At 36.7% G+C, this 72,089-nt stretch overlaps 2 protein-coding genes, 1 long non-coding RNA gene and 1 other non-coding gene across 5 annotated transcripts; 2 read left to right on the top strand and 2 right to left on the bottom strand.

Moving 5' to 3' along the window:
• Nucleotides 1–8,022: 8,022 nt before the first annotated feature.
• Nucleotides 8,023–19,571, bottom strand: LOC105060465 (uncharacterized). The gene is made up of 3 exons (XR_012142839.1): nt 19,371–19,571; nt 9,567–9,985; nt 8,023–8,697 (listed from the first exon to the last, which is right to left on the bottom strand). It is a non-coding gene; the product is annotated as an uncharacterized lncRNA (long non-coding RNA).
• A 5,923-nt stretch (nt 19,572–25,494) lies between these two features.
• On the bottom strand, nt 25,495–45,365 carry LOC105060437 (UPF0603 protein At1g54780, chloroplastic). The gene is made up of 3 exons (XM_010944130.4): nt 44,879–45,365; nt 43,484–43,676; nt 25,495–25,836 (listed from the first exon to the last, which is right to left on the bottom strand). The coding sequence occupies exons 1-3, from the start codon at nt 45,299–45,301 to the stop codon at nt 25,589–25,591; spliced, it is 864 nt and encodes a 287-aa protein (XP_010942432.1). The 5' UTR covers nt 45,302–45,365; the 3' UTR covers nt 25,495–25,588.
• A 300-nt stretch (nt 45,366–45,665) lies between these two features.
• On the top strand, nt 45,666–59,980 carry LOC105060436 (uncharacterized). Of its 2 annotated transcripts, none has more exons than XM_073260784.1 (7): nt 45,666–46,036; nt 46,358–46,437; nt 48,022–48,082; nt 54,571–54,628; nt 55,208–55,265; nt 55,695–55,767; nt 59,068–59,379. In XM_073260784.1, exons 1-7 carry the CDS (start codon nt 45,716–45,718, stop codon nt 59,131–59,133), a joined length of 717 nt encoding a protein of 238 aa, XP_073116885.1. In that variant the 5' UTR covers nt 45,666–45,715; the 3' UTR covers nt 59,134–59,379. The 2 variants fall into 2 exon arrangements, with proteins under 2 accessions (XP_073116885.1, XP_010942430.1); XM_010944128.4 differs by lacking the exon at nt 59,068–59,379 and adding an exon at nt 59,428–59,980 and having other exon boundaries at nt 45,670–46,036.
• Nucleotides 57,521–57,594, top strand: TRNAW-CCA (transfer RNA tryptophan (anticodon CCA)). The gene has a single exon. It is a non-coding gene; the product is annotated as a tRNA-Trp (tRNA).
• Nucleotides 59,981–72,089: the final 12,109 nt, after the last annotated feature.

The raw sequence follows: 72,089 nt of genomic DNA on the forward strand, positions 1-72,089 counted from the left end.
CATGATGGTAATTGCACAATTGTCTCATTGAAACAATTATGACTATGCAACATCCCACTGAGATCAAAAATGATAAAGACTATGCAAGATCCCATTGGCCATGCTATAAAGCTTGTTATTGCTCATTCCATTGCACCGAGTGTGCCATAAAGTTTGTTGCCCTTTTCTTGTCCTACTAGGTATGCCACAAGGCTTGTAGGTGCTCTTTCTATCCTATCTGGATGTGCTGTAGGATCCACTAGTGGAGTCCTATCCAGATGGAGTAGAAAAGAGTGGTAACAAGCCAAATGGCGAAGATTAGTACACATGGGTGTGCCACTGGTGTCAAATCAGCCAAAAAAACAATAGAAGAGAGGATAGGTAGCATGGGTCCAGATGTCTTGCCTTCAAGAACTTCCATCACTGTCACACCATCATTTGAAGAAGATGGTTAAGGGTGTAACTGGGTTACAATGGAGAGGTTTAACTCTATGCATAGTAGGGGCATAATGCGGGGCTATGGTAGTGACAACTAAGTTACTCCTCCTAAGTTAGAAACTATGATAGACTAAGATAAGATAAAATGAATTGGATGGATTGTCGAAGACTCCTTGTAAAGTATAATTCCCACTTATTTATGCTAATAGATAATAACTACACATTGATGATTGCTACCATATCTAGCCTCTAGTGGTTTGATAACTAATGTAAGTTATCCTCCATTATTTACATTTGCCAACATGATTGCTCTACAATTGTCGGGCAAATAATCACATCTCTTTGGTCTTGGCTTAGCTTAGCTTCAGTCAGCTCGATCAATCTCCATGTATGGTAGCTGCTTGTGGCAAGTTTTAGGCTTTCGATCTGCTTTTGATTGAACCCTCATTCTTCAGTCTATATCTCAATACTTGGTGAATTTATCATGGTCAAACATACTCTCCCAAGTCCAACAATGATTCATATGATTCTCTGGTTTAATAAACTTGATCCACATGGTACTTGCTCTCAGCCACTAGCTAGATTATTGAGACGGGATGTAAACAATATTATACATTAGGATCCCAACAGTAAGAAATTATGGGCAAATTGGCACCAATATTATGGGTCATGAGTCAAAATTATGAAGGTGCAATACTAGTATATAATTGAGGCAACTATACAAATTAATTTATATAATCCTAGAGAAAACATGGAATTATAACATAATGACAAAGAGATAGGCAATAATTAGGTGACTGAAAAAAAAAATATATATATATAAAAAAGTGAAGTCAAGTCACAAGAAATACCCTTATCTTGGGTATAAAAAATTAAAATATCTGTGGCATTGGTGATTTTAGCAATGCCAAATTGCCAAATGAAGTAGTGGATACTATTGGCTGGCTTAGAATGTGCTAAATGAGAAAGTTGATGGGAATTGAAGAAAGTAACATGAACTAGTAGCAATATAAACTAACTTTGAGTAAAATTACATGTATAAAGCAAGTTTGTCTAATGATATCATGATCTGTGTGCATTTGATGATAGTAGAGAATTAGAGATGCAAGTGCTGGTGCGATGGTGTTGCTAGTTGTGCTAGTCACTGGCATGCATACAACATGTCTGTTGGCACATGTTTCATGCCATGCCAAATTAGAATCATAAATAATAGAAAATAACTTTAGAAACTAAACCATGCTAAAAATTATTTAAATAATTGGAGATGTAACAACCCTTATCAAGTGCTGAAAACATATGCATGTGATTCAGATTAATATTTTTTGGGTGTACATGTTCCTTTACACACAATGGAACAAAGGGATCACCAAATACTGAAACCTTCGTTAAAAGGCTTTCTTTCTTTTCATATTATCGTCCTTAAACTTATCATCCTTTTCCAGTAGATGGATATTTCCATTGTTTACTTAAAAAAGAAAAATATCATGTTCCTTTTTTATTGACAAACTTGTATCAAATACATGCGGAGAAATCATATTGAATCCCTACAGGAACCTTGAGAATCCTTTCTCGACCTTTCTTGAGAAATCAATCATTTTTATCTAAGTACGAACCTACTGGAAACATTACACTAAAGTAGCTTTCTGAATCCTGAAATGTCGGATCATACATTCAATACCTTCTCTTTGAGGATAATCGAGTAAGATGCATGTGCACATGTGCAATAGGAAAATGATAACACAATCCTACTATCAGTATGATAAACACATGTCATACCATTTATTTCATAAGAAAACTATAACTTAGTGCTAAACTCACTAAGTCAAAACTGCTTGTATATCATTCAGTGTGTATGTTACTAAAGGTTCAAATAATGTGAACATTAAATGCAAATAACATAACCAGACAAAGTTGATTTCATGTGCATATTGTAGAAGCAATATAACTTAAAAATTCCTCTTCCCCTAGACCTACATCCTTTCTTTTTACTGATCCTCTCCCACCAGAACTCCTTTGGTAGCCATTTGGCTGCTGATTTCATTGGGCTACTTTATTCCTTATACCACCCTGATGTCTGCAAAATTGTTGCTAATTATTTGATATTGGAAAATCTAGGACTAGGAGATGAAGCTCTGATACAAACCTAATGGAACATGGAATTGGGAAAGGAAATCTAAGGTTTAATGAAAGGTTAGTCCAATGCCATAGAAAGTGCAGGTTTCAAGATTTTGTAAATAATATGAGATTGGGGTGGAACTGAAATGGAAAGGTGAATCTGTTATGATAGTTTTGTTGTTGATGAATTGGGTTCAAGGCAGGAAATCACATTATAGCTGATCCTGTTAAATGGAAAGGCTACTCTTTTCCATGTCATTTAATTGAAGATCCAGATGTAGCTTATTGTTGATCTCTGAGAGTTCAAAGAAATTCAGTTCGTCCAAAACCTTTCTTGTGGAGGTTAGCACAATGCAGCAGAAAGTGCATGTGTCAGGATTTTGAAATATAATATGGGATTGGGATGGAACTGAAATGGAAAGGTTAATTTTGTTAAGATAGTGCTTTGGTTGATGTTCTAAGCAGGAAATTGTATTGTAGTTGACCATGTCAAAAAGACAGACTACTACTTTCTAGGCCATTTAACAGCAGATCTGCATATAGCTTATTGTTGATCTCTGAGGGTTTAAAATAGTTAGTGAGTTCAAAACCTTTCTAGAAGTTGGAATGAAGCTTTTAAAGATGCAATTGTAAGATATCTTATTCGAATATAACTTTGACAAAAACTCAAAATCACATACCATCACTATATTGCTTCCTACGGATCCATGGATGAATCTAAGCCATTGGTGGCTCCCACCTGTATCCTTCATTGGTTGACCTTGGTGGATTGACTAGCATTGTGACTGTGATGCTCATCTTTGGTCTGGCCTTTTGGGTGTAAAATATCCATGCTGGAACCATCTACGTGCAACTCAAGCTTCGCCATTTGGACATATATTTTGATGAAAGATAGTTGGACCTTTCTGCTTGAACCACTGAAGAATTCCTAGAATCTGAAAGGTCCAGAATCTCATCAGGTGCTTAATGGTAATAATCTAGGTTTGCTGCACCGGTCAGTACCGTACCATACGGATGTACCATATTTTATCAATATACAATCTCATACCATACTGATACTCAATGTGTCTCGCTGTCTCATACCATACCACGTACCAACATTGCAATCTGATGGTACTATTATGAAGTCTGGCACCAAGACAGCGAACTTTGGTAATAATACTCATCTGCACACTGATATAAGAATAAAAATGTCATTAAATGAACTTATATGTACAGATATACTTGATGCTGATACTTTGGTTCATGGCATACATTTATCATAATTGATCTTGTAATATAGCATGCAAATTTTTTTGCTTTCTTACAGACAACAAATTCAAGACATATATTCCTCAGGTCGATTTCTTCCGTCAAGGACTTTACATGTTTGATATAGGCCAAAATGACCTTGCTGGTGCATTTTTTTCACAAAAAGAGGACCAAGTTATTGCTTCTATTCTGAAAGGACAGTTGGAGTTCGAATTTGGACTTAAGGTTTCAAGGACTTCCACTTAGATTCAAGTTTGTCAAGTAAATTTGCAAAATGATTTATAAGAGAAATGCAAGTATTTTGATAGGGTACATGTATCCTCCATAAGGCAACCTTCTAGTGACACATTAGATCATAAATGCATAACTAAATAGTTAACTTCTTTGCATGATATATAGGCTGATTTCCCAAAATAATCAGTTCTGGTAACATAACTCTTCTAGTAGACAGCATAACCTATTTTCTATTTTAACATTAGTGTAGAAGTAAATAATCTATTTCTTCAATCATAAAAAAATGAGTGGTGGCCGTCAAACTGAAATTCTAACCATTTCAACTTCAGTAGAAAAATATATGATTCTATAACTTAAACTGAAATTACAGGCTGCTAATAAAAAAGACTAATTAACATTCTGAGGTACGGCAAAATAGTGCAATATGTGGCAACACTTTCTTGAAAGGTTCATAGACTTAGTATCAAAATCCGTGCTGGTTGCCGGCCAATATGATACAGTACCACACCATACCAGACTGTACCATACCTATCAATAATAAAAAAAATCAAAAAAAAAAACCTACCTGTTGGCACTTAAAAAAAAAATCGGGCCGAACCAGACCAAACCTGCCCTGAACCGGACCAAACCGCCCGGTATCAGGCGGTTCGGGCCGATGCCATACCGAACCTACTGCTTCAGTCCAGTTCGGTCCAGTTTCGCCCATTTTCCAAAAATCCAGCCTGAATCGGACCAGCTCCTTGTTGGTACGGTTTGGTAGGGGTGTATCGGCCAGTTCGGACCGGTATGGAATATCATTTTTCTATCACTTAAAAGAATTCTGTCCAAAATATCAAAATATCTTGCATCATTAAAGTGTTGGAATTTACTAATTATCGAAATGGCCATTAGTGGTTTAAAATTCTGCAAGTACTTATGACTCAACTAACCCCAACATCTAGGCTTCTCTCTGAAGAAATGTGGCCAAGTTCAAAAATATATGAGTTATCTACATGATCATGTTGGGCAGCTTATGTTTTCATTCCATTGAACTCAACAAGTCCACTGATGCTAAAGTCTTTGATAGATCTGGTTCAATTTCCTGTTCGATCTTGAGCAGCTTCCAAACTTTGATGTGTGCTTTCCTTATAACAAAGGTAAACAAACAAATTCATAAAGAAAAGCATTTTATGCTGACCTGTGTTTTTCAGGATTTGAACATCGCATAATAGCATGCTACGGATATGGGGGCTGCCATTGGACTATCATAGTCAAATCTCTTGTGGACAAACAAAGATTTCTAAAAGGAGCTTAGTAATAGCAAAAGGATGCAATGATACTACAGAGTAAGTTAATTGGAATGGAATACATTACACTGAGGCTGCAAATCTTCATTTTTCATTACAAAAGGGTCTCTGACCCACCAATCTCAGACAAAATGCCATCCCTTCACAAACTAAAGTTTTAAGACGTAACTCTTGACTCAGTCTGCTAATGATCTACTTTCTAACAGTTAAATATATTACCATAATGATTGATGCCGTTGAATGATGTTGCATTCCGTTGTTCCTATGAGTGGAATTAATGTTGTGCTTAATCTCCTGAGGCAATCCATGCTTCATTCAAACTTAGTTGTTGTAGATTGTTAATCCATTATAAGTTTATAACCAAGTTAATCTGCGGATGTATATTAATCCATTAGCCACACCTCTAATAAACAAATTGCTCTACATAACATTCTTTAAATATATGGGTTTATCCTTATAGAGGTAAACTCATAATAATGGACCACTTTCTGATTTGGTTTGTGTCCCAACCCAATTATTAAACAGGTCAAGTTTGGTCAAGCTAGATCAAGTGCGTCAAGCCTCTAAACCTAAAGCGGATCATTTAATAAACATGTCGGTCTTGTCAACCCATTCTATGACCAGAAACAGATTATGTCCAATCTAAACCTGCTAATTTTGTTCCTGGTTCCAGTTGGATTTGTGGGATGGAACAAATATTGCCACCACTTCGTTCATTGTACTTCTCCATCAAGTTGTTCCACCATCCATTTTTAGTTTTAAAGCATGGAACTACTGGATGATTGATTTTCTATCAAGATATATACAATGGAGCTATTAAATGCAAGAAAATTTGCTTGATGAACATGAGTAAGATCTATCATTGATAGGGCATGAACTTAATTCATAAGATAAATAGAGACCAAAATCACATTTCAAAAACTCTAGCTTACAACCAAGTTTTTACATAAATGGCCACATTGGCTGGCAACAATTTAGAAGTTCGATATCCACAATGTCTCAGAATATGAATATTGATTTAGCAACATGCCATACGAGTGGTTTCCATTCTTAAATCATGAATAGAAAAACAATTAAAAATAAGATAAGTTGTGTTCATATTCTTTGTGATACTTCTTCCGTCAACTTGTTTCCACTAATTATTTTCTGTTTAAACCATGCAACAGAAAATAGATTTTTCACCTATAGAAAGATAACAAGAGCCCTTAGGAACATAGACAATATGCTTGATGACCCTGATTAGTAGATGTTACTGATAGAGAATGAAGTCATGTTTAAGAAATTATGTTTTACATCCTTAGAGTTGGCTGTTTGTGTTACATTCTCTATTAATATGGAGTCATATAAATAGAGAACATAGCAATTGAGGATTTGATATGCGGAACTTCTTGAAATAAGAGTAATGATTTAGAACCACGCACATAAGAATACTGTCTGCCTTAAATATATGCACAAATAAATAAAATCTATCTCTGTATGTACCCGACCTTTCTCAACTGTGGAGCATCCTTGTCAGTTACACAACGTAGTGTCTCAAGCAAATAAATTCTGAATTTGCAGAAGTTCGTGAAAGCTGAATATGCTACGAAGATATCAAACAATATTCTCTTGCAGAGAGTGGACTCTTGCAGAGAGTGGAATCCAACAACCCATGATGAAAAGTAGTGCAATAAGAACTATGAACCGTTGTACCCAAAAAAAAAAAAAACTAAGAAAATCATTTGGGTTAGTAGAAAAAAGAACTAAAAACATTAATAGTATTTTGGAATGGTCAACACCAAAGTTGCTTTCTATCATTCTATTTAAGTGTGTCTAAGATATTTTTGCTTGAGAGAGTGAGATTGGATAGAGCCTAATCACTTCGATTAAGCATATGAAAGTACAAAGATAGGAAAAAAACAGCAAGAAAAAAAATGTAACAATAAAGAAAAGATATATGGAGAAAACAGAGGAATTCAGACAACAATACTATAGAAGTATTGGATGCTAATGTCATAGAAGAGATGTCAAATAGTAAGATTTATAGTAATATAGGAATTTTACTTAAGACCTTAAGATGAATATGCATTCAAGTTTGCATTGGGCTTCTGGACATGCTGTGCGGAGACAACATAGAAAAGAATATGGTGTTCCTAGTAATTTGCATTTCAAGCAAGGAGGGTATGATGATGGAGGGAGATACTATTCATATCATACATCCAAGTAAATGAAGCTTATCAAACATAGGATGCATTAATTTTAAATCAAGATTCACCATCTCGGTACTAGGCCCCATGCTAGTGCCAAGTGCCAACAAATTACTAAGTCAATATGGGCTGGTTTGGTGTATCTAGTGTTGGTATGCCCCCATATGGTATGGTATGTCCCGGACCGTCTGGTTCGGTACGGTACAGCAAACCTTGTTTTAAATGACTGGTAGTATAGTCACTTTACTAAATATTAAATTCTTTAACAAAGAAAAAGGGCATTGAAGCAGCAGAAGAGTCAATTGAGTATATGCATCTGCAAAATTATTGACTACAGAGAAGTTGGTCATAAATATACCAAAGCAAATAATTTCACACTGGAGCACCACAAGAAGTCCTGTAGGAGAAAATTATCTCATAATCCTCAAGAGCACAGGCTGAACATTGTTCCTTTAACAATTATTCATAAAATTGACTACTTTAAAAGCAGTTTGGGTCACAAGTGTGATATCAATATGTAGAAAGAACAAAAATAACCAACACCTATATAGGCCAACAAACACTATATCTCATTGCTGTAGCAAATGTTTCCACTGTAATGCATGATCTTATATGCCAGAAATAACATTTCAAAGAAGTGTCTACAGCATGATATGCTACCTCACAATGAAATGGAACAATTTAAAAGGAAAAGAAGCATACAAAGAGCTCAAACTCGAAAGGATTCCTCCAATGACTTAGGCATAACTCTCTCTATCACTTTGAGTGGATGCTAAATGCTTTAGCTCTTCTCGATGTTCATCAGTTGAAATATGGAGATGAAGACGGAGGTCTGTCATGAATGCTTCTTGCTCCCAAGTGAAGTGTTCAGGTGAATACAATGCCATCATGGTACAGTGGTAAGTATGTAATTCTAAGTGATGATCAAGAGACCTGCCTTGAGTTGGATAAGTTGTAAGATGGCAGGGCGACAAACAAACATTGCTGCGAGGACTACAGCTATCAACAGAGGATGAGATACTATGGGCATCATTTGCTTCTAGTGAATCAGAAGATCCAAAATCTCTGTGATTCATGGAAGCATGCATGCATAACTCAGCAGGTTGCAAGCAGATGCTGTGCCTTTTCCTCAGGCCACTGTTCAGACCAGGGAGTCCTTTATGATGGTTGCACCTTATGACCTTTCCATCCTTAAATGTGCCAGAGTCCTGCTATCAAGTGATGAGAACATGAGCTGCAATAAAAGAACAACCAACAAGAAAAGCTATGTAGGCAATATTGCAGCTAGAGATCATTTTTTAGCATACAAGAAACAAAGGGGGTGTTTGGTTCATAACCAAAATCAAAATGGGAATGAGAATCGAAATGGTTTGAAATCAAAATCGGAATGGCCAAATCCTCTGAAGCATTTTGTTCGTAACCAGAATCGGAATCGGAATTGCTCCAGGGGTGTTTGGTTAGAGAGTGGAGATCTGAAATCGGAATTGAAATGGATAACTCCCATTCCAACCGTTTGGTTAGGAGTCCCATTCCGATTCCGATTCCGATTCCGAGGTGGAATGGAATAAAAATGGCTCAATCTATATAGAACTCAATCCCTATTCTCTTCTATGGATTCAAATTTTCATTCCAATTCTAATTTCGATTCCGATTCCATTCACGAACCAAATGCTTCGGGGGATTTGGCCATTCCAATTCCGATTCCAAGCCATTCCGATTTCCATTTCCATTTTGATTTCGATTGCAAACCAAACACCCCCAGAAATTTGAATCCATAGAGGAGAGTAGGGATTGAGTTCTATATAGATTGAGCCATTCCCATTCCACCCTGGAATCGAAATCGGAATGGGACTCCTCCCAACCAAACGGCTAGAATGGGAGTCACTCATTCCGATTCCGATTTCAGACCCCCACTCCCCTCAACCAAACACCCCCAAGTTGTCTAAAACACATGAATCAGTAGAAATTAAAGCCCACCCCATCTTACAGTAATATTAACAAAAAAAATAATGAATATAAAGATATTAAATAAGAGAGGATATAGTAGTTATAGATAGAAAAAGATTTTATCACTTACATTCCGAGTTGTAACCCAGTGGTTGTCTTCCTAAAAATGTTGCACCCTAAGTTCAGATTTATGAGCTCTGATTTGCTTACAAGATCCAATGATTCCAACAAAATAGTAGTCCCCATAAGCCACACTTGACACTCTTGCGAGCTTCCACGAGTGGTTGTCAAATGCTTCTACAATGTCATCGGGAGTCCAATTCGACAAATAAACCACTGATGGAGGCAATGGCCTAATGAACTTTCTCGGTACTCTTTCAGTTGCTGCAGCCATGCCAGGTTGGTAGCTTTCATATTTGACTTGATAGGTGTGCCCGTTACCGGATATGATCTCAGCACGCCGCCAAGAGCCCAGAGTCACTTCCCTCTTGCTCGACACCTCTACCTTCATCCCTTTCTTCAATCTCATGATTGCCATGTTTTCAGACACTGATACCAAAAAGATGAAGAGCTTAGTCACACAGCAGCACAAAAGGGAAAAGAAAACAAAAGAACACACATGAATAGAGAGAGAGATTGCAGATTGTGAATCAAGGGTCATGGCAACCGCCGCATACTCATAGAAAATTTTTTCCATAAGTATGCAAGGCATCTCATCATGATATCTTACACATAAAGTTAAATAATTTTTTAATTTTTAACAATCAAACCTTAGTTCAAATAACAAATCAAAACTCAGTATCCAAAAGAAAAATAATTGTCTGACAAAGTCAATACTTAAAATAAAAGTCTTGAATCAATTCTGAGAAAATCCTAAATCAAATGAGCTAACTCCATCTCTAATCGCTCTCCCAACCGAAATCCCGCATCATGCTAATTTTCTGGATCTGTAAAGAAAAATATAAAACTCATCATGAGCTAAATAGCCCAGTAAGCAGTGTATACCTTTAACTGAATAAATCAGACAATAATACTGTACATGTCGGTTTACTGATAATAACAAAATCAATATGTAAATTCATGAAATCATAATCATACTATCAATCATATATAAAATTTCAATTCATCATAATTTCAAATTATGCTTATCATCTTAAATTCATCAATTTCTTAAGTTCTTCTTACCAACCATGACTATGACCACATTTTTCCTGTGGCAGGGTCATAATACCGCGTATCTGCTTGCGGTGGACTGCGAATCATCTGGCAGCCAAGTCCTTTGGAACCGCTAGTCTCGCTGGTGGTTTGTCGCTGGTCTCTCTGGTGACATGTCGCTGGTCTCGCTGGCGACATAAACCCTCAGGACAATCAATTGCCAACGTATATGCCCCCATTGGGGGGTCCTTTACATAGTCAGGTTGTCAAATTCATATCATCTTCCAATTCATATATTATTTTCAAAAATAATATAAATAAATGATATTCGAATCAAATCAATCATATCATTCTCTATGATCATATATCATCATAATAATTTTTCAACAAATAACTTCAATCATAAATAATTTCAACAAATAACTTCAATCATAACTAATGTCAACAATTATTTTCAATAAATATTTTCAATCACAAGCATGCCATGAATTTATTTAATTCATAATTTATAATTTACCAGATAAATTCAATAAAAGTAAACACTACTTACCTCAAAAGAAAATCCAAACTAGAAATTCTAGAAATCTTGAAAATCTTTCTCCAGACCTGGTACGTCAAATATCATATTTTTGATCAAAATTTCATCGAATTAAAAAATTAAAATTTATTAAAATCCAATGTCCTCACATGGATTAACTAGACGACAACGTCCAGGATTTTTGGATTGATCCATGAAAACTCTTCTTATATTTCTTTTAATTATTATTATATATATATATTTTTTAATTCCATAAATCCTAAAAATCTAAGAGAGAGAGCAGAGAGAGAAAGTTTCTCTCTCCCTTTCTTTTTCTCTCTCTTTTTTTTTTATTTTCTTTTCTCTTTTTCTTTTTTTTCTTTTTCTTTTCTTTTCTTTTCTTCTTTTTTTTTTTTCTCGGGCTCCTTCCTGGTCGAAACAGGGGACCGGCAGGTTCCCTCCCTTGACCGGCTGTTCAGGCCATGGCCGACACGGCGAACCCGACGGCAGAGGGGGGGCAATCTCTCTCGAGTTCGGAAAGGCAGGGCCGGCGGTCCGTAGTGATCGCCGGCGTCGGAAAACCAAAGGGAAGAAGAGACCAAATAGGGGTCCCTTCTCCAACAAAAATCGACGACACCCGTAGCCGGCAATCGTGCACAGAGGCACGGGAAGAAGGAGAAAAAAGAGAGGAAGAGGAAAGCTTACTTCGGCCTCCGGTGACCCCGCCGGCGAGCAATCGCGGCGAGCACGAAACAAGTATCCGCGGCTCCAATCAGAGAAATCAGGGAGGAAGAGAGGGGAAAAGGATCGGTGGAGGGCTTCTAAGGAAGGGGAGAGCCTTTTTATAGAGAGCCCTAGGACTCCTGGTCGTCCTAGGACTCCCGATCACCATGGTTTAATCGGAGAAGAAGACTCCTATCGGGAGTCTTCTTTCCGATTCCCCTGTTCTTTTTTTTTTTTTTTATATGGGCTTGGGTCTTTTAAATTGGACTTGGGCTTGGGCTATAACATTCTTCACCCCTAAAAAAATTTCGTCCTCGAAATTTTTCATACCTGTGGTCTCGAAGAGCTGGGGATATTTTTGCTTCATTTCTTCCTCTAGTTCCCAAGTAGCTTCTCTTTCCGAATGTCGACTCCACTGTACCTTGACATAAGAAATGTTGCGACGTCTTAGCACTTGTTCTTTACAGTCCACGATCCGTACAGGATATTCTTCATATGATAACTCCTTTCTAGCTTGCAATGGTTCAAGTTCCACGATGTGACTTGGGTCTGGTAAATATTTCTTTAACATAGAAACATGAAAAATATTATGTACTCCTGCAAGTGAAGGTGGTAAGGCAAGTCTATACGCCACCTCACCAATTCTTTCCAAAATCTCAAACGGACCCATATATCTAGGATTCAATTTGCCACGAATATCAAATCTTGAGATTCTTTTTGAAGGAGACACTTTGAGAAATACATGGTCACCAATTTGAAATTCTAATTTCCGTCTCTTGTTATTTGCATAACTTTTCTGTCTGCTTTGTGCTGTCCGAAGTCGTTCTTTAATTAATTGAATCTTCTCGACTGCTTGTTGAACAAGTTCGAGACCCAATATTCTCTACTCACCAACATCATCCCAGTGAATCAGTGATCGACATCTTCTACCATATAATGCTTCATAAGGTGCCATACCAATGCTAGCCTGATAACTGTTATTGTAAGCGAACTCAATCAAAGGTAGATGCTCATCCCATGAACTTTTCATATCCAAAATACAAGTTCTCAACATATCTTCTAAGATCTGAATAGTTCTCTCTGACTGACCATCAGTCTGTGGATGAAAAACTGTACTGAAGTTCAATTTTGTTCCTAATGCCTTGTGTAAGCTCTTCCAAAACTGTGATACAAATTTGGTGTCTCGATCCGATACGATGGTCACTGAAATTCCATGTAGCCTTACAATTTCTTTCATATATAATTTTGCTAGTCTTTCCAAAGTAAATCCAACTCTAATTGATAGAAAGTGTGCAGACTTTGTCAATCGGTCCACAATCACTCAGGCTGCATCATTTTTACTTGAAGTCTTAGGTAGTCCAGTTACAAAATCCATAGTGATATGTTCCCACTTCCATACTGGAATATCAAGAGGTTGAAGTAGTCCCGCAGGTCTCTGATGTTCAGCTTTAACTTGTTGACACATCAAACATTGAGCCACAAATTGAGCGATCTCTCTTCATATTATTCCACCAGTATATTTCCTTTAAGTCTCTATACATCTTAGTACCTCCCGGATGAACTGTATAACCGGTCTGATGTGCTTCCTGAAGTATTTCATGCTTGAGTACTGAATCATTGGGTATGCAAATTCTATTTTCGAACCTCAACGAACCATCATCATGTATCTTGAATTCAGATTGAACACCAGCTTCCACTGAATTTCTTATTTTCATTAGTTGTGGATCATCATTCTGAGCAACTATAATTCTTTCAATGAGTGTTGGCTGAACCCTCATGTTGGCTAATCGTACTGTTGAGTCATATATTCGGATGTCTAATTTCAGTTTTCTTATATCCTCCAATAATTGGCTTTGATGTGTGATTAAAACCGTCAAATTTTCCACGGATTTTCTACTAAGGGCATCAGCAACGACATTAGCTTTTCCGGGATGATAATGAATTGTTAAATCATAATCTTTCAACAGTTCTAACCACCTTCTCTGTCTCATGTTTAATTCCTTCTGCGTAAAAATATACTTCAAACTCTTATGATCAGTAAATACTTCACACTGCGCACCGTATAAGTGATGTCTCCAAATTTTTAAGGCAAAAATCACTGCAGCTAATTTCAAATCATATGTCGGATAATTCTATTCATATGGTTTCAATTGTCTTGAGGCGTAGGCCACTACCTTACCATGTTGCATCAATACACAGCCAAGTCCCTTTTTAGATGCATCACTATATATTGTGAATCCTTCATCTCCTGTTGGTATAGTAAGGATAGGGGCTGAAACTAATCGTTGTTTTAACTCTTGAAAACTCTGTTCACAATCTTCGGTCCACTCGAATTTAACCCCTTTTTGAGTAAGACGAGTCAAAGGTGCAGCTATGCGGGAGAATCCTTCTACAAATCGTCTGTAATAACCTGTCATTCTCAGAAAGCTTCGAATCTCAGAAATATTTGTAGGTCTGTTCCACTGCATCACAGCTTCCACTTTTGTTGGATCCACAGAAATTCTATCTTTAGACACGATGTGTCCTAAAAAGACTATTTTGTCCAACCAAAATTCACACTTCTTAAATTTGGCATAAAGCTTTTCTTTCCTCAATATTTGTAGTACACATCGTAAATATTCTTCATGCTCCAATTTGCTTCTTGAATATATCAAGATATCGTCAATAAATACGACAATAAACTTATCAAGATAGGATTTGAATATTCTGTTCATTAAATCCATAAAGGCCGTTGGAGCATTGGTTAACCCAAATGGCATCTCTAGAAATTTATAATGTCCATAACGAGTTCTAAATGCAGTCTTTGGTATGTCATCTGTTTTGATTTTTAACTGATGATATCCTGAACGAAGATCAATTTTAGAAAAGATTTGTGCATCTTGCAGCTGATCAAACAAATCATCGATTCGAGATAGAGGATACTTATTTCTGATAGTGTTCTTATTCAACTTTCTATAGTCGATACAAAGCCTCATACTACCATCTTTCTTCTTCACAAATAAGACTGAAGCTTCCCAAGGAGATACACTAGGCCTTATAAAATCTTTATCCAACAAATCCTGTAATTGATCTTTTAACTCCTTTAACTCCATAGGAGCCATTCGGTAAGGAGCTTTAGAAATCGGACTGGTATTGGGCGCCAACTCAATGGTAAATTCAATTTCTCTGTCTGGTGGTAGTCCGGTTAAATCATCAATGAATACATCCGAAAATTCATTTACAATAGAAATATCCTGTAACTTCAATTCATCATGTTCTTTATTCTTTATTGATACTAGGTAACCTCTACATCCCTTTCTTAGCATCTGTCTAGCTTGCCCAAGTGAAATAATACGTGGAGGGGTGGTTCCTGTACTTCCATCAAAACTGAATGTTAATTCTTCCGGTATTTGAAAGTTCACTCTCTTTCCATGACAATCCACAGAGGCATGATAAGTAGCAAGCCAATCCATTCCTAGAATGACATCGAAATCATGCATATCTAGGACCACCAAATCTGTCGGTAATTCTCTTTCTCCTATTCTGATACTACATGACTTGCACACACTTTCGGTACTCAAAATACCACCTACTGGTGTCTCAACATATAATTTAATTTTCATAGGTCTATATCATGTTGTCTAATAAAAGTAGTGGATATAAAGGAGTGTGTAGCACCAGAATCAAACAAAACTGAAGCATGAATATCAAATACAGGAATGATACCTGTCACCACAGCATTAGAGGCCTGAGCATCCTATTGTGTGAGTGCATAGATCCTTCCTTGAGTTTTTGGCTTTTGACCTCCATCCTTTGTTTGTGTGGGTCTATTCTCATTCCTCTGGGGGCAATCTACAATTTTGTGTCCTTTCTGTCCACAGCTAAAACAAGAACCAGTATTCCATAGGCAATTAGAAGACTCATGCTCTTTTCGGCCACATCTCGAACATCTAGCTGTCTCATTCTCACGATTCTTATCATTTGCTGGCTTCTTTGCTGGACCCTTATTGTTCTGATTTCATCCCTGAGTTCCACCAAACCTATTTCTCTTCTTCTGATTTCGTTCTCTCTTCGCATGTGCTTCATTAACTTCCCTCTCAATTATTAGAGCTTTATTCACAACTGAGGCATAAGTAGTTAACTCATAGGGTACAACTTGTTTTCTAATTTCTGTCTTCAGTCCCATTTCAAATTTATGTACTCTGTCTTGCTCAATCTCAACTAATCTTGGAACAAACTTGGCTAACTCCGTGAATTTAGCTTCATATTCTGCAACGGATCTATTCTCCTATTTCAGATGAATGAACTCCTGCTCTTTCTGTATTCTGACACTTCGAGGGAAGTACTTGTGAAAGAATTCATCTCGAAATCTCTCCCAAGTGAGTGGTATCCTATCGTGTTCATATTTTTGTTCAAGTATACGCCACCAGTTGTATGCCTCGCCTTGTAACAGATATGCTGTGTAGCGGATCTTCTCTTCATCATGGCATTCTTGCACGGCGAATGCCTTCTCCATTTCCATAATCCAGTTATCTGCTTGCAGTGGCTCAATGGTCCCTTTGAAGGCTGGAGGGGCTAGCTTCTTAAACTCGATGATATTGTTTCTCTGCATTGGATGTTCTCCATGTCCAGGTGTCGGTGGAAAATGCTGACGTGGCTGTGCATGTTGTTGTTGAAGTAACTATTGTTGTGTTTGAACTACTCCGATCAGAGTTTGCATTAGTTGAGTCATGTTCGGCTCCTCCTGTACTGTCGGAGTATTTTCGGTAGGTTCAAGGATTCCCTCCTGCTAAGATGTGCCGCTATTCAATTGGGGAGTGTTATCACCAAGTGGATTTGATGTCCCTCCTACCGCTCCTTGAGTATTCTTCGTTCGTTGTGGAGGCATTTTGACTTATGACAAATTTGAGATAATAACTTATCCTTAATAAGGTTATAAACTTACTTGAGACAGGTCAGATCATAATCATCATAACTAATCTCTCAAATTTCCTAATATCTACCCATCACTCGCTCATTCTATTCTACATGTCTTTATCTATCTACTTATGCTCTGATACCTATTAATTGTCACACTTCCGACCCGAGATTGTGAATCGAGGGTCATGGCAACCGCCGCATACTCATAGAAAATTTTTTCCATAAGCATGCAAGGCATCTCATCATGATATCTTACACATAAAGTTAAATAATTTTTTAATTTTTAACAATCAAACCTTAGTTCAAATAATAAATCAAAACTCAGTATCCAAAAGAAAAATAATTGTCTGATAAAGTCAACACTTAAAATAAAAGTCTTGAATCAATTCTGAGAAAATCCTAAATCAAATGAGCTAACTCCATCTCTAATCGCTCTCCCAACTGAAATCCCGCATCATGCTAATTTTCTGGATCTGTAAAGAAAAATATAAAACTCATCATGAGCTAAATAGCCCAGTAAGCAGTGTATACCTTTAACTGAATAAATCAGACAATAATACTGTACATGTCGGTTTACTGATAATAACAAAATCAATATGTAAATTCATGAAATCATAATCATACTATCAATCATATATAAAATTTCAATTCATCATAATTTCAAATTATGCTTATCATCTTAAATTCATCAATTTCTTAAGTTCTTCTTACCAACCATGACTATGACCACATTTTTCCTGTGGCAGAGTCATAATACTGCGTATCTGCTTGCGGTGGGCTGCGAATCATCTGGCAGCCAAGTCCTTTGGAACCGCTGGTCTCGCTGGCGATTTGTCGCTGGTCTCTCTGGCGACATGTCGCTAGTCTCGCTGGCGACATAAATCCTCAGGACAATCAATTGCCAACGTATATGCCCCCATTGGCGGGATCCTTTACATAGTCAGGTTGTCAAATTCATATCATCTTCCAATTCATATATTATTTTCAAAAATAATATAAATAAATGATATTCGAGTCAAATCAATCATATCATTCTCTATGATCATACATCATCATAATAATTTTTCAACAAATAACTTCAATCATAAATAATTTCAACAAATAACTTCAATCATAAATAATGTCAACAATTATTTTCAATAAATATTTTCAATACAAGCATGCCATGAATTTATTTAATTCATAATTTATAATTTACCAGATAAATTCAATAAAAGTAAACACTACTTACGTCAAAAGAAAATCCAAACTAGGAATTCTAGAAATCTTGAAAATCCTTCTCCGGACCTGGTACGTCAAATATCATATTTTTGATCAAAATTTCATCGAATTAAAAAATTAAAATTTGTTAAAATCCAATGTCCTCATATGGATTAACTAGACGACAGCGTCCAGGATTTTTGGATTGATCCATGAAAACTCTTCTTATATTTTTTTTAATTATTATTATTATATATATTTTTTTTTTTAATTCCATAAATCCTAAAAATCTAAGAGAGAGAGCAGAGAGAGAAAGTTTCTCTCTTCCTTTCTTTTTCTCTTTCTTTTTTTTATTTTCTTTTCTCTTTTTCTTCTTTTTCTTTTTCTTTTCTTTTCTTTTCTTCTTTTTTTTCTTTCTCGGGCTCCTTCCTGGCTGAAACAGGGGACCGGCAGGTTCCCTCCTTTGATCGGCCATTCAGGCCACGGCCGACACGGCGAACCCGACGGCAGAGGGGGGGCAATCTCTCTCAAGTTCGGAGAGGCAGGGCCGGCGATCGGTAGTGATCGCCGGCACCGGAAAACCAAAGGGAAGAAGAGACCAAACAGGGGTCCCTTCTCCGACAAAAATCGGCGACACCCGTCGCCGGCAGTCGTGCACAGAGGCACGGGAAGAAGGAGAAAGAAGAGAGGAAGAGGAGGAAAGCTTACTTCGGCCTCCGGTGACCCCGCCGGCGAGCAATCGCGGCGAGCACGAAACAAGTATCCACGGCTCCAATCGGAGAAATCAGGGAGGAAGAGAGGGGAAAAAGACCGGTGGAGGGCTTCTAAGGAAGGGGAGAGCCTTTTTATAGAGAGTTCTAGGACTCCTGGTTGTCCTAGGACTCCTGATCACCGTGGTTTAATCAGAGAAGAAGTCTCCTACCGAGAGTCTTCTTCCCGGTTCCCCTGTTCTTTTTTTTTATATATATATATATGGGCTTGGGTCTTTTAAATTGGACTTGGGCTTGGGCTATAACACCGATGGCATAAAGCTAAGCTAAAATTGTTGACAGTGATCAGCTGGGATATTGATCGAAGGAAACGGATATCAGAACTTCAAGTTTCACATCAGGTGTTAACAACAAGGCTGGAATACAAAATTCTCCAAAGAAAAAGGAAAAGAAGAAGAAAAGTAAGCAGCTCGTTTCAAGAATTACGAACAGAAAGATTGTTTAAAAGCTTTCCTGAGCTTGTAACCACGCAAGTCTCCAATGGCAAAAACAAGGAAGGAATTATCAAATACTATTAGAGAACAGAAAGAAGTCTTTCAACAAAATCAGGAAAAATTTAGAGTAATGACAGACAAAGTTATCAAGAAACTCATCCAAGTGATTCAAATATCAGAGAAGAACGCCGCAAATTAAACAAAAGAAGCATTTAATCGCTAATGAAGTCACTAACCTTTCGACGGAAGCAACCAAAGAGAGATCAATCGCAGTGAAAAGAACAAAGAATGACTTTTCTTCTCTTTTGATCAATCCTTTCGTTCTTCTCGCTGTCTTGACGTAGTCTGTGAATTGCCAAGCCTGGATAATTTTTCCAGACTCCATGTTCCCAGTCCCGGACGAAATGGGATAACGGGAGATTTAATCTCAGCCGTTGAATCTGCTGAATCCGAAATAATCAGGAAACCTGCAACGGCAGTTTTTTTTCTAGCGTTCTAAACAGAAGTACAGCCATTCAAGCGAAATACATAACAAAAAAATATTCACTAACCTGTTAATGTAGCAACCATAGGGAGATTGATCTCCGGGTAAGAAAAGAGTGATATTTTCTTCCCTTTTTATCAATTCTCTCTTGGTGTGCTGGAGTACGGCAATTGAAAAGTCTATATAATATTTGTAGAACTCCGTGTTTCCCAGTCCTGGACGAATTATGAAAATAGAATCTTTAATCTAAGCCGTCTGATCTGTTGCATCTCAAATTAGTAGGAAGCTAGGTGCCACGTTAGTGATATTTTCAAATGGATGGATGGATATACTTGTGAAGCCCGGCCATTCAGATGGCCTGAAAAAAGAGGAAAAAGGCGGAGAAGAGGTCTCCTTTTATCTTATGATAGCCATAGAGATGGCAAATTTGATCCGATCTGATGGATATGCACCTTATTCAAATCCGATCAAATCTGAAAAATAGGATTTGATCGGGTTTGGATAAAATCCGAAAACTATAGTACGGATATGAATAGGATATAGATAGTGCTGTTTTCTATTCAAATCTGAATCCGAACCCGATCCGAACCTACGGATATGGGTAATACCTGAACCCATACCCGAATATATATGTTTATAATTCTATTTTGATTGATAATATATATAAAATTATTTTGACTATTTATACATTCTATGTTGAATTGTAATTCTATTTCTATATTTGATTTCTATAAATCTGGACTTATAAATTATGTTCTATATTGAATTGATAATTTTATTTTGATTGATAATATGCATAAAATTATTTTGATTGTTTATTTTTTTTGGGTATGGGATAGGCATGGGATGGATATGGATTGGATATGGAGAAATAGGTTATCTATGGGTATTCCCGAACCCGTTGGGTATGGGTATGGGGATGGATATCTCTTTTCTTATCCGATCGGATATCGGATAGGGTTTGGGTATCGGGTATTAAGTTTGAGTTTGGAGATGGATAGTACAATATCCAACCCAAATCCTACCCATTGCCATCCCTAGATAGCCACCTGCAAATTTTCGCTAACTTTCGTCTCTCTTCATAAGCCACTCTTGTGTGTGCCTTTCCATTTTTTTTTTTTTGCATAGAATATGCCACCCCTCTTTCACTGGACAGCCCGAAAACAAGATTCAATTTTTGAAATGTTTTTTTGACAATCATTCCTTCATAGTTCGACCATATTTTATCCATCCGATGACGTGTCCAATATACAAAAATGTGATAGGCACATGGCATCGATCATGGCCTAGCTAGCTGAACCGCACAGTTCGAATAGCAATGCAAGGTCCCTTTTGCAGCTTTATAGGTTCGGTTCCAGTCTGATCACCCAAGCAAGGTCAGCAGCTCGGCGAGATCCACATTGTCGGACGACCACTAACTTTACTCAATCTTCGCCTAAGCCCTCAGCGAGTCCCGTCGAAGCTTCGAAGGGTCTCTAGCACACAGAGCATCCTGATCTGGCAAACGACAATGATGGCAGCCTTTTCCCATTCGCGGATGGTTGATCCTGTCAGGACCAGCTAATGCCCACTACTTTAGCCTTTTAACAGCCACTTCTCCGACGAGCGATGATCTGACACCCAACAGGCCTCCCCTCATAAAAGAGAGCCCAAATCAACACACAGGGCTCCTCCCCTCTGGTTCTCCCTCTCTCTCAAGCTCTCGCCACCAAATTTTTACTGTTCTCCCTCTTCGAATCCGATACTGACTTGACTATCAGAGGGCTCCTCATCGGAGAACCCCCCACTAGTCCGTCCAGCATGCAGACTTTTCTTACACGTTCCTAGAGACCACATCCAGCATCCTCTACTCTAGCCTAGCGACTCTACACTGCACCATGCGCACCACGTCGCCCCTAAACGATCGGAGAGGCGCAGCAACAATAATTATGTAGCATTGATGTAATTTTTATCCTTGTAGGAGTTTATAATTTAAAAAAAATAAATTTAAAAAAAAACCAACATTATCCCTTAGCTCAAAAACTTTAAAATAAGTCCATTTTCAGTCTCATATCAAATATGTGAAAGCAAGTCCTCTTGCTTAGATGGAAATAGACTGGTGATTGGTCATATGCTCTCAGCTCCATGCGATCAGCCTAAGGTGTCATGCCATGTGCATCGCATCATGTGATGAGGAGGGGCACATGCAGCATGCACTTTTTACTAGGACAAAGACTCTGCTTCCCACAGTGCACTGCTTTCTTTTTTTTTTCCATTTTTTCTTTTTTTAGGTGAATAAGAAGAATTACCGGGTCAAGTCTCTCAGCATTATGGTTGTTAGAGAAGGATTAGGTTGAGCCAGATTGTTGTATCTAGACGATAAAATTATGAGGCCCAGTCCAACAGCCGGATTGATTTTGAAAATGGCTCAAATACAAAATGGAAAAAAAATGAACAGAGTTCACCTAGTTGAGTCCAATTCTGGTTCCTTCTCAACTTCATCAGGGGCTTAGAAATCCCAATCTCTATCATCTATAAAACCCAAGTTTCTACATTATTGAGCAGTCAATCGATTATATTGTCGAGGAAGTAGGAAAAAAAATCATGCCTTTGCTTGGCTATCTCCTTTCCTCACCATGTCACCATCCTTAGGGCCTCATTTGAACTGTGCTACAATTCCACAACCCTCCCCAGACCTCACTATTCATTAAAAGCCCTCATCGGTGGTCGGGATTCTATTAAGAGACTATCGGATTCCCACCACAATGGTCATGTTTGTTTCTACGATCCACTGACAACACCATTCTTCTTGAAATCATGGTCCTTACTGGACATTTGGCTAAGCCCTCCAATTTTCGAGTGATCGCATGATGGAGCCTCGCTGCCCATGAGCAAGACGAGATGCTCTGATTCCCTATTTTAGGCCGACCACTATGTCGGTTTTCCTTTTCTTCTCCTTCCATCTTGTAAGCAGTCACTACTGTCCCTAATCTCTATCACCATTGTCGCTCGTCAAAGCTCAAGCCTCTAGCAGGTGCTAGTTACCACCAATGCTAGCTCTCCTCTACCCTAGTTCAAGCATCTAAGGACCTCCCTATGTTCTCTCTATTTCTCTCTATCCTCTCTTTCCATCTCTCATGGCTTGGTAGACCCAAAGAAGAGAGTCCTATATTTTCTTCTCCATGGATCTAAGTTGACCTAGTTGTGGACTTTGAGACGAACGAACGACCACCGATCTTCTCTACCTTTATCTTGGCCATTGTTGGCTCTCCATGGATCCATCACTGACAATCCGTGACTTATTATCCTTGTCTTGATTAGACACCTGTTTATTAATCTAGAGAATTTGGTTATACTCTTTTGATTGATTAGGCTGCTAAATGCTACTACCTAGCTAGTCTCGTCCTTCTTATGCCAATCTTCTTTCATGATCAACATCGATTTTGTATGGAGGTGCAATGGACTGGATAAAAAGTGCTGACCAAGGGTTTTATCCCTAACTCTTCAATCAAGATAAAATCCTAATTTCTTATTTATTATTTAGTCTTGAATTTTGTAAGATAGAAAACTTATATTTAGGAGTAGTTCAGATATTAGAGCTCTGAAATTAAAAAACTAGCAATAATTTATTTATTTGAGCAAGGATGGATTGAACTTATATAGATTGACTGCTAGGCATTGACCGGTAAATGCTATATCTAGATTTAGCTAATGATAGAGGTAAAAATTTCTATACATGATCACTATTATATATATTATTTGTGGATATATACTGTTGGATTTATTTGTTGGATTCATGTTGATGGATTTGGCTTTGTATGAGACAATATTGTTTTAATACGATTTTTAAGCATGAGCACATTATGGGGGTGTTTGGTATGGGATGATTCATCTAGGATCAAAGGTGATGTGGGTGAAAGTGATGAGATCATCATATTTGATTGCACTATGGTGATCTTCATGATGGTGATTTCAAATCACCCTCACTCCTCAAATCAACATTCAATGCGGTGATAGGAAACCTCCTCTTGAGGATGGGCATCCAATATCATTTCATTATGGTGATCTTACATTAAAATATGTCAACCAAAATATCCTTATGATTAAGAGACTTTTAGAGAGAGAAAACTATATTTTCTTTTTGCCATGATATTTTTCCACGCATATGGGGTGAGTAGTTGAGACGTCTTCTCCATGGAAGAAAAAAAATATGCATGGATACTTGGGGCGTCATCTCTACGAAAGAGAAGAAAATCCTTCCTTCTCTCATCGTGCTGATTAGAAAAAGAAAAAATCTATTTAGTTTTATTCTAAAAAAAATTTTTCTATCCCAATCGTCGATCTCAACTCCCAAATTATCATGGATATTTTTAATATTATATGGTCCGTGATCTTGAATTCCCGTAACATACCAAATTAGTAGCTTGTACATAACCCGAGATCTTTAATCACTACACTATGGCAAACCAAATGTAGTGATCTTAGATCACTAGAGATTAGATCACCCCAGGATTTGGCTCACCAGTGATCTTAGATCACCATGGTGATCCAAGTTGGGTCACCTAACGCCCCTTATGTGTTAACTATATATATATATATATATATATATATATATATATATATATATATATATATATATATATATATATATATATATATATATATATATCAATTATTGATGATACGATTACTTGGCTATGATATGCTTATCTTGAATATACTGTCCAATTGAAATTAACTTGATAAAATCAACATGTAATAATCTGATGGATAATAAATAATTTGGACTAACCTCAATATATGAATAGCCTCCACAAGTTTATGTATGGCATAGTCTCTATGGACTTGTGCATGGAATAACCTCCAAAAGTTTATACCTAAGACAACTTCCACAAGCTTATATATAAGATAGTTTTCATGCGACAGTCTTCGTGGGCTTATGTATGGGATAGTTTCTCAAAGCTTATGCCTGGGATAATCTCCATGGGCTTACATATGGAAAATCTATTTGCCAACATGGACTAGGGCATGATCTTGTTTTGTTTAAAGCCGAAAAATAAAAGGTTATCAAATCTAAATTGTAATAAGAGAAACGAATAATAAGAAACATGAAACCAGTGCTGAATAAAATATTTCACTCATTGGTATATCATGATATATCTCTTTCGATAAGACAAATATTTGATATATGTTTATCCATATGTTTAAGTTATTCTGGATATTTGATACAAGCTTTCATATTCTATATTTTCACTCAAATATTATTTACTGCTATTTTCAAATCGTATTATTACATTAATATAGATGTACAGAGATTCTTGTTAGGTTGTAAAGCTCATATCTCTGCTTTTTTTTTTTTTTTCAGAGTTACAAGATACTTATATTTGGCTATAGTTGGGATCACGATTGAAAGAATTGAATAGATAGAGCATCATCAATATAAGTTGGATGATTTAGTTTAGTAAATTGAACAAGTTTTGTTATTTATTAATATATAATATTTTATTATAAATTGAGATCATTATTGTTCATGAAAATTTGAGATTTTAACAAATTTTAAAGCCTTGCATATTTTTACAATCTTATCCTAGGGACTGTGTGGCTATGTCGGTTGGCTGATTCGGATGCTAAGTTCGGAGCATGATAGAGATCACCGCAGATCCACATGTAAGGGTGAATGTAAGGGTGAATATCATATTCTTAGGGTAGCATTCTCACACCCCTCAATCCAGATAAGCTTTCAACCAATTGATTTTCAAGATTTTGTAGATATAAAGTTTTAATCGAATTTATTATTTCAAAGCAAAATACAAATTTCTAGGTGCCATTCAACCAACAATCCTGGTATCCTTATGCTTCTTGCATGCATACAAACCCCAGAAGGAAGAAAGCACGTATAAACAAGATTCAGGATTCTGTGTGATTACATATATTCTAATGGATAATTTCTTTACATTAGAATTTCAACAATTATTGCTGTACAGAAATAACCTACTTCTTCGAGACATAGGCATAGTATTGTGCCATGGGAACCACAAAAGCAATCACCAGTAAGCCTCCAACTACAAGGCTAAATTGTCCCCGTTTCTCTTCAGTCTCTTCCCTGGTCTTGAAGTTGGATTCACGCTTGTTATCTTTGAACTTAGGTCCTCCAGGATCTGGCAGCCCATCAATGGCAGCAACTAGGCGTTTGGCAGTACTAAGCATAGCTTCATTGTACTTCTCATCTGTAGCTAGCACTGCAAGCACAAAGGAGAAAAACTTAACGAGAACTTTAATCGTGAGAAGAGACATGTCAGTTAGTAACTCATTGTACTTTTCCATCAAGTTATTCCACTGTCTATTTTCGGTTTTAAAGCATGGAACTACTGAATGATTGATTTTCTATCAAGATATATGCAATGGAGCTATTACATGCGAGACAATTTGCTTGATGAACATGACTAATAGCTATCATGGATATGGCATGAACTTAATTCCTGAGAGAAATAGAGAACAAAATCACATTTCAAAAACTGAAGCTTACAACTAAGTGTTTGCATAAATGGCAACATTGGCTGGTAACAGCTTAGAAGTTCGATATCATGACGTCTCAGAGTACGAGTATTGATAAGATGCCATATGAATGGTTTGTACTTCAAAATCATGGACAGCAAAATAATTAAAAGTTAAGATGTGTTCATGTTCGTTGCGATACTTGTTTCATCAACTTGTTTCCACTAATTATTCTGTTTTAACCAAGCAGCAGAAAAATAGACTTTCCATCCACAGAAAAATAATAAGGGATATTACAAACATAGACAATATGCTTGACAACCATAGCTAATAGCTACTATTGCTGGAGAATGGAGTCATATTTCAGAAATTATGTTTTACATCCTTAGCATTGGCTGTGATGCTTTACATTCTCTATTAATATGGAGTCATATGATAGAGAACATAGCATTGAAGATTTGGCCTGTGCAACTTCTCAAAATTGGTGTAATGATTTAGAACCATGCATATAAGAACATTAAATGTCTAAAAGTATATGCACAAATGAATAAAGGCTATCTCTGTCTGCACCAGATCTTTCTGAAAAGTGTAGCATCTTTGTCAGTTACACCAGATCTTTCTCAAAAGTGTAGCATCTTTGTCAGTTACACTAGGTATTGCCTCAAGCAAATAAATTCTGAATTAGCAAAAGTTCATGCAAGCTGAATATGATAAGAAGATATTGAACAATATTCTCATGTGGAGAGTGGAATCCAACAATACTAATACTGCTTTTCCGTCATTATATTTAAGTGTGTCTATGACTTTTTTCTTGAGAGAATGGGAGATTACGCAGGGCCTAAACAAATTAATTAAGTGTATGAAAGATAAAGATAGGAAACAAAGCAGAAAGAAACCAAAGTAACAATAAAGAAAGAATATAAGGAGAAAGCAGAGGAATTCAGACAATAATTTTCTAGAAGAATTGGATGGTAATGTCAAAGAAGAGATACCACACATTTACCATTTGACATCCAGGATTTATAGTAATATAGGAATTTTACTTAACATCTTAAGATGAATAAGCGTCCAAGTTTGCACTGGGGTGTTGGACATGCTGTGTGAGATATAACATAGAAAAGCTTACGGTGGCACTAGTTAATTTCTTTTCAGGCATGGAGGGTATGATGATGAAGGGAGATGCTATTCATATCATTCATCAGTCTAAGTAAATGAAGCTTATCAAACAAAGGGTCCAATAATTTTACATGACTGATGGTCTGGTCTCGTGCTCTAAATTAGCAGTTTTTTCATGGTTGGACAGCTTGCAAGAATGTACCAAAATAAATGCTATTATTTACAGCCCTTGCAATACTAGATCAAATGATAAAGGTTTTATTAGGGCAGGATGATTTTTCTTTAAAGATGTCATGTACTATGAGCAATCCTTCATATTATTTATCTTGAGTAATGATTTTTATATAATGTTGGAGTATCTATTTCGTGGCTTCTGGTGTGTAATTCTAGAGTATGATGGAAAGTGAAGAAAATATTGCATCTAAGAGCATACAAAGGCATGGAGGTATACCAGGTTTGATGCATCAGCTGTAAGCCTGTGGCCAAGAAAATTTCAAGTTGCAGATTCGTAGAGGTCAACTTTCAGGATAAAAATGAAAGAGAAGAATTAAGATTGCTAATACATTTCATAGGGGAATGTGGAGTCCGAGACCTTGTTTCCATTGATCTAAATGGAAGATTTGCACCTCAGATATAGTTTCCAGTGACATCAAGATACAGCCCCCAACTTCCTTTAGAGCAAAGTTCGCGGACTCGGTACCAGAACCCATGCCATTTGCCGATCGATACGGTACCATACCAGACCATACTGTACTGGATATAAAAAAATAAAAAAAATCCCACCCAGTAGCACAAAAAAAAAAAAGAAAAAGAAAACTGGGCCGAACCGACTCCGAACCGTACCGAACCATCCGATATCAGGCGGTTCGAACCGATATCATACCGAACCAATTGGTTCAATTTGATTCAGGCCATTTTTCGAAAATCCGGCCTGAACCGGATCAGTTCTCTACCGATACGGTACGGAATGTATGGGTCGGTTCAGGTCGGTACAGAATAGCATGCTTTAAAGAACTCAAATGAGAGCTCGAAAGGATAGAACAAAAGCAAAAAAACATTTATAGAGGGTCTAATCTGGTAAATGTCCATTGCCTTCTAATGGCGTACAATAGATGGATCACTACACCATAATACCCCTATCACGAAAACTATAGCAGAGTGCCAATATGCCTTCCGCATAAAAACTACTCCTATAAAGCACATACGACATAAGTTTATGATGTACCACTGAAAAGGTAGGATTTAGACATAAGGCTGTATTCTCTCTCTGTTGTGCAACCATCGGAATTGTTGACCATATTTTCTATAAGGCCCTTTCATCAAGACTGTTTGAAGAGGAATCTCGAGGAATTTAGGATTTACATGATTGTTGCCTAGTTTTAAGTCTCTTGAGTGCTTTTGGAGATCTCAATATGAACCGGCAAATGAGATATCAATGTGGGACCAGGTGGTCTTAGCGTCTCTTCGATCTGCTAAATTGAAAGGAACACTTGAATGTTTACTGCAAATATAGGAAGGTAGGTGACCATACAAGTGCTGCCATTCGATTGTTCTCTTCATGGGAAGTAAACCAAAAGCATGCATCTAGTTCTGTACTTGTCTTGTTGTATCATTGTTGATAGGTGCTTTACCCACCACTTGTTTTGTTCTTCTCATTATCTCAAATTCTCAATGAAGTAGTTGGATCTTGCCTTCTTTCTTTGGTTTTTTTTGGTAAGTGTTAAAGTTATCAGAATCTTGTCTATTATAGAATCTTGGATAGCATGGCTGCTACATATCGCTTGCAGAATTTTAACATATCAGCCCATTATAGAATCTTATATATCGCAGTTGCTAGATATTGCTTGCAGAATCTTGGCATATGAAGCCATTATAGAATCTTTGATATTGTGGCTGCTACATATTACATACCGAATCTTGGCATATCAGCCCATATCAACCTCCAACGATCATTGGATCCGGTTGTCATATTTATATTTAGTATATGTATCAAATCATGAGATTTTACTATTGTATTATACTATATAAGGTCTCTTTCTCATAATCGTGAGATTGTATTGTTGTATTCTACCATACAAGGTTTTCTGAACCAGTACCGGATGCCATTCCAATCGTCGGCTGGTATGGTACGGTACCGACGTACAGTATGGCAGGCGTGCCAGTCAAACCGGCATGCCAATTTTTTTTTAAGGAGTATTTAATGATTTTTTTATTTTTGAAAATTTTTGATTAATAAAACTATTCTTTGATCCCAAATTGTATTTTTAGGAAAAATGAGTATCCAAAAAAAATGCCACTTTTTTATGAAGTAACAAATAATTCAAAGAAGAGGTCAGATGTTTAGATTGACAGTCCTGACAAGTTGGCAGCCTTTTTTCTCTTTCCATTTTATTAAGTATATCTATGATTTTGCAATTCTTTGATCACTTTTTAACTAGCAATATTTGAACTATAACTAGCGATATCCGAACTACAAAGTCTGAGGTACTTCCATAATTCTGGTGCTTGTATTCAAACAAATGTTTGTATCACTAAAAAAACTTAGTGTCATTGTGTAGATCTTCCATAGATCTACAATATATATTAAAATCAAACAAAAAAAATAAAATTTTCACATAGTTTTCCCTTGTTTTTCCATTTTTCATGAATTTAAAAAAAAAAGAGAGGAGGGAAGGTGAAGAATGGGAGCTAGGATCGAATACATACCTCTAATCAAGCTTGATCGCACATTTTCCGATGGTTCTTGAAATGGAAAAGGGACGAAAGATGCCTCCGCTATGTCGAAATAATAGAGAGGAAGCCCTCTCAGGCCTTCCCCCCATTAAAACAGCTGAACCGGTCGATTCGGTCCGAAATAGGGCCGAATCGCCTGATTCGGGTTCGAAGCAGGCGGTTCACTATTTTTTTTATTTTTTTTCTATGCCGATTTTCACGACTGAATCGGGCCGTTTGGCCATTGGTTCGGTTCAGAATGCCCCAAACCGGGCTGCTCGGGACAATTCCGAAAGCCATGCTATGATACTTAATCCCTAAAGTCAAAGGGCTCAACTTGTATATAAGGCATACTAGTGCCATGAATGTGATAAGAAAATTCAAATCTCTTTTCCAATCCAAATTTTTCAAGGTATCAGAGCAGGTTTTTCCTTGATCAATCAACCCCTCTTTCTTATTCTCCTATCATCCTCTTAGTATTTATTTTCTTTGGTCCTTTATTCTCCATCTAACCATCTTGGCCTCTTCTACTGTTATTTCTGATCCAAGTGTTGATGTAACGTCTCCATTCTTTCTCCATCACTCAGATAATCCAGGCATGATCATGGTCTTTCAAGTCCTTACTGGTGATAGTTATCCTTTATGGAGGCATGCCATGAAGATAGCTCTCTTGGCCAAAAATAAAATTGGCTTTATTGATGGTTCGCTTAAGAAGCCTGACAAAAGTTCAGCAATGCTTGATGCATAGTAGCGTTGCAACACGATAGTGCTTTCTTGAATTTAGAATGTAGTCCATAAAGGTCTTGTGAGTAGCATAGTCTATTTTGAAACTGCGAATGAGGCATGGAAAGATCTGGAGTGCTTTTCTCATAGTAAGGCTACTCAAATTTATCACATCAAGCGAGACATCTTAATGCATGTTCAAGATCAATCTTCTGTTGCTTCTTATTTTACCACACTCAAAACATATTGAGACGAAATCAATGATCTATGTCCACTTCCTACTTGCACCTATGGAGCAATGAAAGAGTTGATCGGATCTTCCAAGATGAAAGGGTTTTTCTATTCCTAATGGGTCTCAATGACTCTTTTTCAACGGTTCGGAGCTAGATACTCACCATGGAGCCTTTACCTATAGTAAGTAAAACTTTTTCTCTGATTTTGCAAGAGAAAAAGCAGAAGGCACCATAAGTCAAACCGATGCAAACTCTAGAAAGCATTGCCATGGCTGCTTCACACTTTGATAAGCATGGTTTTGGTCATTCCGATAATCAAGGTCATGGCCGTGGAGGTCGTAGTGCTTGAGGACGGCCATGCTATGATTATTGCAATAATCTTGATCACGCATGTGACACCTGCTATAAACTACATGGCTATCCGAACCGCCATGTTCCCACAAATCATGCTGTCAACAATGAAAGTCCTCTTGGCCCATCAATTATGCCCCAACTCACGCTAGAGTAGTATGCCCAATTGCTATCCATATTGAACACCGATAAGACCACAACTTCGGTTAACATGACAAGTATCCCTTTCAACTCACAATCTGTGACATGGATAATTGACACTGGTGCTTCTGACCATATTGTCTCTGACTCTAATCTTTTTCTATCGCTTAAATCCTTACCAATTTCTCAATCCATGAAATTACCTACTGGAGATATAGTTCAAATAACCCGAGAAGGGATGGTAAAATTATCCCCTTCTCTTGAGTTAAAAGATGTTCTTTGTGTTCCCAGTTTAAATTTAAATTTATTATCCATTAGTAAGTTCACTAAAATACATAATTGCATTGCCATCTTTTTTCCTAACTTCTGTATTTTTCAAGACTGTCAATGAAGAAGTTGATTGGACTGGATAAAGAAAAGGACGTTCTCTACTACTATAAGGGTCCAGTTCCCCTACTATAGCTTATTATACCTAGTTGAATCTTTAGCATAATCGATTGGGTCATCCATCTACTATAAGATTAAAGATTTTAGCTCAAGATATTTCTATTCCTCTTTCTACTTTTTAAAATAAAATGGATTCTTGTACCATCTGTCTTTTAGCTAAATAGACTAGAGTTCCTTTTCCTACAAGTACTTCTGTTACTTCCTCTATTTTTGAACTTATTCATATAGATATTTGGGGAGGTTACTCTATTCCATCTCATACCAGTGCACATTATTTCTTAACAATTATGGATGACTTTTCATGTAGCACATGGATTTTTCTAATGCCGATAAAAAATGAAACATTTTATTTGCTTAAAAAATTTATTGCTTTAGTAAACAATCAAGTTTCTCATAAAATTAAAATGGTTAGGAGTGATAATGGGATGGAATTCATGGACCATCAATTGCAAATTTATCTTGATTCTCTAGAAATTATTTATCAAACATCTTGTGTTGGCACACCATAGGAGAATGGTGTAGTTGAGTACAAACATAGACACCTCCTTGAAGTTACCCGAGCACTATGGTTTCAAGCCAACCTACCTATCCAATTTTGGGGTGTGTATTTTAATGCAACTTATCTTATTAACTGACTTCCCTCACCTATTTTAGATGGTAGATCTCCTCATGAAATGGCTTTTCATAAAAAACACTATTATCACCATTTATGCACCTTAGAATGTCTTTGTTTTTCCCATATTTAAGCTATAAATAAATTTGGACCTTGAGCACGAAAATGTATTTTTGTAGGATACCACTATGGGCAAAAGGGCTATCGTGTGTATGATCTTCTTAAGAAAAAAATATTTACTAGTAAAGATGTCATTTTCCATGAATTAGTTTTTCCATTTGCCAACACACCGTATGTTTCATCTCTCTCACATTGCTGATATTGGTGATGAACTCATTCTCTCTACTACTTCAAGTGATCTTCCATCTTCACCTACTCAACCTTCTTCCACTCCTAATCAGGATTCTTCGAAAAAAACATCTCTTGATCTAGCTCCAAAATGCTCTACAAGAATCCGACGTCCTCCCAATGGCTTCAAGATTTTTAGTGCTCTCAAGTTTCATCCTTTGCTTATCCAGATCAAAATAGCTATGTGACAAGTACTAAATATCCGCTCCAAAATTATCTTTCCTTTGATAAATTCTCTAGCTCTCACTGTGCATTTCTAGCTTCTATTTTCTCTTCTCAAGTACCCAAGTCATTCTCCTCAGCAATGAAACATGCTCATTGGTCTGATGCTATGGCTGATGAAATTAAGGCCTTAGAGCTTACTCACACTTAGTCTATAATGCCACTTCCACCAAACAAACATGCCATTGGAAGCAAATGGATATATAAGATCAAGTACAAATCTGATGCTAGTATTAAACGGTATAAAACAAGGCTTGTTGCTAAAGGCTACACTCAAGCTGAATGCCTAGATTATCATGAAACATTCACTCCTGTTGCCAAATTAGTCATAATTCGTTGTCTCATTGTCGTTGCAACTGCCAAGCATTGGCCTTTATATCAACTTAATGTCCATAATGCCTTCCTCCATGGTGATCTGAATGAGAAAGTTTACATGCAATTGCCACCAGATTTTTCTCCAAAGGGGGAGGAAGGAGAACAATTAGTTTGCAGACTCCGCAAATCCTTATATGGTCTTAAACAAGCTTCCTGTAACTGATTTTCTAAATTCTCCATAGCACTACTGGAGGTTGATTTCACTCAATCAGTTGCTGATTATTCACTCTTTACCCTCAAATCCAAGGGCAGCATCACCATTGTTCTTGTTTATATTGATGATATACTCATTACTAGCAGTGATCCTTCTTCCATTGGTTTCACAAGATCCTATCTTCAAGATCAATTTCGAATCATCTTGGAACACTTAAATATTTCTTGGGTATTGAAGTGCACGACCCAGTAAAAATATTTTTCTCTTTCAACAGAACTATATTTTAGATATTCTTGAAGATGCAGTTGTTCTAGGTGCTAAACTGGCACACACTCTAATGGAACAAAATTTAAAATTATCACATGATGTTGGAGAACCTTTGGATGATCCTGGACCATAAGACATTTGATAGGTTGTTTGATCTATCTCACAATCACACATCCAGATATTAAATTCGCTGTCAATCTTCATAGTCAGTTCATGCAAGCACCACACCAACCCTATATGGATGCTGCTTTTCGAGTCTTACAATACCTTAAATTTTGTTTTGGCTTTGGTATCCTTTTGCCTACCTTAAATAATTTTCATCTCAGTGCCTATTGCGATGCTGATTGGGTAAGTTGTTCCACTATTTGCTATTCTGTCACTAGTTATTATAGCTTTCTTGGTGATAGCCTTATCTCATGGTGCACAAAAAAATAAAGTACCATCTCTTACTCCACTGTTGAGGCTGAATATTGATCAATGGCCTCTAACGCTTGTGAATTAATCTGGCTCAAAACTCTACTCTTTGACTTGGTGATCCACCATCCTCAACCTATGTCTCTCTATTGTGATAATCAAGCTTATTGCTATCAATCTTGTATTCCATTACCGGATAAAACATATCAAAATAGATGTAATGTTGTCCGAGAAAAATTACAATCAAGCACAATCCAGACCAAGTTTCTTTGAAGTGAGAACCAGCATGCCAACATTTTTACCAAGGCTTTGGGTCGTGATCAACTTTTTTACCTAATAGGCAAGTTGGGTGCTACAAATTTACGCACACCAACTCGAGAGGGAGTTTTAAAGTTGTCAAAATCTTGTCTATTATAAAATTTTGGATAGCATGGCTGCTACATATTGCTTGTTGGATTTTAACATATCAGCCCATTATAGAATCTTAGATATATCGTAGCTACTATATATTGCTTGCAGAATCTTGGCATATCAATTCATTATAGAATCTTCGATATTGCAACTGTTATATATTACATACTGAATCTTGGCATATCAGCCCATATCAACCTCCAACGATCATGGGATCCGGTTGTCATATTTATATTTAGTATATGTATCAAATCCTGGGATTTTGCTATTGTATTATACTATATCAGGCCTCTTTCTCATAATCGTGAGATTGTATCGTTGTATTCTACCATACTTGATCCCTAAAGTCAAGGGGCTCAAGCCATCAAGAATTTCATTTCCTGATCTCAATAGGATGTGCTCAGGATATGTTCCTATTTCTTAAAAGAATTTGTGAAATCAATTTCTTCAGTTCCCTAACCCTATTTTAATAACAATTGTTTCTTCAATCTCATTAGAATTTATTTTGCACCCTAATTCTCAAATTACTTTCTTAATTCTGTAATCCTTAGTTTGCCGAAGTCTCTTGACTTCATGAGAAAGTTCTCCATTAAGTCATTTACTTAAAACCCCCTCTTCTTTGTTTTGCATTTGGCATCTAACATCATAACCCAAATCCCTTTAGTTACCATTCTATATGCAACCAAATAATCCATCTATTTCCCAACTATGTTTAGTGTACTCAACAATGTAGGACTAGTCCCATCAAGCTAACAATACTGTCCCCAAAGATCGCTATACCAATACCGATACCTGTACTGGCATCGGGCCGATATGGTACGATATCGGTACCGTACCGTGCCGACACATGGTATGCTCCGACGTACTGATTCAGTACCGATACAATTTTTTTTATTTTGTTTCATTTTTTTTATTTTCAAATTATTAATTCATAATTATAACCCCAAAATTATATTATATTATATATGATTGACATATTTGGATTCAATTTTTGAGTTTGATAGCGGTACATGGAATCTTGATCCAAAATTTCAAATACATATTTATTTACATTATATTACAACTCTATCATCCTAAAATTAAAAAGAAAATATATAAATATACATTAAAATATATCTAAACTTTTAAAGTATAAAACATAAAGAATGATATATTAACATTGAGATCTGCTCTGCATTTAATATCTCGTTAAGTTTCTGTGATGCCCGTAGATATCTGGATCATCGGCATAGTCTGGAGGAATATTAGTCCATCCCTTTAACCAAGAAATACTAAACTCCTAAATATTCATCCCATAAGGCATTCTCTCTGGATTGTAAGACATCTTAGATTTTTCACTCAAACTCTGGCTCTGAGAGGTATCCTCGAGATAATAGTATAGCTATGGAGGAGCCCATCCAAATATACTGATAGCAAAATCTGATCCGTAAGATGCTCTAGGCTGCATAGAATAGTAACCACTGGAAGATGATGCCTCGAATGCACTATATCCATATGAATCATAAGGTAGCTGCAGATAATAGGATCCATAATGCGAGGATGATCCAGATACATCCATAGATCCTACTCCACGTGCATGCTTTGGATTATTCTCACTGATCTGTTTCTTTGTCCTCTCCATCATGTAATATAAGAAGCCCATGTAGAGGTATCTCTCACTATCCACAATGCGAAGCACCTCGTATAATGGCTTAATAGTCTTCACTATCTTCTCAGCCCGCTGCCAGAATGACTGACTCATCATCAAGTTCTCTACATGACTTCCATCAGTGTCGGCCCTCGCAAATCTACTCTCCTACCATTGGCACTGACAAATATCTGACGTAAGATTGCTTTTTTCTGAAGAAGACTATCAAGTACTATGTAGTTGGTAGCAAACCATATGACATCCAGTCTCAAGATTTTTCTCCCAGTATACGTCCACATCGATGAAAGGACTCATGTGTGATTGTAGATGAATCTAGTAATAGTTTGGACAATCTCCACTACCCTACTACACCCTACAAATCTTTCTAATATCCATCAACATAAGATCAATACAATGTGCAGCACATGGGATCCAGTATATCTACGGTTGATGCTCCATCAGCAACTCTCCGACAGCTTTATATTATGACCTATTATCTGTGATGACTTGTACGACATACTGCTCACTCACTGAATCAATCATCTCTTCCATCAAACCAAGGATGTATGCGACATCGTGCATCTTATCTGAAGCATCAATTGATTTGTGAAAAAATATTTTTCTATCACAGTATGTCTAAAAATTGATGATGCTCTGTCTAGTAGGATCGGTCCAACTATCACACATCACTGTCAGTCTGTATGTGGGTCTTATTCTTGTAAGAAGCAATCCATCTCTGCATATCCTCCTTGTTACTGTTAAGAAGCTAACCATAAATATCCTTAGGTCCTGGGGAATCTACACCCTTGCCGGCAGCCTCTATGGCTGAAATGGCAAATTGATAGTAAGGATTGCTTGCTGTATTTACTAGAATATGGTTGAAATAAAATCATGATCCAATAGCTCATCACATATCCTTCTTCTTATTCTTTTTCGCCATAGTGTCAATCCTCTGCTGCTTTGAATCTTTGCTGAAAAAAATATGTGGATCGAAATCATGGATGGTGGCTCCTGCTGGAATGTCTCTAGAGGACCTCCTACTGCCAAAAGCTCCCAACAAAGATGAAATACTGTATCTGCCCCCTCTACCATCAGGCTCTTTGACTGAGGTAGTCCTCTTGAACTCGAATTCTTCCCCCCCAGTCGCTGATCCAGACCTCGATTCATAGTATAATAGTTCAAATCGCTCTCTATATCTGGCTATCTCCTCCTACCGGTACTGATCATCCAAGCTCGTCTGAATGGCAACCTCAATCTGTGCCTCCTCATCATTTAGAGTGAAAGTCTCCTCTAACTTTTTAGAGTAATAGGAAGATGGCTCTGTAGCTTGACGGTCCACCTCTGCCCTTTTCTGCTTTGCCCTCTCCTTCGTTGCTTTTGAATCAGCGAAGTACTTCTTCAACAGCTGTCGGACCTCCTGTGGATATTTTTGACATATGGACACATCAGGATAACCACCAACGAGGTGCTGCTTCAATCTAGTCATCCCTCCTCCCTTGAACTCTGTGTTGCACCATTTGCATTTCCAATAATGCTTAGCCGAGAGCATCTCGCTATGATCCCAACCAATATCACGCTTTGGATCTTTCTTCTTACTCATTTCTACAAGTATAACAAAATATAATAGTTTAATAATTATTAAAAAATATTATATATAAATTTTTAATTTTTCAATAATAATTTTAAAACTCATAAATTCAAAAAAATATGTTATATGCTTCAAATAATATTTTTAAAATAGATAAAATATAGTACTAATTATATATATTTTTTTATTTGATTACATATTTTTATAATTTAAATAATTAAAAAATATTTTTTAATTTCAAAAATTTAAAAAAAATCTAAGGTTAGATTCGAGTAGCTTGAATAATTCTAAACATGATTATGATTTTATAAATTTTTTTAAATTTATATTTTTAATAATTTTTTATGAATAAATATATATATATTTAAAAAATATATAATTAATGAAAATCAATGATTTTAGTGTCATTGTGTAGATCTTTCAAAAATCTATTACATATAATCAAATCATACCAAAATCATAAAATTTTGGCATAATTTTTTCTTATTTTCTTACTTCTTCGTTCTTATCCTTTTTTTAGCCATCAAAATATAAAAATAAAATATTTACTAAAAAAATAATATATTATCTTACTTTTGATCGAAAATTATCGTCTCCTCGAAGAAGTGCTGCAATTTGATAGAATTTTTTCTCTTTTTTTTAATTTTTTTGGGAGCTTTCGATCCTTCGTGTCGTTGAAAGTCCGAGAACATCTCTCGGAAGTTCTGAGAGATCCTCTTGGCTTTCACTGAGAAAAGAAAGTCCGACTGTCAATAATTGACAGCCTAGGTCCCACCACAACACCCACACCCCCCACCCCCCATGTGCTGTCGGTATGGTTCGGTTCGATGCCGAACTATGCCAAATCGAGCCAAAATGGCGAACCATGCCGAACCGCTCGGTTCGGATGGATTTTTCAAAAAATAGGTCCGAACCGGATCGACTGGCCATCGATCCAATTTGATACGCCCGTATCGAGCGGTTCGACCCGATATGGCATTCCATGGCTGTCCCTCTATTATAGCACACTTCATAATGCAGTTGACATGAAAACACAAGTTCCTATTCAGATTGTAACATTTGAGCATTTTTTATTCATAATGAATTATTGGACCTTGAGAGAAATATTGAGACTTGTGTTGTTTAAGCATAAAATGCTTCCAAGTACAAATTGCTCAACTATTTCAAACTTTTAAATAGAAGGGAAGATGTTTCTCATCAAGTCTTGATAGTTGTAGTAATAGTATTCCTAGCCATCATTATTTAGGCTCTTCTTGACAAAAAAATCCTATAATTCACTCAGGCAATCTATTGTCAATCTATATAATGCTTTCTATCAAGGTTTGCCAAACTGGTACTAGAGATCATACTAGTTGGTGACTGGTTCACAAAGTACTGGTATGTACTATACCGACCTAAGGCATTCTGGAACCAAGGGGTGGAAGAGGGAGAAGGGGGGAGGAGGAGAGGGAGGAAGAGAGGGGAGAAAGGGGGAGAGAGGGGCCAAATCTGCCAATATCATCATCATCTTTGGGAGAGATACCAAGACAGAGAGAGAGAGGAAACACAGAGAGAGGGAAAAGCCAATGGAGTCATCATCTTTGGGCAAGACAGAGATGGAGAGAATGAGAGAGAAAGGAAAGAGAGATGGCAAAGTGCATACTTATGGTTATCATTGAAGGTGATGACAAAACCCTAAACCTAACCATAGTCAAATGCAAGAGAGAGGCAGAGAGAGTGATTGGGAGGTGAGCCAACTCAAGGTCGAGTCACAAGGGGAGGTAATGCATTATAAAGGTAGCAAACTGCTCTAACCATCCTGAATGCTTAGTTCTATTGGTTCAGGCCAATTTGAGGCCTGCTCCAAAGTGAAACTATATCTTGACCTGGTTTCCATTCGGAATAGGTCGGTATGCCTCGAATCAGGTGGTTTGGTCAACATAGCTGACCTTGCTTTATGCTTTGTTATTTAAGAGTCATCTTAGGCATAAGTATCATATGTTGCATTAGTCTTACTTTAGTATAAATGTTATAAAGGTGACCTTTAATCATCAAATGCTTGTAACTTCATATTTCTATTATGAACTGCAAGTTTCCAATAAAAGCAATACTACATTTTATGGAATGCCGTATCGGGCTGAACCACCCGGTATGGGGCGTACCGAACCGGACCGACGGCTAGCCGATTTGGTTAGAGCTTATTTTAATAATTATTAAATTATTATATTTTATTATATTTGCAGAAGATGAGTAAGAAGAAAGATCCAAAGCGTGACATTGGTTGGGATCATGGTGAGATGCTCTTGGTTCGACATCATTAAAAATGCAAATGGTGCAACATAAAGTTCAAGAGAGGAGGGATGACTATATTGAAGCAGTACCTGGCTAGTGATTATCATGATGTATCCATATATCAAAAATGCCAACACAAGGTCCGACAATTGATGAAGAGTGCTTCGCTGAATCGAAAGCAGTGAAGGAGAGGGCAAAGTAGAAGAGGATGAAGGTGGATTGTCGAGCTACAGAGCCACCTTCTTATCACTCTAGAGAGTCAGAGGAGACTTCTGCTCTAGATGATAAAGAGGTACAGATTGAGACTGCTATTCAGACGAGCTTGGATGATCAGTATCGATAAGAGGAGATGGCCAGGTATAGAGAGCGATTTGGACCATCATGCTACGAATCGAGATCTGGATCAGCGATTGATGGGGGAGAATCTGAGTTCAGGAGGATTACCTTAGTCAGAGAGTCCGATGGTAGAGGGGGCAGACACAGTATTTCATCTTTGTTTGGAGCTTTTGGCAGTAAGAAGAGGTTCCCCAGAGACATTCTAATAAGAGCCACTATCCATGATTTGGATCCACATGCTTTTCCTAACAAGGATTCAAAGCAGTAGAGGATTGACACTATTATGAAAAAGGATAAGAAGAAAGATATGTGGCGAGCTATTGGATCATGATTTCATTTTAGTCATATTCCAGCAAATGCCGCAAGCAATCCTTACTATCGATTTGTCATTTCAGCCATAGAAACTGTCCGCCCAGGATGTAGATCCCCCAGGATCTAAAGACATCTATGGTCAGCTTCTTGACAGTAACAAGGAGGATATACAGAGATGGATTGCTTCTTATCAGAATAAATGGTCCACATACGGACAAACAGTGATGTGTGATGGTTGGATCGGTCCAACTAGATAGAGCATCATCAATTTTTTGATATACTGTGATGAAAAAAATATTTTTTCACAAATCAATTGATGCTTCAGATAAGATACACGATGCCGCATACATCCTTGGTCTGATGGAGGAGGTGATTGATTCAATAGGTAAGCAGTACGTCATGCAAGTCATCACAGATAATGGACCACAATATAAGGCAGTCGGAGAGTTGCTAATGGAGTGCGACCACAGATATACTGGACCCTATGTGCTGCACATTGCATTGATCTTATGTTGATAGATATTGAAAAGATTTGTAGGGTGTAGCAGGTAGTGGAGATTGTCCAGACTATACTAGATTCATCTACAATCACACATGGATTCTTTCATTGATGCGGATGTATACTGAGGGGAAGATCTTGAGACCAAATGTCACACAGTTTGCTACCAACTACATAGTACTTAATAGTCTTCTTCAAAAAAAAAACAGCCTTACGTCAGATGTTTGTCAATGCCGAGTGGTAGGAGAGTAGATATGCAAGGATCGGCACTGATGAAAATCATGTGGAGAACTTGGTGATGAGTCAGTCATTATAGTAGTGGGCTGAGAAGATATTGAAGACTATTAAGCCATTATACGAGGTGCTTTGCACTTTGAATAGTGAAAGATACACCCAGATGGACTTCTTATATTACATGATGGAGAGGACAAAGAAATAGATCAGTAAGAATGATCCAAAACATGCACGTGGAGTAGGATCCATGGATGTATCTGGATCATCCTCACATCATGGATCCTATTATCCGCAGCCACCTTATGATCCATATGGATATAGTGCATCCGAGGTATCGTTTTTTAGTGGTTACTATCCTATGCAGCCTAGAGCATCTTACGGATCAAATTTTGTTATTGGCATATTTGGATGGGCTCCTTCACAGCCATATCATCATCCTGAGGATACCTCTCAAAGTCAAAGTTTAAGTGAGAGATCTGAGATGTCTTACAATTCAGAGAGGATGCCTTATAGGATGAATATTCAGGAGTACAGTGCTTCTTGGTTAGAGGGATAGACTGATGTTCCTCCAGATTATTCCGATGATCTAGATATCTACGAGCGTCACAGACACTCGACGAGATATTAAATGCAGAGCAGATCTCGAGATTAGTATATCATTCTTTGTGCTTTGTACTTTAAAAGTTTAGATACATTTTAATGCACATTTATATATTTTCTTTTTAATTTTAGGATGATAGAGTTGTAATATAATGTAAATAAATACATATTTGAAATTTTGGATCAAGATTCCTTGTACTACTATCGAATTCAAAAATTGAACCCAAATATATCAATAATATGTAATATAATATAATTTTAGAATTATAATTATGAATTAATAACTTGAAAATCTAAAAAAATTAAAACAAAACAAAAAAAATTATACCGATACGTCGGAGCGTACCATGTGTCAGCACGATACGGTACCAATATCATACCATACCTGCCCAGCGCCGGTATGGGTACCGGTACCGATACAGCGATCCTTGCTACATTTTGTTGAGCCATAATTGGTTGTGGCTTTGGTCCCTAAACTCCTAATGATCTAAGCACTAATAGACATGTAAGTCCTATAAGTCGGCAAATCAAACTATTCCGTGTCTGAACGCTACTCTGCTTCCAAATTCTTTTATCATCTAGATTTTGAAAAAGCACAGCCTTAACCAGAATGGTCTACATTGATATTTGCCAGCAAATATTGAAAGTAACCATAGCACCAAATGCTTCAAATTTCATACTTGATTAGCAATTACAACCTCCTCAATGGGGCAAGCAATGCTTCTCTAGTCTTAATTGTTGGACTTTGATCATCCTATGCACAACTCTCTGAGCTCTTTGTGGATATGAAAATCCTGTTTCGTGATGATGGCGAGATGATTTGTAGGGAGAGGCATTGGGATGCAACATGAAAAGAAACAATGATATGTACCTGTCAAAAAAAGTTTAAATCCTTGTAGAAGGAATCAACCATGCACTGTGCAGTCACTGTGCATATTGGTTTTGGATCTGTAAAGTGTATATACTTTAGACTCTGAGTTCAACTTAAGTTTGTCTTGGTTTCAGTTCAGAGCTGGACAGTAGATGGTGGAGTTAGGCAGTGTAGTGCAATCTGTGAACTCAGATTTGTAAGTGCAAAGAGTTGAGCTTTGCAAGTTTAAGAGTTTAGAAATCACTGTTGCTTCGATCGATAACCATCAAGATTTCACAAGCTGACATGTGAAGGTCTGGGCATCAAACTTAACAGCTGGTTGGATGCATATTTGGGTTTCAGGTCATAAGCAACTTCTTGCACAAAGTCGCACTCCCTCAAAAAATCAGCATCTGATTCATGATCTGGTAGGTTAAAATCATTTGTTTCTTGTGTTCTTTCATATGAAAATGGCCTAGATGTGATGGTTTGTATGGAGTGGCATAAAAGGAAGAATTATTGGATAACAATCAAACAAGTGCCTTGCCTGGAAGGTTCTCTGAAACAATAGCATCCAGAGCAGTATCTCCAACAGCTTGGATGAATGCAGGTCCTCCTGTGATAGCCCCTTCTTTCTGACTGGTAATCAGTATAACTATTCCCTTGTTATTACCTTCTTCAATTGTGGGGTACCATTTCTCCAACACCTGATCAGCATACTCGAAAGCATCTGCCTTGCTCTGCAATCAAATTTACCAATTCATATGAAATTTGTAAGACTAAAAATCTCACTCTCCTTTTGACAAAGAAAAATGGCTTGAAGTGATGGATGACAACAACAGAATTTCAGAAAATGGAAAAAATTGCAAAGCTCACCAATAAATATTTAAGTGAAAGTTTAGAAAGCTAGTATTATTTTCATTGTTTGTCTTTGATTTGTCAGTTAACATTGCTGTATCACAAAGATGTATAAGAGCTGCCCTGAAAAAATGGGGACACATATCCTGATTGTAATGTGATGTTATACTTGGAATGCAGTGGAGATCCCTGCCAACAACATGGGATTCTGACATTGAAGAGTTGAGCAAGTATTGCAGCACATTTCTTCTTTTCCTCATCATAACTTGATAATCAACAATATAGCATTACTTCAAGACATTGGTGATGAAGAAATTATTCAAAAATACAAAATTTCTGTTATTTATGTTTAATAAGATTATCAGCACTCTGATCTGCAGCTCAAGAATTGATGTGTCCAGAGATTAATATTTTGAAAGATCCAGGAAGAGATCATAATGACTAGATAGAATGACTTGAACAGCAGGTGCGATATATTCTAGAGTACCATAAAAGGCATTCAGGAGTAACTAAGCCTAGCTGAGGTACAAGATGGTCTAACACTCGCCCCTACCAATCTGTTTTGCCACCTTAAGCTGGAAAGGCAAGCCACATTTAGAATTCTTTCCCACAGCAAATCTGGGTGCCAACTAGCTGAGCTACAAGCAATTCTACAACCAATTTCGGAGACTACCAGAGAAGGTAAAAAAAAATTGAAAAAATGTTGACAAAAGCTTCAAATTGAGAATGCTTGGGTCAGCAGAAAGCAGCCATCATAGCAATGTTGAACACCAAGTTGATAGGAAATCGGTCCAAAAATTAGTTCATGTCAACTGTCCAAATACCTTCCATCAAGAAATTTTTATTGCTCCCCAAATGTGCAGACCATCAAACAATAGCGCCTGATAATTATTGCCAGGTTACACAGTATCAAGGGTTCCTTCTATATAGGAAAAAAAGATCTATGTGAGAGTAGTCAAAAACAAAAAAGTTCTGTTGTTGCTGGTTGTAAAATATCAAGAGTGAGAATGAAGGGATTCAGGTGCAATACTTCACATACATATAATGAAGACTGTCATTAGTCATGATTAGGATGGATACATACTGTAAGTTTGCGAACCGTGATGAAATTGATATGCAGATTCTTCTTCGACTCCAAATCGGACAGCAGCTGCTTTAGATCAGATTTGGTGACTCGGCTTAGTACACCTGCATCATCAACAACATAAGATTCTGTCGGTGGGCCCCCATTGAGCACATCAAACTCTGACGCAATCGCCGGAGAGTCAAGGGATGGAACCGGGCAGAAGTTGATGGCCAGCGAGAGGGCGGCGGCGGCCAGTCCATGGTGGAGGTGGGAGATCCAGCTCTTGGGGGTGGGAGGTGGAGAAGATGTCTTTCTAAGGCCTGCAGTGATGGACTTGGTGAGTGCCAAAGAAGGTGCTTGGAACTGTTGAGATGGGGGCTTGAAGAGAAGGGGTTTAGGATTGAGAAAGGGAGTGGAGGAGGGAGAGAAGATGGTTTCCATGGAGAGGAGGAAGAAAGGATGAGGAAATTGAGGGGAAGGCGGATAAAAATCAGATAGCAATTTTTGTTCTTTTTCGGATTTCCCCCCTTTCTCTGTTTCTATTGGATTGGATTTGGATTTTGATTGGGTGGTTGGTTTCAAATTGGGATAAGGGGTAACGGTCTTCTAACGGATCTTTTCTGTCTCGTTGATGGTAGGGACGGACTAGGGGTATATTCGTCTTTAAAGTTTTAATTGCACGTGAGATGAGATGTTGATGCTTCATTGGTTTACCCATCCTAGCTCAGCCAGAAGACGAAAATGACCCTGGGCTTTAATTAAATAACGATACCCTCGTCCGTCTCTATAACCGCTATTGGCGTCCCCTCCCAAACTTTTCCTTGACATGGAAGAGGCCATCGTTATCTGCTTTCCATGGCCGTTCATCTCCTCCTATCTTCCCCTCCAAAACCCCCTCCTCAAAACCCTAACCGTGACCCTAAATTTTGCCCTAAAACTTGTCAATGGCCAAAGTCTAGGAGGGAAGTCAGCATCCAAGCCTTAACCATTTCTATCGTATCTTTGACTCCATGGGTTTCTGTTCCAACTGCGCTATCGGCCTCTCTGGAGACCAGCGCTGCTCCTCGAAAGCCATCACTATCTGGGATTTCGAACACCAAGTCTTGGAATCAGTTCTTCGGGGATGGCTTTTCCATTCGTGTTCCACCTCTTTTCGAAGACATTATGGAGCCGGAGGTATAAAAATAAATAAATTAAGATCCTTGGTAACCATTTTTATCTCTCTTGTTTCTGCGCCAATGCAATTATGTAACTATTGGAGTTGGTTTTGTTCTGGCCCTGTGGCATTTGATGAAATGCTCCATAAACCAAAGCGTAGCAAGATGTTGTAAGGTCATGAAATAATATGTAAAGGATAGGTTTATGTGACTTGTGAAGGATTTTTTCAGTTCTTGTTGATCTCTTTTCTTGTGAGTCATCCATAGAAATCCTTTCTGATGTTTGGAATTGATACATTTTTAAACTTTTAGCATGCTATGTTCACTTTTGTGCTTTTAGGACTACAAAGCTGGATTGTCATATTACGGTGATAAAGCAAAACCGAAGACATTTGCAGCTCGTTTTGCATCTCCAGATAGGTTTGTAAGCCTGTGCTTTAGATATCTTTTTTCCTTCCAGTCGAGAATGAAGTGATACGAGACATGTCTTCCTGTATAACGTAAAGTTCCTTTTTTTTTTTTCATAAGAAACATAAAGTTCGTGATTCATTGTTTATATACTAGGGGGTGCTTCCTCTGCCTTATTCAAATAGGATTTTTGCCACATACACTTATTATGGATTTCAGCATTATTAGACTATTTTTAACAGTTAGCTTACTTTTGGATTAAAAATGCTGATTTGAATTTAGGGTGCCTGAAATGCTGTGGTCATTAATAAACCAAAGCAAAATGGGTGGCTTTATTTATATCAAATAATATTAGACAATAATTGGCAAATCATGTATTTAGTTCTTAGGAATATTTTCCTTCCTTCAAAGAGGCAGGCTTGTGATCCTATGAAACAGAAAATTTTAGGGGAATTAGATCCTTGATGTTGAGCTAACAATTTGTAGATGACTGCAAAGAGGCATTACTGGGAGTATATTCCTGGACCTCATTAAGATAGCAACAACAGAAGTGGGAAAACAGATCTATTGAATGTAACTTTGATTGCTCTTCGGGAGCTTACATTCAAAACCTACAGTAGATCAAGGTTTTAAAAACTGTAGAGTGGACCTGTGCTGGTCACTGGCTGGCCGATGCAGTGCCTGTATCAATAGATGATTCAGCCACCATGACCAGTACCCTGCATCAATATGGGTTGGTAGTTGGTACTAGTGGTACATACCAGTCGATACAGGCCATACCAACGGTACTTGAATCATTGCAGTCGACTATCTATATTGGACATGACAGGTCCTTCTTGTCCCTTTAATAGCATGAAGAAGATGGCATTTTAGGAACAATGAGAAAACATTTCACTATTCATTATATTAAGAGTGCTGATAATACCTGTGACAAGTAACAAGTAGCAAACTAATATAGTTTACCTTCAGCACATGAGTAACTCTTTATTGTCAATGCCATACTTGTGAGACTATTTGACCAATTAAATGAGCTTTTTGCCAGCTAAGAAACTATATGAATGAGTTTGTAAAACAACTAGCAACCGAAAGAAATCCTTTTCCCTTGACAAGAAAATCAATTTTGAACGATGGGTTTGCTAAAGTTTTAAACCATCTTAGTATGATAATTCACTACTGCTAATAGTGAGGTGTCTCATGATTTAATTGGTTCAATTTGATGAATAGAAATAGTTAGAAGAACAAAATATACATTTTATATGCAAATCTGTGCCAAGAATGAAAAATATATGAACAAGAGTGTAGGGCACTTCCAATTCTTACAAGATATACCAAACTATATTTTAGGCAATTTAAAAATATTATATAAATTTTCCTCTTTTCATAGTACTTGGTAATTGTATTCTTAAGAAGACAAACCAAGTCATTCCATGCACTTTATTCTCTTTTCAGAGAACTGCACTTAATTCTGGACAAGGCATGTGGTGTTAGCAATGAGCAAAGAATTACAAATTCATTTATTGATCAAACATATGATGAAATTTGCTAGTTCGGTGCATTTTTTTTTCATGTATTGTTATACCATCCTGTATGATGTAGATCAGAAGTTCTAAGTGTGGTGATCCGGCCATCCAATCAGCTAAAGATCACTTTCTTAGAGGTTTGTGGAATAATTTCTTTTTTACCTGATGCTGTTTATCCATTACTATTGACCTGACAAAACATCTCTTTGTTAAGATAAAACACTTGTTCAAGGAAAAAAAGCATATTATTCTTTTGCTAGATCTCAAGAAGAAATGCATAACGCGAATAGTCATAGGGGTTGAGTAGGAAATTTGTGACCTTATCGAAGGAGCTATCCTAGAATATTATATTGGTTGCAGTTTTCTTTTTAAAGAATTTATTGATCCTTATTTGATAATAAAAAGATTTTTTAATTTTGGTCGTCAAAATATAAATCAGGATATCGTATCACCATGAACCATGCTTTGGGCATTTGTTCCAACTCATAAGTCAACTTATTCAATCAACAAACTTCATATTCCTCTCCCTAAACAGTAAATTATAGATGTTGCGTCATATACATTTTTAATAAACATGTATATACATTTATGTTTGTTCAGGACACTTGAGATTATCACATAAGTAGAGTTAAGCTTTACCTAGCAGAAAACATATCAAATAATTAACTCTGGATGTTTATGAATACTCCTTTATGCCTTTCTTTCAGTCTTACATCATCAAGTGGATGTTTGATAATATGGATCCATATAAACCCTAAAACATATTATTTTAATAAAGGAATAAGCCCCTAAAATGTATGATGAAGGAAAAGTTTGTTCTCTTCCTTCATAACTGTAGCAGGCATTCAAGACTTAAGGGACCAATGATATGGAAAGGATAAAGCCTTAACACAACAAAAACAGCAGACAACACACTTAAGGGACCAATGATATGGAAAGGATAAAGCATGAAGGAAGCCAATATGGATATAGGCTGTGAAGTATATTAAAATTGTTTTTTTTTTTCCTTTTTCGTAAGCAATATGAGGATCAAGATTTCAGGGTCAATGGTCTCAAGTTGTACTAGAGACTTTGCAGAATTAGCAGGCCTAGATAATTTTGGTAGAATGAATGCAGGAGAGCATTCCTGTAATCCGTACTTGGTGCACAGTTGAACATGATTCTTTTTAAAAGATTAAACCATGTAATGCATATTCTGTAAATTATATTGTTGAGATCAGGGAAGCCCTAGTAGTGCAATAGGCATAGAATCAATTTTCTTCTTTGCAGCTTCAATAGGACTTATTTAATATTGAAACTGTTCACCTGTAAGGCCATTAGGAACAGACCCCAAAAGAAAAGAATCTTAGCATTAGTGCTGACAAAGCATTTGAAAGTTATGGATTTTAACTCTTACATGTACATTTTTAAGAACATGACTAACCAAAAATACACTCTTAAGTGCATTGCCCCCCACCTTTCTCTTCATATGCATAAAATAAATGGCAGTGGAATAAAAATGACGCCCACAAAAAAATTGCTGAATTTGAAGCATGATGTATAGAGAATGGAAATCCATATATATAAAGGCATTTGATTCATCATGCAGCATCAAGTAAAAACAGCTCTATCTTAAAAGGATCTTGGGACATTTATGTTAAAGGGCCAAAGTTTGGCAATTTCAATTAGAGGATGATGTTTAGATTCATAAACATAAACTAAATTTGCTGTTAAGGAGAACAAGATAGAGATGGATTGGAAAAAATATTCTATGATATTTTCAAGTGCATGGCAGCATGGTTCTGCCGGTCACCATATTTTGTTCAGTATTAATATTAAACAAGCTGGGGATATCAAACTTTCAGATCTACTCTTCATAAGGTAACAACCGGTCATCCTAAATTAATTATCAATTAAAATGCATCAAAGTTCGTAATATTTGGCACCCCAGGGTCCCATGAAGTCCTATTAAACTGAGACATATGTAGCCTGTTTTTGAATATCTTCTCTGTGCAGAAGAGTTGATCTATCATGTTTCTTTAACTGACACCACAACAATACATATCAGACAAGTGGGAAGACACTTCAATTTTCCAATAGGAGAGAACCAATATGATAAAGCCCTTGAATGGCAGATGTGGAATGAATGCATATATAGCAGCATGATGGTCAACGTAGTCCAGATTACCATCCTCATGCCATCCACTAATTGCTTTTTCTGTAAGATCCTGAAAGAAAAAAGTGAGTGGGAAGAAAGACGGTAGAATCATTTTGACATTGCGGTAAAAATGACTAGAAGGCTCATTTAGAACTTTCAAACTTAGAACAAGGCAAAAAGCAGGGAACAGTTGACTCCCACCTGGACCTGACATTTAAGGGAGAAAACCACTGACAACTGTCAGAAAATCATCTTGACAATTTTAATCTGGTCGAGTATATAACTAAAATTCTCAACAATAACTATATTTTCTTCTCAGTCAGTCACTGAGGAAACAGTTCTATATGAAGGAAATAAATTCGTGCATTAAAAAGGGTAGGTTGACTTGATGTATTTACCAGCTAAAGTTGGTTTATGATGAAGATTATAGAAGTGGGTAGTTGTATTATTAGGAAATCAATGATAGAGATATTCATTCTATGTTCCTATATTTTTGTTTTATATTTAAGCATGTGGTTGGGGACATGATGACAATTTCTGTACATGAAACAATTCATTACTTACGAACTGTGATTATATGCTTTCCGTGGTGCTTTTTTTATTGCTTTCTAATTACTTGAGCTTCAGAGGCTCATCACACTAGATCTACTCTTCATGATTTCGTAGTAAATACACTAATTGGTCAATATTTTGAGTCATTTTTTTCAAATACAAAACTGTAACCGCAAGTGGTAAACAGCAAGATAGAATGGTAGATATTTCTGTATCCTGTTCAGTTATACATATGATACCGAACCTTTAAGTGATTGTGTATGAGTATAATATTTAAACAAATAATTTTTTACTCTAAAAGATCACTCAAAAGTCAAAACTACAGCTTTATGGGAATGCACGATCGAGAAGTCATCATTTGGACATATGCATATAAAATTCATGAGAACTGGAGCAGTAAATCTCTTGGCTGCATATGGACTGCAAAATATCAAATTTAAACCTTGGAAAGAAGTAGAAATAAGCATGATTAATTGTAATGCCTGATTCATAAATCTGCACTAGGATGCAACTGCCTCTTTAGGTGTCTTGAAATGAAGATAAGACCTTCAACATGAATGAATCTTCTGTGGAATATATGTAGACTTGACATGAACAAAGGACAGAGAGAAGTATGGAAAGGAACCTCAAGTAAGAATGCAGTTGGTATATTTCATGCCAACAGAAGGAAGAACAAAGAAACTGGTCCAAAGTGAACACATAATGCAAGTTTAGCTTCAAAGTCCACTTATATCATGGACTAATGATAGAAGAACAAACACTGAATAGCTTCTAAGTCAATGGTTTCCTTTCGTCAAGTTCAGCCATGCAGAAATTTGATCTGTGCAGTCCATTGATGGTAGAAGAACAAAGAGAAAGGAAATACAACAATAAAGTAAGGTTGTTTATTAAAAGGTGTGTTTGAACAAAGAGAAATGAAGAGAGAGGAAGGAAGAAAGATAAGCGAAGAGGGGCTCATGGTTTGTTCAGCTTATGTGACAATAATCATCGTCAAGAGGTAATAAAATTCTACTAGCTGGATGAAAGACAGAAAGATTAAGTCACTAAAATGTGCAAAAGCAACCCCATCGACAAGGTCCAAAACTAGTCCATAAGGCATGGTTACATTCTAGGTCAACAATAATAGCTCCTTAGCCAATAAAATCTGTTATACATGCACACAAATATAGCAACACTCATACATAGATGATAAAATCTTACATATATACTATTGATTTATCATATTTGTGTGTAGGTATAATGTGTAAATTAGGAGTACAAGGGTGGGGCTATTGTGAGCAAGTCTTTGAATATATAATAGTGTAATTAGTATCCACAACTAGAAGTAGTGAGGCACTAACATGTTACTCAATCGTTCAAACTGAAAAAATATATCGATCTAGGAGGATCATGAAACTCAATGAGGACCACTTGAGCCACTCCATACGCCAAACTTCTAAAGGCCCTTACTTGCTCGTATGACATTCCATTGAAGTGAAGGTTCACAATCTCAGTACTAGTCCCTGTACTAGTGCCATCCTATTGCAATGTTGATAAGCGCGATTCGGTACAGTAATGTCAATATGCTACACCATGCCGGTATGGGGCGGTTGGCAAACCTTGATGGAGGTGCTTTTTTTTTTTTTTTTGCTTTTTTTTTTAAATCAAGTATCTTTTGAGCTCTATAATATGATACCACATATGAAGATGTGGTACACGAGTAATTGAGGCCAAAAACACCATCTATTGGGCTTCGAAATGTGTTGATCAAAGCAAAAAAAAAAATCCATTTAGTGAACGACATTGATTAGGCAAATCTCCCAATCAAGGAAGAATAAGGTAAAGCAGTTGAAACCAAAGTTGATTTAAAAGTTACGATCTACCTCCTATAAAATTCTAGCTTTTCATGATTATTTCCTTTAGACATCTATTTTGGAAAAGCTATATTCTCTTTTCACTAGAAGAGGGTTTTGACACGAATTATACAAGGGTGGATCTCGCTAATGCAAATAGAGGTTCCATAGCTCATTTTTGGAATTCATTAATGAAAGCAAAAGGAACCTTGACACTAATCTTGCCAATTTTCCTATTTTCTATTTTTTTTAAGAAAGATTTGAGTTGAATGGGTTGAAGGAATTTCATACCTTCTACCAATTAGATCAAATATAGTTGTAAATACAAGTGCACAGGAAAAGGTCCTCAAGCATAATTTGGATGCAATGAAATGATTTTGACAATATGGCTTCAGTTGGTGAAAAGTAATAGTGGTACATCTTGGACATAGCAATTCATATGTACAGATGGAGAAAATTTGTAGGTTACTGAATCTTGGGCAGATGAATTTGTATGTACAAACAAAAAAACTGTTGCCTTATTCACCAATGCAAAAGTAAATACAACATCCAAGGCTAAAGCTTAAAAACCAAGTGCCAAGTTCACAAATGCGCATGGGAAAAGAGCATAGGAATAACAAATTTATGGTTAATAGTTCAATGAAGTCCAAGAGTGAATCTTTAGGATTATCTCCAGGATAGTTATTTAGTCCTAAAAATTATTTAGGGCTGAAATAAAACTAGACCTATTCATGGGCCAGGCTCAGCCCACTCAAGCTCGAGCCCTTTTGGGTGGGCTTGGACCGAGATTTTAGGCTCGGCAGCCTGGGCCTTTGCTCGGGCTTGTGCATCAATGCCTAGCCTGAAGTTTTTTATTTCTCGTGTTCTTTGTTTATGTTTGACATACTTGAATACTTGTATATTTAATTTGACAATTGTTATCGATATGTGAACTTAATGTAATAATAGACATGTGTAGATTTTTGGCAATATTTAATTATTCATAGTTTGTACTTTTAAGTATTTTTAAATATTTTTTCACATTTTTCAAAAAAATAAAGGAAGAGTTAGGTTGCCTGAGGCTTGGGCTAGGCCAAGCCTATGCCTATGCAAATTGTGTTGACATTTGGGCAAAGCCTGGCCCTATTCAGCCCATGAACAGGTTTATTGATGACCAAGAAACATGAGCCAGTAATTTCAAGACAAGGACAAAATCTAAGGACATAAATCATGTAGTTGGAACATATGCTCAAGTGATCCTTCGGCCTTACTTTACTAACCAGTTTTGATTAGAGAAGGATGAAAATGAGCCAGTGAAACCAAATTGCCACTAAGAATTTACAGATAGTTTTTTTGCCCATCTATGTCTGAAGTAGTGTTAAATCCATGATGGTGTAGTAGTTGATTCCACAATTATGGTAGAGCAGGAGCAGTGGTCATGCTTAAAGGACTCGTACATGCAGTGATAGGCATAGTGTCACTACATAAGTAGCTGTCTCAGTATTATGGTTCCCTTGGTTATCCTTGGTTTTAGAACCTTCAATCTTGCTATTTGCTGCAGCGAAATTTAACCCTTCAGCTCACTTTGTGGTTCTCAGCCTGTGGGCTCATGGCCCTCTGGGTGGCCATGGTTCTAGTCCTCCTCTAAATAGAAAACACATTAGAAACATTATCGGTGAGTGCTGCATTTTAAGTCATAAAAGTGATGGTTGTATCCAGTTAGCATTGAATCCTGTTTGCATGAGGACAACCTGTCTTCTTGAAACTCTGATGAGTTTCAAGTGTCGTTATCATCTCTTACACTGTTCTCATTTCACTCGGATTGTTTGCTTAGCCAGTTAGCCTACATGAATCTTAGCATCAGCATGTGATCTATTTAAGGGATGGACTGAATCTCTACTTGAGAATTACCTAAATGTCTGAAAACAGAAAAAACTTTCTCCAAGATGACTTAATAATGCTGAATCAGTAAAGACAGCAGAAAGCACTGTATCTTGTTTAAGAGGATGGAGAATACAAATATACTATTTTAGTATTAATAACGAGAGTTTAATGCTTATGAATTATGAAGAATGTAAAATTTTAGTTGCTCTATGTGATTATCATTCTGTTATGACTTGGACAGGCCAAAGATATTACAGATTTAGGCACTCTCAAGCAGGCAGCAAAGATATTTGTTCCTGGTGAGTACAGGAACTCAAAAACATTTATCTTGGCAGCATTTTCATTGACTTTTATCCGTATGTTTCATTATAGCACCTGTAAACCTATTGAATTAAGTTACAATATGACTGCACATTTGGATTGCCATATCTATCATCAGGCAACTATTTTAAACAATTATGTTTCAGTTTGGATGATCTTTTTTAGGTGCCATTTCTCTTCTAAAAATTTGCTTGTGGCTTAAGTGCAGAAGTTTCTCCATACTCTTTTTGGATAACCTTGATCTAAAACATTAACAACATGGTTATGCTACAATGGTATTCTGTGTCTTGGATGAGCTTTTATAGCTATGGTCATGCAGCACATGACCATGGGTTTGGGGGCAGGATCTTCTGTATGTGGGTTTTGGGAAGGGTTATACTGGGGGACATCGAATCAAAGTAACAAACCCTAGAATGGATTGATGCTTGTTATGATGATACACTAACACAGAGGAGCAAGGTTTTTTCTTGAATCATATTGGGCTAATTCTTTCAGTAATCATGAAGTTCCTTTGCATTTTCTGTTTCCATTAACATAAGTAGCTTGATTCTTCACAGGTGGTGCAAATTTGTACTCTGCCCGTACAATAAAAGTCAAGGAAGATGAAGGTCTAAGGTAGGCTTTTATTCATGAGGCAAGTTATAAATATTGACAAATAAATCTGAGTTATCAGCTGAGATATTATAAAGGACTGCAATAGCCACAATCAGAAACTCTAATCAGAAAAGTGGAGGCTTTCTGGAGCCTTCATTTCCCTCTGCAACTTTTGAACTGTTTTGTGCTTTCTGTTTGATTTGTTTAAACTGTATTGCTATGACATTCTTGCTGACAAATCTAAGTCACATAATGTTTCTTTTTGCAAGAATAGGAGAGGCCAATCCCCTCCTTTTACCCTATACCCGTCCTATATGTTGATAGTCAACCAAAATGAAATATCAATATTATGTACATAGCCCCTCATTCCCTGCCACTCAGAAATTTTTATCTCTTAAATTTCTTATAGGACTTCTTTTTGTTCCTCACTAAAGCTCTGGATGTTTTCAGGATTTACTACTTCTATGAGTTTGGTGTTGATGCACAGCATGTTGCTTTAGTGGCTACCATTAACAGTGGCAAGGTAATCATTCTTCATGCATGTAACCTTTGCAATTTTTCTGTCTACAATATTTCCGCCTATGTTTCTTTTCCTTTTACATCAGACAATTACTTTATACGCATTTTTTGAGAATGGTAAAACTGTGGCATAATGGACAAGATTTTCAGTAGTGAAAGCAAACTATTGGCAACAAGATAAGATAGGAATGGCAGGGTAGTGCTATACTAGCAATTGTAGCTGTCATGTAATAAAATTTATAAGAAATAGGTGCAAGTCCTATAGTTCCACATGTTACATATGATGTCTAGGTTTATACACATGATACCATCCATATTTTAAGGGCTTATATATTAGCCTAGTATTTGTACTATGTAGCACTTTAGTTCCCAATGATAAGTGGCTATACATAGTGAATTGAAACCAATTATCTCGTGAATCTAAATTTTTTGATTTTCTTCTCTTTTGACATAGATTTCCTTTCTAAATAATATTGGTTTTGTGTTATGGCATTTTGCTCTTCAGATATGAGTATTGATTTAATAGCGCATATCTCACGTCAATCCCTTAGAAGTTACTAACTTGAAATTCCATTTTCATTTCTAAAGATTTCGTTGTGTTGTATGTGTTGTAATTATATAATTACAATTAATATTAATAGAGTAATAGTAATAATTAATAATTAAGTAATAATTAAGTAATACAATTTCTTTCTAACTATCAATTATTCCTATCTTAAATCCCAATATTTCATTTTAAGTATCTTCTTTCTATGCTATGATTTCGTGGATTCTGCCCTAGATCTGGATACACATTTCCATTTATGTTCCCCAAAATTCGATCTTAGATTCACCAGATTTTTGTCGAGGTTCAATACACTTTTTCTTTTTTCTTTCCTTCCTATCCTCCTATCCTAAAGAACTGAAAAAAAAAAGGAAGGGGCGAAATTTTAGTCACGTCACGTAGAATTGTATCCCTAATTTTCTTCATTTCTTCGCATATTAATAACTAGAATGAAAAAAAAGGGAATGACAAGGCATCTGGGAATAAACGATTAATTTCTATCAATAGACCTGCTAAAGATCCAAACCATAGAGTAGTTAGCACAGGTGCCACGGAGAGATATGTTTTTATATCTCGCATTGAAAATCCTCCTTTATTGTAATACATATATGTATGGTCAGATGTCGTAGTTCAAGATCATTTGTATTTTTTTTTTACTTTACGCGGAATTTCTAACTAAAATAGATATGTACAATGAACCAATAGATGAGATTTTCCTATCCCTAAAAAAGAAAGAAAAAGATGACCCCTTCTTCCTGAGCATTTCCGATAAGATAAATTTTTATTCTTTTTTTTTATACGATACGCCGATAAGATAAATTTTTATTTTTTTTATACGTTAGGTTTCAGATGTATAAAATAATTTTATTATATGAAACCAAAAAGAAGAAATGACAAGAAAATTGTATATAGATAGAGGGGAAAATAACAATGTGGAAAACAAGACGGATTTTGTACAATGACACTGTACAAGAACTTTAAAAAGGGATGTAGCGCAGCTTGGTAGGCGTTTGTTTTGGGTACAAAATGTCACGGGTTCAAATCCTGTCATCCCTACCTATTACTTCTCTTATGGACAGTAACGAGGGATTAATTAAGATCGATTGAAATTGGACATAATCTTTCATATTTGCTTGCTATACGTATGCAAGATATGTTTGGGGGTAAAAAAACCTTTTCTTTACACTACAGTCGTATCTCCTGTAATAAGAAAGCGCTCTTAGTTCAGTTCGGTAGAACGCGGGTCTCCAAAACCCGATGTCGTAGGTTCAAATCCTGCAGAGCGTGATTCCGTTTATCTTATGTCGAATCACAATAAAAAAACTTAATAAAAAAAAGTTTAATTGAAACTTGAATTTGACCTCCCGCAGGGAGGAGGTCAATCAAAAAAAAGAAATGTTACTCAGTCAAAGGTCCAACTGATCACCACGTCTGCTATACATAGTGAATTGAAACCAATTATCTCGTGAATCTAAATTTTTTGATTTTCTTCTCTTTTGACATAGATTTCCTTTCTAAATAATATTGGTTTTGTGTTATGGCATTTTGCTCTTCAGATATGAGTATTGATTTAATAGCGCATATCCAAGTAACCTTTTTGTATTTGGAGAGTTCATGACTGTGAGCCGTGCGAGTATGTGTTTAGTCCCATATTGGTTATCCATTGGGTAAATCTTGGGTTCCTATGCAGGACTAAGGAGTTCAAATAACACCTTCTGGCTTGCCTTTTTTGGGTGAGGTCTTGGGTTGTTATAGTGACAATCAATTGTGTTTTTAATTTTCAGTGTATATTTATTCATGAATTAGAGTGTTAACATGATTTCATGTCATTAGAGTGTTAACATGATTAGGAACATGAGCTATGTTCAACACTATCCAATATGCACAAAGTAGTCAATACCTCAAATATAACGGTGGAATGGTAAAGTGGTAGCAGTCATACTGCTGGTCAAGGTGGCACGATACTGATGATGATGGCGGTGGCTGCAGCAAGGTTTTGTGTGAATATCTGAATGGTGATGACAACATATGAGATGTTAACCATGTCAAACATCTATTCTTAATTTTCAGCAAAGGCTTATCCACCATTTAATGTTATGCAAAATATCCACACGAAACGGGAAAATGTAATACTTCATATTTAAAGAGTTGCATGTATTTTTATACCATCAAAAAAGCATTGGAATTGTGTAAAGCATTTAGCCTGACAAGATCTAGTATCAATTAAGAGTGTAAGATATGCGAAGTGGTGACAATTGCAATGGCAGTTGAGATGGCATTGTAGAGGTAGCAATAACATGTTTTAATGAATGTGGATATGAGAAGCGAGGAGCGAGGACAACGAAAATTGTAAAACAAGGAGGTAAAAGTAGTGGAGGTGACATGAAGGAGCACACGGTGGCAGTAATGATCACTTGTTGATTGTTACAGAATAAGGAGAAATATATGACAAAGCAAGGGCATAATATTTGATTTCAAAGGGCAATAAAGATAAATTCATCATTTCACTTATAAACTGTGACATCATATTATCTCACCAATTTTAAGGTTCATGCTTATTCTATGGATTTTAAATATAAGCATTAATTTCTCAAGCAATTTTTTTAAAGGCTTTGTACAATATGCTAAACCAGGCTATCACATATATATACCTTTCTCTTACCATCATACATAGCTAACATGAAATTTTAAAGAAATGGATAACATTATTTTCCTTTATGCATAATCAAACAACCTTTTTTTTTTTTTTCTTTTTGCCAGAAGGGCCTAGGTTTTGAACTTATGCACACTTTTGCTCATGATCCTATTGATATACCGCAACACTGAATGTGCACTGTACACTCAGCAAATATGTGCATTTGATATTCAGTATATGTGCACTCAACCATGCTTCAAGATATGCAATGAGTTCATGCAGTGGAGGTAGGGGCAATGGTGTCCAAAGATTTTAAAAGTTGGATGTTTTTTCTAGATAAGAAGTACCTCTAAGCTGCAAAAGGGAAAATAGAACTGGCCATTTTTGCAAAATCACCTAGCTAATAGGAACGTTTATTCTATCCAGGTTAGTCCCTCATTTTTGCCTTTATTGCTAACATAGTCTTTTCATTTTATGCATGGTAGGCATACATAGCTGGTGCTGCTGCTCCACAGACAAAATGGGAAGATGATGGTGTCAAGCTAAGATCTGCTGCAATATCTTTATCGATCGTGTAGACCTGTATAGAAGTTACGAGAAATTGGATAAAGATGGTGGAAGAAAAAGAAGAAGAAAAGAAGTAAGCAATACATTCCTTCAAGAGAATTTTGCTTGAATGCTTCATTTATACCATCTTGAATTCGACGTGATTATGTCCCCAAGCACAAAGCAGCTAACCAGAAAGATTATGAACCTCCATATGGTTCTATGAGAGGGGGTGCACAGGAGTTCTATGTCCATATAATTTTTATAGACAGGAATTTCAAAATGGAACCTATCTTTGTTTCTTTATTCTTTTCTTTCAGAAAATGAGTTTGTCTTTAACTTTAACTCAGTTTTTTGATGTATTAGCATTATAGGACTTTGAGGCTTCATTTGAGCTACTCCCACTTCTAAATATCATGTAGAATCCGAAGACAAGGAATTTTGAGTTGGTTTTTAATGCTTTCATTTCTAATATCTATATTGCTTGAACTACATGCGAATGAGCGTGTGTTTTTTGGATAGGTGCAATGCTTTTTCTGTAGCCCACTTTACACACTCAATGGAACTACCTGTAAATGAGCACTGATGAAATTAAAAGATAAATTTAAGATTTTTGTCGTTAAAGTCATATTATCTAGTGTCAATAGAGCATATGGAATTACATGGAAATAAGCTTTCATGACAAAAAAAGATAGATTCAAGATACTCAGCAAAAGAGCAATATTATCTCTCTTTCCTCTCCCTCTCCCTTCCCCTTCCCCGTCCCCATCCCACCTTATGGAACTACATGCAAATGAGCATTTCCGAAATTGATAGGTAAATCCAAGATATTGGTCAGCGAGGGAGTGGTATAATCATGCCTTTCCCTCTCTCTCTCTCACACATACATCTTTCAACATTAGAATGTCCTAAAGGCTTAGGAGGAATACGGGTTGATTTATTATATGCATGCCAATTTGATAACTTGTTCACAAGGTATAGATTGGTGCTGGATATGAAACGGTGTTTGGAAACACCAAGTTTATCAGCTATCAGAAGCATGCTTTTTATTTCCTTTTCCTAGAACTTGCAGGAAAAGCTTATGGCTTTCTATCTGTAATACTCTCTTAAGGACTTAATTATCCCCCATAATGCAGGGATTCAAACAAACTAATCCCTAGTATATGTGTTCGTGACCTTAAATGTATTCTCATCCTAGGGAACGTATCGAACACTACAAGTTGAAGCAAAATAGTTCGAAAAATTAAAAGTTGCTGCTCATAAGCGGACACTCATTTTTCAAATCCTATTTAATCATAGCTTCAAGATACCTTTTACAACTCCTTTCATGCTGCTTGTTAAAAAGTTAGCTTCAAGATTTATATTGATGGGTTAAATTTATTAAGTCTGTACCTAATATTCAAATGATGAATTTGAAAGCTGAACCATCATTCTGAAGATGTCTTCTTGCATGTCAAACAATTCTAGAGGTTGACTTAACTACAACAGTTTATTAAAAAGGTCAAATTTTGGGTTTAAGTTATAATCCATTCAAAACAATTTAGACCTTTTCAATAGTTGGGCTAAATTGAGTCAATCTACTTATTTGTGTCAGATTGGGTTAAGACGTCACTAAAGGCCCAACCTATTAATTAAACAATTTATGCACATTAGATTGGATTACCGTCTCTAAAAATTCAATTGAAGAAGCTCGTGGGAAGGCACTCTTCCCTTAATTTCTTTTTCTCCCCTCTCTACAACCCCCTCCCTTCAATATTCTTCATCTAGTTTCTCTTTCTCGCACCCCCCAACACCTCACCCTCCCCCAAAAAGATAAAAAAAAATTCTTATCCTCTCTCTTTTTCTTTCTTTTGTTCTCTTTGCTCTCACTGTTTTTCTCTTTAGACCGGTGGAGTTGAAGGTAAAGCTCCCATATACAAAATGTGTTGAGTAATTGTTCAAAATATCAAATAATAGTTTGATAATTATGAAAGAAAAAGGAAAGAGTGGCTTCGAAATTTCCTGCACACAAGCAAGACAAAATATGGGTTGAGTCCAAAATATTCAAATGGATTGGGTCTAAACAAATAATAGGTATAATCCAAAAACAATACAAACTCATAAACTATCAACTAGTATGCAAGTTTGCACGCTTAATACATATGGATATGTACTACCCATGGTAGACTAATTCATGCACACAAATTACCTCGTCTTCATTTATCTTTTATCTTTTGGTCCATTTATTTGCTTTGATTGGAGGGTTCGGATTAAAAGTTGCAACTAATTGGTACCATATAGGTTACTAAAAATACTATCAATAATAACTTCCTAATCTACACTGTATCAAAAAGAGCATTGAGGGTCCTTTGGGTTTGTCAATTTTAACCGTGGATTGGATGCTATTTGATTCACAAAATAAAGTTTATTGTATAATATTTATTAGCATGAGTTGTTCAAAAAAGAAAGTTATATATATAACGAACTAGTCCTATCCATCACTTCCAAATCTCAAATCTTAACTCAATGTTTCTTTTATGTCTAACCTTGCCAGCTTGTTCACGTAACAACTCTTATCTTCTCTAAGTCTATTTCCCTCTCTGGTAAAATTATCTCTCTCAATCTCTATTTTCCATATACTAACCTTATATATAACCCTCTCTCCCCAATTAACATTTCAAAAGTTTGATATGCATTCATTTTATTATTCTATATTTTATAAATTGATATGAATGATCAAGATAATACTAAAAATAAGATATAATATAAATTTAACTTTAAAATATCAAAAGTTATTTTACTTTCATGTGTATTGCATGTGCTCAATATGTTAGAAAAGAATATTGGAAAGTTCTTGGCTTCCCCTTTTCATTTTTAGAGGTATTTTTATTTTTTTAACAAAGAAATTAGAGATCTTTCTATGTCCTTCTTGTAACCAAAATTTTGGGGTATAGCATTACTTGATTTTCAGTACATGTATCACTTATTGTCATAAATAATTACATAATTTTTTTTTTATCTTTAATTATCTTAAAAATTCAAATCATCATTTGTTATTACTTAAATAAGAATCTAAAGCATAATGCAAGACAATATTTAATATTTTGATTGGCATTGTACGAGAAGTAAATGTTGCCCAGAGATAGCAACTCAAGAGGGGGCATGAATTGGATTCTTTAAAAATTAAATATAAATATGTACTTTAATTACTAATTAAAAATGTACTTATAATATGCAAGTAATGAAATAATTAAACAGTAAAAAATAAATGTAAATAGTTATATAATCATAAATATAATAAATGTATAGTGGTTTGGTAGCAAACATAGCATCTATATACACTCTTCAAGGTCTCTTATTAGAAAATTTTAATTATAATCCTCTTAATTATAGTCCAATTATTTTATTCAGGCTCATAATTAAATCCAATTAATTTTGTATAAGCTCGCCAACCAAAATCTTTCCAACTAAGTCTTCCAAAACTTAATCAAATATACACCTCTAATTCTGGACTTAGACTAATCTTTATCCCTAAGTTTTTATGTCATAAAACTTATTACACGGCAATAAGTATAAGAAATAAGAATTTAAAGCTCAAAACAAAATTCTCATTGAAGCTTGATGGAAGTTGCTGATGAAGCTTCTTTAATACTTTGACTTTCTCCTTAGTTATTGGCAAGAGGATAGATGAATTATATTGATTGATTTCTCAGTTGGTAACACACGCAATAAAAGCTCTTATTTTTTCTTTTTGGATGAATTGAATATTTTAAAAAATTAAAATTTGAATGCTCTCTTAAATGAGCTTTCTTTTCTTTTCTTTCTCTTAGATGAATTTCTTCACTTGAATTTCTTACTAAAATATCCTCAAAAATGGCTAGAAGTGGTGATTTGACCTTGAAAGCCTCAAAATAGCTGTTAGACTCTTTTTCTGTTTGTTGGAGAAGTTCTAAAAAAAAAAAGTAGCCATTAGGCAATCAGAAGTAGAAAGATCGACTCGTAGTTGGTAGGAGTCAACTTGTGAAGCATAGTATCTTTGGATAGAGCTCTGTCTTTTAATTGTGGCTATTTTGGAGTCAACTCGATTGAAGTTGAGATCGACTCATGAAACATTGGAGTCAACTCGGGAACAGACCATGTTTGACTACTCTATGTCTTCATCCTGAGATCATTCTGAGGTTAACTTGTTTAAATCTAGGGTTGGCTCTTATCCTGCTGGGGTGACTCATTGAGCGCTAAGGTTGACTCATAAATTAATCAAATTTCACTACTCTCTATTTGCACCCTGAGACTGTTATGGGGTCAACTCATGATTATATCACTCTTCTTCGGATGTGCCAAGATTGACTTTTGATATCTGGGGTCAGCTTTTGAACCTTCTAAATAATTATTTGCCTTTTCATTTAAGCATGTGGATGTTTAGAGCATGACTCCTAATAGCTAGCAGTTGACTTCTCTTTTCCAACACTTGTTGAACTTTTTTAGAAGACTTGAAGTTTGGTTATTTTGAAGAGTATTTCTTCTTGAATTTGTATGTGATCTTTGAGCATCATAAGAAATCCTATGATCATTCTCTTACGCTAACATGAGTAACATATATACCCAAGCATTTTGGCATCATGAGAATCAATTCTTGTGCCAATAGTAAAATTGTTAAAATAATCAATATAAGGTATGGCCACAAAATTTTTCATTATATAGACACATATAAGCATAACATAAATAAGATATATATGTGATTTTTCTTAATCTATTACTCTTAATTATTCTTAATTTAGTTTATAAGTATATGGAGTGATCCTCTTATAAGAAAAGTATTCTATAAATGGATGGTTTGTCTAGATAGTAGATTATGGACAACCAAATTATGAAATTATAAATTATGTGAGGATTTCTTTATGCAATTTCATATGCTAATGTATATCTTTATGGCATGCACTAAAAATGGGAGAGAATGATAAATTGGTGAGATGTGGTAACCTCCTATACTTGAGCCTATTAATAAAAAAATATTTTGTCTTTTCTCTCCTCTTTTTCTCTATTTCCTTCTTAGGAAGGATTCCATCACTTTCACGCCCTTCTCTCTTCCACCTATCCCTTCTATCTTCTTTCAATCATGTCATCGATCTTAAAACTTCACTAACCTCTGTCACCCATCATAAAATATCACCTCTGCAATCATAGACGACTATTATGCTTCTCTTTATTGCTATAAATTAGCTTTTACATCCAATGAACCTTCATCACCTATTTCTTGTTTTCAAAAACAAGCTCCATCACCCTCCATCATTAAAATTAACCCCACCATTGCCAACATCCACAAGTAGATCTATTTAAATTCCAGTCAGCCCACCAGGCTCACCCAATCTCAAAGTGTTTTGGACAAGTTTGCCTTTAGCTGTAGGCAGCATTTTCTTCAACTATTGCTGACTGCCATATTTGGAAAGATTAATCCGTATACAATCACATCACTCCAAGTTGGACCATGCTACTCCAACAGCTAGCTGCCCATTGGGTGAGATCATATCACATCACATCATCTCTGAGAGCAGCTGACTATGCACTGGATAAGGTGACGTCCATTGCCAAATCTTAGATCAGATATCATAGAATGGTATGGTTGGAAAGGCCGAAATGGTCTCCCATCACTTTTCCCCTTATGGCTCTCGTCTTTCTATCAATAGAGGTAAAAAAAAGACTCTTTAGGTACACACACTCGCATCCTCTATCCCTTTCTCACTCCTTCTCATCTATTCCAGCTTTCTGACTTGACCGTCGGTGGATCTCCATTAGAGTCAACTCTGGTCAGGACTTGTTTTGCAGGTCTCACCATGCCCGTGATTTTCGGGCCACTTCAGCGACTCCGATCAAAGTCAGAAATTTGTAGCAATAGATTGACACTAGAGGAAGGACGACAAACCCATTTTTGAGGAGCAAGAGATCCACACCATGGCACCATGCAAAGGAGCATCCTCCCGCTGTTCCAATGCTGCCAACTCCCGACCGATGGAGAATTTCGCCAGTCAATAGGCCCAAGTGCCACCTTCAGAGGCTTCGCCTCTGCTTCCTCAATTGGGAGTGGTGGTTAGCGGGAGTAGTTCAACTTACAAGTCCATCAAGTCCAAAATTTGACTGCTGCTATCCAAACAATGCAGTAGAAGAATCCTGCACCACATACTACTCCACCTCTAGAACAACTTTAGATCCCTCCGCAAGGCCTAGAGTTGGGATGATAAACTCGACAAAGCCATCCCTGGGTGCCAGAGCACAGGACGTGGTGATCCTCGAGTCCTTGCTCTAGACATAACTCCACCCTAGGTCGATCCCACTCATTGTATTTAGAAGCCTATACTGTCCTAGATGCATAAATTGATCGCAGGCTTCAAGCTATGAATTAGCAGATCGAAGCCCTTCATAACCAGGCTCCAATGCGAGATGATGGCTATAACACCGATCCATCATTTAGCACCCTGATCATACAGGAACCGCTTCCCAGTCACTTCAAGATGCCGCAACTGAAGAGCTATGATGGGGTTACTGATCCCATGGATCATTTGGAGAGGTTCAAAGCCATGATGCTTCTTTCCGGCACCACCGATGTTACCCTGTGCTGAGCCTTCCCATCCACTCTAAAGAATGTGGCTTGGCACTGGTACTTGAGGCTGAAGCCCAAGACCATCCATTTGTTTAACCAGATGAGTCACTTATTCATGACTCATTTTGTCAGCAGTAGGAGGCAGTATAAAGGATTGGATTTCCTCATTAATATCAAGCAGAAAGAAGGAGAGTCGCTCTGATCCTATCTCAGTCGTTTCAATACGGTCATATTGAAAGTTCACGATCTGGATCGGTCGGTCGCTATTACTATCCTGAAGGGCAGACTCCTGAAGAATGATCTTCGATACTCTTTGGAGAAGACCTACTCCCACAATTTCATCGAGATGTTGACTCGGGCAGAGAAGTATGTGCGGGTAGATGAAGCTTTTGAAAATGAGCCCTTGATAGGCACGGACATTGAAGAAAACAAGAAGAAGAGATCAAAGAGTTTCTATTGAAGGACCACGGGAAGAACCGATTGTGCTCTCGATCTCCACCTAGACGTCGGAGGTCTCGAACCCCTCCACGAAACCATCGACAGAAGAACCCCTTCAGAGGAGGGCGACGTGCATCTCCACTAGAAAAATTCATGAACTATACTCCGCTAATCATTTCCCAAGCTTAGGTGCTAATAGAGATAAGGGAGTAGCTCCCTAAGGCAAGAAGAATGAAGGCAAAGCTAGGCCAGTATAATCCAAACAAGTACTATCTCTACTACAATGACTATGGCTATGACACAGAGGAATGCATCCAACTCTAAGATAAGATTGAGGAGCTCATTCTGAAGAAAATATTGGCAGTTCTATGCATGCTATTTTAAAAATTTTCGTAGCGGATCTTGTTAGATTAAATAATTTAACCTATATTACATGCATAAGATCTAATATGAACTACCATGCCAAGGCCTATAATATGATTAAATATGAGATTAAGATCTAAAAATAAAAATTTGTATCGATCATATCGATGCTCTAGATTAGATCTAACCCTTAGATCCAATCAATCCTGATCTAACGAGTTCAGAACTTATTATCGAAGTGTGGATAGCTGATCTCCACTAGTATGTTGCATGGATTAGAGTTTCTTCAGATTGCTCACAGTTGCACAAAGGTGTCTGACCTTTATAGATTGTCCACACAGAGAACGAATGCTGATCAGACTCCTCGAGAGTGCTAGCTAGCAAAGATCTTTGAAAGCTGATCTTCTTCTTCTTCTTTTGATCTCTTAGATGCTCTAAAGAGGGAGAAGAATTAATGAAAGAAAGAAAAAAAGAAGAGAGCTATGGAGAAGAAACAACTTTCAACTGGATCTTATATGGAGCGTCCAACTATTGGACCCCTTTTTTATAGATGGGTGTTAGGGTTTAGGGCTAAGAGGAGGTGCCAAACATCTCCACACCAACCACTATATGGGGCGTCCCAATTTTTGTCAATTTTTGTGATGGCATGAGAAAGAAATCAAATCTTTCTCATGCCTACCAAAAATTCTAATAAACATAGGGAAATCAATTTTGGCGCCACCCATCTTTTCAAACAAAATCGATCTCTTTCCTTCTTATTTTCTTATCTTTGATTCTAATTGAATTCAAATCAGGAAAGAGATAAGGACCATGATTCATCATGATTGCTGCCCACCCCTCTCTACTCCCTCTCTTCTCACACCCAAAAAGTTCACGCAAAACACATTTTGCATTGAAGAGATGGCATGGGACCTAGGGCTAGTGCAAGGGAGAGATGTTAGATGTGTGCCCTAGATGCCAGATTGACTGACACATTCCTGTACAAATGTAAGGGTAAATTTATAATTTTGACTATAAATGAATAAAAAAAAATATCCTACTTTATTTCAGATCTAAGGTCTATTAGATCTGATTCTTATTATCTGATATTTAATCTAAAATTAAATCTAAAACTTGAGGATTAGAAGAATACCTCTAGGATAACTAGATTACTTTGTAGATGATCGCAGTAATGTCCGAAGTTCAAAAATAGCCACGTAATCGTCTGGCCTCTATCGGTATCCACTCGAGCAGGATCTGGATCATCTTCTCCTTGTGAATCTCTGCTTCAAAAATCAGATCTGGATCTGATCTGAAAGATCTTTAAAAGATCTTCTAAAGCTGGAGCAGCAGCTTCTCGATAAATCCCTGCAGCCTTCTGATCAGGGGGCCACCACGCTTTGGACAAGCACCAGATGGATGCCCAACTTCTTAAACGTGAAAAGGGGAGAGAGAGGACCAGAGGGGATGTAGAGAAGTGGAGGGATATCTGGTATCAGAGCCAGGTTGATGACTCTATTTCAGATCTAATTTAGATCTGATTTTTATTTTTATTTATCTGATATTAATGGATTTCAGATGTCACATCAAATGTGATTGGATCTGAAATTAAAAAATTTAAATTTAAATCTAAGTAGATCTAACATGTATGAGATGCATGACTAGACTAGGAATAGTTTAAACTATGAATAGTCTTGAAGTTTTATGTTTTAATATGATTAAAATATAAATTAGATCTAATTTATTCTTTGATTTTCTGATATTATAAATATTATATTTATATCAAAAAATAAAAAATAAAATTTAATTAATTCATAAGATTGATCTGCTGTATGCCTAGACTAGTTGTAGAATTGTTCTAGTAACTGTCTAGAATAGATTTTATATTGAATAGTTCAATTTAAATCTTATTTTTTAGATGTTACATGTGATGTATCAGATCTGAAAGCATGCTAATTAGATCAGATTTTAATACATGAGATGTATGCAAAGCATGTATAAGTTAGATCTGAAATTATATATGTGATATGTAACTTAGATCTAACTAGTTTTGTAGTCAAATCAATATTTCTGATTAAGGTGTTCCTCATGGCCGTCCGATCATAAGAACAAAGTAGGATTTAAGACCCTCTCCTCCCATTCAATGGGGTGTTCTTATGGCGTGTAGGGGTGCTGCGTGTTCATCTTTAATCAGAAATCAAACTTACTTTTCTGCAAAACCTTAGATCCTGAAATCCTAAGATTTATTTTACATGTTTTGTTTATGAACCCAAGACTTAATTAATGAATTAAGCTTATGAAATTAAATTAGGTCTAAAATTGAGAATTTCAGATCTAAGTCATTTTCATAAAATTGGGTTCGGACTTGGGTAGCTCAATTAGATCTAGCGGTTGATCAAACTGAATCAAAAGTTAGTTAGGTGGGATCATGAAAGCTAATAATTGACCAGCCTAATAGGATTAAGTCTAGGTCAAGATCGAATCACATTCATATGTGACTCGATCAAGTTAAAACCTAATTTGGCTCAGTGGTTAGAGCCTGGATTGTAGGCTAATCCAATTGATTCTGGTTCGACAATTTGATGTCTAAGATAAGTTGGACAGATGCGACCGAATAATTTTTAATTGAGAGCTACTCGACTCGAATGCGTTCTTGTCAAGTTAATGGCATATCCCTTCCACCGGTCTCACTTACCTGGCCATATGTGTCAATCCAGTTCTGATTTGAGATGTCTAACAATTCGAGCTAACCCATGCCACTAGGTTAGTCATAATTATTATGACTATGTCAAGTCAAGTTTAATGAGATCTAAATCAAATCTTCCTAAGAAAATATTAAGTCTAAGGTCTTCCACCATTGTGGATGTGCGGGTCCTTTCCGAGGTTGATTGTTCTCGGCTGGTTACAATGGTTCAGTTGCACCGGAAAGATGCAACCATGTCCATTAGGCATTGGATGCTACAGATTAGAGGATGGGTTGTGCTCAATATTTCAGATACGGTGAGGGACTCAATCAGAAATCTAGTTCGTGCAAATGGTGGGTCTGACTTAACTAAGGATTGGAGCAATATTTCGGACACAGTGAGCTTCATAAATTAGAGATCAAGTTTTGGGTACACCATGATTAGAGAATCATTAGACAAGAGTTGTCCACTCATTGGTTGACCCATCATCAATAACTGTTAGGTGAGGTGGTGAGCCAGTCGGTGAGACTGCACCACCCACTAGAAATCATTAATCATGGAGATTTTCACATCTCTACCTAGAGAGTGTAGGGATCTGAGAAAATAGTGAGAGCCTATTTGTTTAAAAATAAAACTCCTAAACAAATTGGTTAAGTCTGATTATAAAATCTAACTAGAAACTTTTGACTCTCTACAAGAAACATGTCTGCATCCAACCCCCTAACCAAAATACTAGACACCCACAGATTTACTGGACCCAATTTCAAGGACTGGTTGAGAAACTACAGAATTATTCTGGATTTCAAGAAACTGACTCATATCTTAGACCAGGACCCACCTGCCATACCAGCACGTCCGACTGCTGAACAGAGAGCGTCTCTGAAAAAATGGATGGATGAAGATAACAAAATCAGGTACTACATGTTGGGTGCAATGTCTGATGACTTGCAGCGTCAGTATGAGAATATTATGACTACCCACCAAATATTGGCTCACCTACAAGAGTTGTTTGGTGAACAAAGTCACGCAGTCAAGTATCAAGTCTGTCAAAGACTTTTTAAGGCTAAAATGCATGATGGCCAGTCAGTCCAAGATCATTGTTTGACAATGATCAAGGACCTTGAGGAGCTTGAGAAGCTCGGTATCATCTTAGACAAAGATTTTTAGATTGATGTGATCCTTCAGTCCTTGTCTGATACATATGGTCAGTTCATCATGAACTTCCATATGCATAAGATGCAGTGTACCTTGGCTGAGTTAATGAACATGTTGGTTACAACTGAGCTTTCTTTGAAGGGTTCAAAAGGCTCAGTCCTTACTGTGGAGCAGAAGGTGGATGAAAAAAGAAAGAAGACGGAACCAAAGAAGAAGGCTGCTAAAAAGAAAAATTGTTTCCACTGCAATTCAGATGGTTATTGGAAACAAAACTGTCCTCAGTACCTGACCACCCTGAAGAACAAGAAGGATGGTCCTTCTGGAGGTATGCTCGTTATAGAACCTAATCCTACGGTTTTCTCTGCATCCAATTGGGTACTTGACTCTAGTTCTAGTGCTCATTTGTGCACTTCTATGCAGGGTCTTGAGGAGAGCAGGAGGCTGAGGGATGGAGATATGATCCTACGCGTCAGGAATGGAGCAAGAGTTGCTGCTATGACAGTGAGAACCTACCCTCTGCGATTACCATTAGAATTAGATTTAGTTCTTAGAGACTGTTATTATGTGCCTGCAGCAAGCAGAAATTTGATTTTTGTTTCATGTTTAGCACAAGAAGGCTATGTGATTAGCTTTCATAAGGATCATTGTAACACATTTTATGAAAATAATAAAGTTGCAAATAGTTTTCTTATTAATGGTCTCTATCAGTTATATATTGATGTATCTATATTTAATATCAAGAAAAATATGAATGTCATAGGTATTAAAAGGCCTAGAGATAGTCTAAATGATAGGTATCTATGGCACCTAAGGTTAGGTCATATAGCGGAAGACAGGATTAACAAATTAGAAAAATCCGAGCTATTGAGTCCGTTGACTTTCGAGTCATATCCAGTTTGTGAATCATGCCTTCAAGGTAAAATGACCAAGCTCCCTTTTGTGGAACATAGAGAAAGGGCCACAGACCTACTTGCCCTAGTACATACGGATGTGTGCGGCCCATTTGATGTGCCGGCTAGAGGCAACTATGTCTACTTCATTACCTTTATCGATGATATGTCTAGGTACGGGTATGCGTTTCTAATGAAACACAAGTCTGAAGCCTTTGAAAAGTTCAAAGAATTCAGGCATGAGGTAGAAAAACAAACAGGAAAGCCCATTAAGGTTCTTCGATTAGATCAAGGAGATGAATATCTTAGTCGGGAGTTCCTAGACTATCTTAAGGACAATGGCATAGTCTCTCAATGGACTCCACCTGGAATGCCACAACTCAACGAGGTTTCAGAACGGAGAAACCTGAAATCAGACCCTATTAGATATGGTCCGTTCCATGATGAGCTTCACGGACCTCTCTGAGTTTCTTTGAGGATATTATCTCATGACAGCAATATATGTATTGAATAGGGTT

Source organism: Elaeis guineensis, chromosome 7, assembly GCF_000442705.2.
Source record: "Elaeis guineensis isolate ETL-2024a chromosome 7, EG11, whole genome shotgun sequence".
Taxonomy (NCBI): domain Eukaryota; kingdom Viridiplantae; phylum Streptophyta; class Magnoliopsida; order Arecales; family Arecaceae; genus Elaeis; species Elaeis guineensis.

What these genes read in the sequence shown, in the direction of transcription:
- LOC105060437 (XM_010944130.4), bottom strand. Translation starts at nt 45,301, where the DNA reads ATGGAAACCATCTTCTCTCCCTCCTCCACTCCCTTTCTCAATCCTAAA. An exon ending in TCACGGTTCGCAAACTTACA is followed by an intron (nt 43,677 to 44,878) that starts GTATGTATCCAT and finishes ATTTGATTGCAG; the next exon opens with AGCAAGGCAGATGCTTTCGA. An exon ending in TGTTTCAGAGAACCTTCCAG is followed by an intron (nt 25,837 to 43,483) that starts GCAAGGCACTTG and finishes TTGTGCTTGCAG; the next exon opens with TGCTAGCTACAGATGAGAAG.
- LOC105060436 (XM_010944128.4), top strand. Translation starts at nt 45,716, where the DNA reads ATGGCCGTTCATCTCCTCCTATCTTCCCCTCCAAAACCCCCTCCTCAA. An exon ending in AAGACATTATGGAGCCGGAG is followed by an intron (nt 46,037 to 46,357) that starts GTATAAAAATAA and finishes TTGTGCTTTTAG; the next exon opens with GACTACAAAGCTGGATTGTC. An exon ending in CTACCATTAACAGTGGCAAG is followed by an intron (nt 55,768 to 59,427) that starts GTAATCATTCTT and finishes TATGCATGGTAG; the next exon opens with GCATACATAGCTGGTGCTGC.